Source organism: Nicotiana tomentosiformis, chromosome 5 (assembly GCF_000390325.3).
Source record: "Nicotiana tomentosiformis chromosome 5, ASM39032v3, whole genome shotgun sequence".
NCBI lineage: Eukaryota > Viridiplantae > Streptophyta > Magnoliopsida > Solanales > Solanaceae > Nicotiana > Nicotiana tomentosiformis.
In genome coordinates this window covers 56,640,371-56,712,459 of record NC_090816.1, presented here as the reverse complement: position 1 = coordinate 56,712,459, position 72,089 = coordinate 56,640,371, and positions in this window count along the sequence as shown.

The following is a 72,089-nucleotide window of genomic DNA, read 5'->3' as shown; positions in this document are numbered from 1 at the left end:
ACTGACTTAGCCTTGTTGATAAACTATCCAGATGGACCTTCATATGTCATCAACACCTCAATAATAAGCTGCAAGGATGTAGCATCAGATGATGAAAAAATGATTGTGTCATCCGCATATGCCAAGTGATTGATCTTTGGACTTCATTTAGGCAATCCAAATCCACAAAAATATAGGTTCCTGTGTAATGCATTAAGCCCTCTAGACAAAGTCTTAGCTGCTAAAATAAATAATGTAGGAGACAAAGGATCTTCCTACTTAACTCCTCTCGAAGATTTGAAGAAACCATAAGGTTTCCCATTCAATAACACATAATACCGATTGTTTGAAACAATGACATACATCATATCGATCAGCGTGCTGAAATGGAAAAAGAAGTAGATCCAAGGAAGATGAGTCATTGACTAAATAACTACGTGTCATGAGAAAACAAATAAAGAATCCACAAGTTGTTCGAGGGAGCGAGAGCTTACATTATGAGGCTTTGTGCATACATCAAGACGTCGATATGCCGGCAGGGTACAAACCCTCAAAATTTGATATCAATACTGTTGTGGCATGTAACCCGATCCCATATATATATATATATATATATATATATATATGAAATAATTAGACAACAACCAAGTGCGGAAAATTTACAACATAATACAAAGAAAACTAACACGCGGAATTCAACTACGAATACAAACTCAACAAAATAATATGAGCAACACAACACCCCAAAGCTAATCTCCCACATATAAATACATGGCTTCCACAAAGCATAAATACACAACCAATCTAAAAGTCATCCAATACGGCTAAGCAAAGAAGTGTAGTAAATAAAACGAGGAAGGATGTGCGTCAGGTAAAAATAGGTATCACGTAGAGGTGTGTAATAGGTGAAATCATGTGGCAAGTGGAGACATGAAATAAGTAAAGGCATATAGCAAGTGAATGCGGGTAGTAAGTGAAGGCGCACAATGGTACAAGACATCTAATAAGCAAATCACGTACAAATAGAGGCATGTAACACATATGGGATGAAAGGCATGATTCGAAGAGGACATGTAGTAGAAGTAAATCAAGTAAAAAAGTAAGAGTAATATGTTTACCCTCAAAAATAGATGACAATTAAATTTGTAAGTGGTTTTAAGTATACGTGGGTTAATTCAATACAAATGATAGATTGCGTTAGATTAAATAGATGAAGGACGTAATAAATTGTCAAACCAATCAAGAGGAGTGATCTCAGACTTAGTAACAGCTGAATGAAATGCCTTCCTTCTATCCTAGGCTCACGTTATTGATGAAATGATGAGCAAAAGTAAGAACTTTGAATAACAGAGAAAATAAGAATATATTGCCTTGATATACATGTTACAGTGTGCCTAATGAATTGTAACGACCCGACCGATCATTTTGAGCTCTAGCACATTGTTCGGCGGTTTGAGGCCTTGGTTAGCTTCACTTCAGGTGCTACAAATTGTACGTGTGTTCGAAATTGAATTTCGGGAAGTTCAGGGTTCATTTGGGAAGAAATTTCTAATGTCGGAAGCTTTAAGTTGGAAGAATTGACTAAGGTTTGACTTTTGAGTTAACGACTTTGGAATCAAAACTTGAAGGTTCCAACAGGTTCGTATGATGATTATGGTCTAAGGAGCATGTCCGAATGTTGATTTGGAGGTCTGTAGGTCATTTTGGCATCAATTGGCAAAAGTTGGAAATTGGATGATTTTGGGATGTTTGACCGGGGATGGACTTTTTGATATCAGGATCAAATTTCGGTTCTAGAAGTGGGAGTAGGTCAGTAATGTCAATTATGACTTGTGTGCAAAATTTGAGGTCAATCAGACTTGATTTGACAGGTTTCGGCATCGAATGTAGAAGTTTGAAGTTCTAAAGTTCATTAAGCTTGATATGGGGTGCGATTCGTGATTTTAGTGTTTTTTTATGTGATTTGAAGTCATGACTAAGTTTTTATTGTCTTTTGGAATATGTTGGTATATTTGGTTAAGGTCCCGAGGGCCTCGGATGAATTCTGGATGGTTAACAGATTTATTTTTGGACTTAAGAAATGCTGAAGCTGGGCAGCAGCAAGTGTGATCACTTGTGCGATGTCTTGGTAGCAGAAGTGAGGTTGAGCTCGCAGAAGCGAAATGATAAGGGAAAAGGTAGTGGTCACAGGTTCGGAGATATTCCCGCACCTGTGCAATCACAGAAGCGAGAATTGAAGACCCAGAAGTGGCTGGTCCGCAGATGCGCGATTGGCCATCGCAGAAGTGCCTGCGCAGAAACGAAAATGCCTCGGCAGATGCGAGGTCTCAGTTGGGCAGTGTACTCCATAGATGTGCATTTTGTCTCTCAAAAGTGATGCTGCAGATGCGCAAATATGTCCGCAGAAGCGGAGACTGCGCTAAACATAAGGGGATTGAACATGGTCATTTCGTCATTTTCATTTGGGATTTTTGGAGCTCGGTTCTTGGGCAATTTTGTCATGACCCAAAAATCCAACTAGTCGTGAAGGAACATAACCCAACCCGTTAGGTAAGCCAATTACCTACTATCCAATTCCATTGAAATTAATAAAAAGAAATATCTAAAACCAAAAAAAGTTTTCTTTTCATTCCCGTGCATTGTTCAACCCAAAATGTCCGAGCCGCAGCTCGCAAGCTCTCCGCGAAGAATTTCTATAATCCTCTACACGTAAGCCTAGTCCGGCACCATGAAATATTATTTTCTTTGAAAATTTTACCGGGCTTTACACTTAAGTACTTCAAAATTGTCCGTGGTGTTACAATAAATCTAAGGCTATGATGAAAAAGAGGCAGCTACAACAGGAACGCATGTACATCTTCAAATCCGGCAACCATCGAGCACAGCAACAACAATAACCAACATCTACACGTAATGTGCAGAAGTGTAGTATCAGTACAACCGACCCCATGTACTGAGTAAGTAACAAACCTAGCCTTAGGTTGAAAGAAGTGATGAGTGTCTACAAAAGTCGGGTCCAAAATCAATTGTTAAACCCCATGTTTTCGTACGTAAAAGCTTCGTCGTAAGTTAATTGATGTAGACTCGGGGATGAGATTATTTTTGAGGTTATAAGCATTTATGCTACTTATAACACGCGATAAGTAAAGTGCCATGAAGGTTAAAGGGTGAACGAATCAAATATAATGTGTTTCGTTAAAGATTGTCGATTTGGAAAAACAATATGGTCTGAGCTATAATACCCGGTATTTATGGATTAGTGCCATACAAGGTACTACATGACCATGATACTATGGTGTACAAAGGGTATTAAAAGTGAGTAGTATTTTAAGTAGTGGGAGATAATTCCTAGTTAAGTGAATTATTGGACAATGGGAGATTAATAATTAAGTAAAAGGATTAATGGTTAATTATTGGATAAGGATATCCTCCCAAAATGTGGCAGTGGCATAAGAGTCTTTAAGTGACTCTTAGATAACCTTGCTAGGTGTCACTTTGAAAGAAATTCTTGTCTAAGCCATAAAAAGTTATAAATTCACAAAGTATGTGAAAATGGTAACGTTCTTCAGTAAAAAGCCATAGAACATTTCTCCAATTCAATAAAGTCACAAATCCATTTCTATGTGCATTCAAAAACGTGAGTGTTTGTACGTTACAAACATTTGTCACAAACGTAAGTCTTATGCAAGACAGGATCTTCAAGCAATTCTTACAAGATTTCAACCAAACTTCTTGCAACCAAACAATTTTAACGAGAATTGTTATAACCGTAGCAACGTAAAATTTTTCGGTTCTAAAGGAGTACGGTACAACTTTTTCCAAGAATATCATACGGATTTTTCCCTACTCCAGGTATGTTAAGGCTATCCCTTCTTTTTTTTTGGCATGATCTATACGATACAAATGAAATGAGTAAACACACAATTTTCATAAATGACTCTATTCATAGAAGTATTAGGGTGCCTATGTTATTGATTCCCCATGTGAATTATTATTATATCTTCTGTTCATGGGTCTCAGAAAGATATGTATTTGATAAAGTTTATCCGAAAAGGTATATTGATTTTATGACAATCCAAGAAATCTTATGAACATAATTCTTATGCATTTCATGCATTTATACATGTACATTGACCCATGACGAGATGACGTTATATACTCATATATTATATGTATATGGATATGGGAAAAGGTTATGGCGTTATATACGCACCACCACCTGATCAGTTGGTATACGTTGATGATTTGCCCACAGTGGCTGAAATGATATGATGGGATGCCCTCAGAGTCTTGATGATGTTATGAACGTATATACCAATGCATGGTATGACATTTATATGCATATGCATGACATTATAAAAATGAAATGATTCACAAAGCTATGCAGACGTACATGTTGAGTCTTTTACTCCATGTTTCTCTCATGTCTATTATTTACTGATTTTTATTCCTTACATACTCGGTACATTATTTTTACTAACGTCCCTTTTTCCTGGGGACGCTGCGTTTCATGCCCGCAGGTTCCGATAGACAGGTCGAGAGTCCTCCAAGTAGGCCATCAGATCAATGGAAGATGTTGGTGCGCTCCATTTACTCCGGAGTTGCTTGTTTGGTCAGTATGATTTAGACGTGTATTGTTTGGTATGGCGGGGCCCTGCCCCGACCTTTGTGATAAGTATGTATTCTTAGAGGCTTGTAGACATATGTCATGTATACCAATGATTGTATGGCCTTGCCGGCCTATGTTTTGAGTTTACAAATGATCATGTTGGCCTTATAGGACCGTATATCACATGTATAAGTTTTTATATCAGGTTGGGGTCGTCCCATATTGAGTATTCCTCTATGTTTATTCTGGTTAGCCCATGACGGCCCTTTTGGCCCATTTGCCAACGAAAATACAATAAGAAAGATATGTTATGTTGGTACTCGGTTAAGTAAGGTACCGGGTGCTCGTTGCGGCCCATAGGTTTGGGTCGTGACATCAATAGTCCACAACAGTCCATAACAATGTAAAACAAATAATACCAGAAGTAACTCAGAGGTAAAATGCTCAGCTAAATCATGATTTCAAAAATCGTTTACCAAAATTTCCAAAAAAATATAAATAAGTTTGAAAGCAATAATTTTCCCAAAAATCCTTTCAATAATAAAAGAGATGTTTCATTTTCTTTCCAGATAACCCGTGTAAAAATAAATGCCTCACTATGCCCATCTGTCAAAAATGTGTGAAAAATCATGAATGATGTGATGTTGTACTGCATGAAGAAAATACATCTCTATGCCTGTATGTTATGTGTGCATGCCAATACGATGCAACTCAGTGATAAAATCATAAACAGCCCCTCGGGCAGACCTCACAATCACTAGTATACAGCCCCTCGGGCTTACCTCACAATCACTCGTAAACAGCACCTCGGGCTTACCTCATCATCTCTCATGCCTCACAGTCACTCAGCACTCGGCACTAGGCACTCACACTCAGTAGGTACCTACGCTCACTAGGGGTGTGTACAGACTCCGTAGGGGCTCCTACAGCCCAAGCGCTATATTGCTGGGGCGTGCAGCCCGACCCAACACTGTTGCGGCATTTAGCCTGATCCAAGTATTGCTACGGCGTAGAGCCCAATCCAATATCATGGCCCGAAGGCTTGTTGCGGCATGCTACCCGATCAAACATTTACTGTGGCGCGTAGCCCGATCCAACATATCTCGCACAATCAGGCCCTCGGCCTCACTCAGTCATATTTCTCTCCAGTCTCTCTCTCATGGCTCACAATGTCATGAAAATAGCCCAAAATGATGATATGATATATCAATAAAAAATAATAGAGACTAAGATATGATATGTAATGACATGAATATGAATGAGTATAAATTTTTAGTTTAAAACAAATAATTCACAGCAATATGACCTTTGTGGGTCCCAATAATACTGGCATATAGCCTCAATATGATTTTTAATATGCTTTTCAGCTCAATTTCTTTAAGACATAAAACAACATGAAAAATGCCAAGATTATTTAACTGCAAAATTCCACAGAAATAATTATGTCACAATTTCTATAGTACAAGCCCACACGCCCGTCACCTAGCATGTGTATCACCGCCCAACAATTCACATAATAAATATATTCAGGGTTCATACCCTCAGCCCTAAGATTAGAAAAGTTACTTACCTCGAACAAGCCAAATCCAATATCGAGCAAGCTAAACGATGCTCCAGAAATCCCATTATGCGCGTATCAACTTCCGAACGGCTCGAATCTAGTCACAATTAGTTTGATTCAGTCCACACAATTTATAGAAATTAATTCCATATCAAAATACTAATATTTTTCACAAAATCCAACCAAATATAACCATTTGAAACTTACCCGAGGCTCCCGGGACCTCAACCAAATATACCAATAAGTCCTATAACATAATACAGACCTACTCGAGGCCTCACATCACACTTAACAACATCGAAATGATGAATTACGCCTCAATTCAAAATCAACGAACTTTCAACTTTCAAATTCTACATCTTGTGCCGAAACACATCAAATCAATCCGGAATGACTTCAAATTTTGTACACAAGTCACATTTCACATTACGGACCTATTCCAATTTCCAGAATCGGATTCTAACCCCGATATCAAAAAGTCAACCCCCGGTCAAACTTTCAAAAATTAAACTTTCGGCATTTCAAGCCTAATTCTACTACAGAACTCCAAATAATTTTTTTGAATACGCTCCTAAGTCCACAATCACCATACGGAGCTGTAAGAATCATCAAAACTCCATTCCGAGATCGTTTACACATAAGTCGACATCCAATCACTATTTTAACTTAAGCTTTAAACCTTGGAAATAAGTATTCCAATTCATTCCAAAACCTCACCGGACCCAAACCATTTACCCCGGCAATTCACACAACAACTGTAAAGTACAATTTGAGCAGTAAATGGGGAAATATGGTTGTAATACTAAAAACGACCGACTGGGTCGTTACATTCTCCCCCACTTAAACATACGTTCGTCCTCGAACGTGCCAAGAGTTGTTTCCAAGCCATCAAATCACTGTTCCATCTTACCACACACGTACCCGGCGGTGAACCCCCGTCACCCTATTTCATATATCTTGACAACACCATACCACTAAAATCATTGATTTATCTTTAGCCCATAAACCTTGGAATTTAATTTCCTACCTTTGGAATCTCTTTCAAGACACAAATATTACATTTACACACTGTATGAGTTTGAACAAGCCGTATCAAGCCATAACCAGAACCATAACCACGGACATAATCACCTAACATATTACACAACTCGCATGCTCGTAGCACCATTCCTGATCACAGTGACTACTCCAAAACCAACCAAATACTAGTATTAAACCCATATCAAACCAAACCTCATCCAAAAACCTTCGTACACTGTTGATAATAAATGAAACACGTGACCACTTACCAGATCAACAAGTCACGGAGCTCTCTTGCCCCAACCAGAACCATAAATCGCTTTCTGAGGCGACTTTCAATATTATCCTTCCGAACATACCGAAATCAAACCTGATAGTACCCATTCTAGGTCCAATGACCTTATATTACTAAACACAACTATTTCCACAGACATGCCGCACCAATATAACTCAGAGCCACAACACGTGTCATCCGTACACCAATACGCAACAATTCATATGCATTAACTCATGGAAAATGACTCAAATGAGAGAACTTCCCCACCATATTAACAAGTACCGCCACAACGAAATGCTGAAAATTCATCATACACCGTAGAACCATCACTCGATCCTTACACAAGGTTCATACCTTAACATAACTCCGCTGCAATGCATGACCTCATCCAAACGATGGTCCATAATATATACCTCGAGCCTCCCCACTCAAAATCAATAACCACAGAGAGGCAAATGACAAAAAATTGCCACCCAAAACTTGGAAAAACATAACCATTATGCAATCGATCATGCAATACCCAAATACTCATCACGCTCAAATTCCGCTATAAAGCTCAAATAGAACCACACCATCCGTGCACATAACCAATGAATCACAACTCGTCGTAGCATAAAAGGGTAACTCACAGATCATTTCAGAACATGAATAAGTTTAACATCAACCGAATGGCACGTCCCTTAACAATAGCAGTATGGAGCCAACCATCCCGGCTTGGTGTAGAATACACATCTTAATTGGGCCTACCAATGGACCCCAAAATAAACTAGGGTCACCAACAAATAGACAAATAGCCCTCTGAAATTCCACAATAACTGAATCACAACACATACTATATTCTGACTAACCTTGGCTACGTTTTTACGGTCCACAACCACGAAACAATCTACTCGTGGGAATTCCCAGTCTCCAAATCCATAGAACACACGAATCACCATATTTTATCTCAACTCTACCGCCTGAATGTCTAACACTTCTCCAATAAACAATCATCCCACGAGGAACACTTCTATAATTCTTCTGTGCCACGAAGCAAAATTTGAACATCAGCAGTCGACCAACCAGGAAAAATGCCGCAATACCTATGAAATATCCATAATTCAAAACATAGTGCGCTTTCTGAAATGTACACTCTACTCACGCAATACCAAATAGTTATAGCATTAATCTAAACATTGAAAATTGTTCATGCCCTCTAAGAATTTATGACCTCCCTTTCAAAGTTAAATTGTGATCTTGCACACGCCAACCTTAATTCCACACAACACACCACATATATCATGCCATCATTTGGAAAATACAAGAACCTCATAATCATTCTGAGTCACAAGTAGAATACATATCTGATCAGCCAGAAGCCTTCCATTTGATCCCATCCAGTAGAAAATCACAATGCTCAACATGCTCCTCAGGTCGGTAGGAAAATACCCATCTCAAACCATGGTAGAAATCCTCGAGAATGCTTTGGAATCCATTTGCACATAATCAAGCCATCAGAGTTAATCTCTCTAGATCAACCAAGTCACGCAGGTCGACAAACCCAGGTGTATTGCCACAAAGCACCTGTAGAAAACCCCCCACATCATAAGCACCCAAAGAATCGATCCTACTATTACCATATTGGTCCAGTCTACTATCAAGTTGTCCTATTTTCTCCGAGTCCCTTCCGAATTTATCGTCAGATTGATACTTCTCCTATTTTCTCCGAGCCCTAACATAGAACCACAATGCCCTACGGCCCTTAAGCAATTGTATTATTCTTAAACACATCCATAAATACATCAACTATAACACTCACTTCTGAAAATAGCTTATGTGAATTTAAAATTGTTCTTCTTACCTTCCTTATACGAAAATGTAGAATCCATAGTCATACAGAACTTTAGTAAGTCCGGGCACCATCAAATTGAAACCTCAGGTTTTACCCATACACAAGCCCGGAGAAATTCTCAAATTCTATATGTAAACCTCGGACCTATTGGAACTTTCTCGAGAGTCTCCGCCTTTGATCAAATCCCCATTACACCACCCAAATGGGCCAAAGGACACGTGCCCCATTAGCACAGCATCACTCAAAGAAGTAGCTTTACTTTAACACTACCTATTAATTCATACTCCGTGCGCAATACATCATTCACCGATAACAACTCACTCATCCCACGAATTTCATATACTCATACATGCAATATAATCCTTAACCAGGAATTTCCTTATTCGATTCATCCTCAATCTCAACTTCTGCAAGTCATAACCAACCCACAAGTATGACTCAGAACGAAATTAAAATTTAGCACCTAACCATGAAATCAAATTGTCAATAGTAGACTCCCCCACTTGGCTCAAAGCCATAGATTAAAACACTCCATAATTCACAATACCCATACCCTATTACTGTCATAATACCATAGTCAGTGCCACAAAAATTCTTCTCAAGCTCATACAACACCAACCATAAACAAAATACCCCAAATCATCTGCAAAGCTCGCAATCATTCTCTTGACACTCAAGTCGACTTTCTCAGCCATATTCAAATTCAAATCTCCACACATACGCCCCACTAGCAGAAAAGAACCCTTCACTCACATTACAAGGAACACACCTACATAGATTACTCTCCAAGAGATAACCCACCTCCCTAGCCTCAAATTGGCATCTTGTTATATCTGTTTGCAGTCCCAATTACTATGCAATCACTTAGTCTATCTGAGTCCAAACTCATTAATCAGACATAAGAATTTAATTTGTCCCAAAATTTAATAATCGTGAAAGATCCTTCAAAACATTCACACTCGAGACTGTACGTCACATCAAAACAAAAATCAAGCACCCAATGGCCTTTCCTTTGCATTTCACAAAATTGCTTCTCGTCACATTCAAATCGTCTTAACACATCCTGCAGTTACATCGTACTCATAATAAGGCCATTCCACCGCTAATCGAGCCACAAATTTCACTCGTAGGGACATTACCGGACATACGAGTCCAAATGTAAAAGTTATAACTGAAGCTACCGAGCTTAAGCTGCAGTCTAACCATGGCCTCAAGTCCTCCAGACTGGCCCATCACCAAAAGATATAATACACATCTCGAACCTCATTCATAGAATCACAAGTCGGCGATGCACAACTGATACCGAGCGCTTATGTGTGCATACGAATACGTGGAAGGAATTCAAAGAGTTATGTTTCAAGCTGAATCAATTTCGCATGATAAGGAAAGAAAGATGGAAAATTACCCTAAATGCCCTGTAGCCTCTCGAAGATAAGTATGGACGTCATCATACCGATCCGCAAGACTGTACTAGACACTTGCTCATGACTTGTAGAACCTATGAACCTAGGGCTCTGATACCATATTGTCACGACCCAAAAATCCAACTAGTCATGATGGCACCTAACCCAACCCGTTAGGTAAGCCAATTACCAACTATCCAATTCCAATGAAATTAATTAAAAGAAATATATAAAACCAATATATTTTCCCAAGAACTGGTAGTACAAATCATGAGCTTCTAAGAATAGAGTTTACAAAGCGGAAATGAAATCAATACATAGTCTATTTGAATAGTACATAAACAGAGATTTTATAAATCTAAGGCTACCATGAACAAGAGGCAGCTACAACAGGAACGCCGGTACATCTTCAAATACAGCAACCGACCCTATGTACTAAGTAAGTAACAAACCTAGCCTTAGGTTGAAAGTAGTGATGAGCTTCTACCAAAGTCGGGTCCAAAATCAATAGTCCACAACAGTCCATAACAACGTAAAACAAATAATACCAGAAGTAACTCAGAGTAAAATGCTCAGCTAAATCATGATTTCAAAAATAGTTCTTCCTTTCAAGTACATCAGTGAAAAACCCAAATCATTTACCAAATTTTCCAAAAAAAATATGAATAAGTTTGAAAGCAATAATTTTCCCAAAAATCCTTTCCAGATAACTCGTGTAAAAAGAAATGCATCACTATGCCCATCTGTCAAGAATGTGTGAAACATCACGAATGATGTGATGTTGTACAGCATGAGGAAAATACATCTCTACGCATGTATGTCATGTGTGCATGCCAATGCGATGCAACTCAGTGATAAAATCATAAACAGCCCCTCGGGCAGACCTCACAATCACTCGTGTACAGCCCCTCGGGCTTACCTCACAATCACTCATAAATAGCCCCTCGGGCTTACCGCACCAACTCGCATGCCTCCCAGTCACTCAGCCCTTGGCACACGGCACTCGTACTCAGTAGGTATCTGCGCTCACTGGGGTGTGTACAGACTCCGGAGTGGCTCCAACAGCCCAAGCGATATATTGCTGCGGCGTGCAGCCGACCCAACACTGCTGCGGCTTGCAGCCCGATACAATTATTGCTGCGACGTACAGCCCGATCAAATATCATGGCCCGAAGGCTTGTTGCGGGGTGCAACCCGATCCAACATTTACTGTAGCGCATAGCCCGATCCAACATATCTCGCACAATCAGGCCCTCGACCTCACTCAGTCATCAATCTCTCTAGTCTATCTCTCATGGCTCATAATGTCATGAAAATAGCCCAAAATGATGGTATGATGTATCAATAAATAATAACAGAGACTGGGTTATGAAATGTAATGACATAAATATGACTGAGTATAAATTTTTAGTTTAAAATAAATAATTCACAGCAATATGACCTTTGTGGGTCCCAATAATACTGGCACATAGCCTCAACATGATTTTTAATATGCTTTTCACCTCAATTTCTTTAACACATAAAACATCATAGAAAATGCCAAGATTATTTAACTATAAAATTCCACATAAACAATTATGTCACAATTTCTATAGTGCACGCACACACGCCCGTCACCTAGCATGTGTGTCACGCCCGTCACCTAGCATGTGTGTCATGCCCGTCACCTAGCATGTGTGTCACGCCCGTCACCTAGAATGTGTGTCACCTCGCAACAATTCACAAAATACATATATTCAGGGTTCATACCTTCAGCTCCAAGATTAGAAGAGTTACTCACCTCCATAAATCCCATTATGCGCGTATCAAATTCCGAATGGCTCAAATCTAGTCACAATTAGTTTTATTCAGTCCACAAAATTTATAGGAATTAATTCCTTATCAAAATACTAATATTTTCCACAAAATACGAAATTACGCCCCAAAAATACACGTAGGGCCCATGTCTCTAAATCCAATGAACCATACAAAATACGATAATCCATCCAATTACAAGTTCAACCATACTAATTTCACTCAAATCCGACTCCAAATCAGTATTCAAACTCGAAAAATTTGTTTTGTGACATTATAAAAATTTTCTTCTATTTCTCTTGAAGATTCGATAATCTTACGCCAAAAATAAAGATTAATTCATGAAATATAATCACAAGGGAGTTAAGAACACTTACTCCAAGTTGTGTGGAAAAATTCCTCTCTAAAATCGCCCAAACCGAGCTCTAAAATGTCCAAAATGAGAAACAAATCTCGGAACCCACGTTTTAACACTGCCCAGGCATTTTCGCACCTGCGGTGCTTGGGCACGCACGTGCGCATCCGCTTTTGCGAAACAATTTGCTCGCCTGCGGACAAAGATAACCTTCCAAAACCTTGCATCTGCGGGCTTGCAGATGCGCATTACCCTTCGCACGTGCGGCCTCACAGATGCGGGCAAATTTCACGCACCTGCGAGCACTGCCCTGTCCACTCTTGGCCGATTCTATGACTGTTTTCGCGCACATGCGGCTTCTCACCTGCGATCAAAAGCTTTTCTTGTGCGATCACACCAGCAGGCAGTAGTTCCAGCATTTCTTTAAGTCAAAATTTGATACGTTAACCATCCAAAACTCACCTGAGGCCCCCGGGACCTCAACCAAATATACCAACAAGTCCCATAACATAATACGGACCTACTCGAGTCCTCACTTCACACCTAACAACATTGAAACGACGAATTACACCTCAATTCAAAATCAACGAACTTTCAAATTTCAAATTCTACATCTTGTGCCGAAATACATCAAATTAGTCCGGAATGACTTCAAATTTTGAACACAAGTCACATTTCACATTATGGGCCTATTCCAATTTCCAGAATCGGATTCCGACCCCGATATCAAAAAGACAACTCCCCGGTCAAACTTTCTAAAATTCAACTTTCGGCATTTCAAGCCTAATTCCACTACAGAACTCCAAATAATTTTCAAAACACGCTCCAAAATCACCATACGGAGCTATTGGAATCATCAAACTCCATTCCGGGGTTGTTTACACATAAGTTGATATCCGGTCACTATTTTAACTTAAGATTTGAACCTTGAAACTAAGTGTTTCAATTCATTCCAAAACCTCACCGGACCCACACCATTTACCCCGGCAATTCACACAACAACTGTAAAGTACAACTTGAGCTGTAAATGGGGAAACAGGTTGTAATACTCAAAACGACCGGCTGGGTTGTTACAGATTTTTAGGAGTTTTCATCATGTAACACAAGGTAAGTAATTTCCCACTTGTTGTGAGCTTAATGTAAGGTTTATATGTGGATTTAAGACCTAGAATTTTTAATTTTGGATTTTGACCACGATTTTGGAAATGGAATTAAGAATAAATTACATATTTGAGTTAGTAATGTTATGGGTATGGTTTATCTTCAAAAAATTTCGGAATCCGGGCACGTGGGCCCGAGGGTTGACTTTATCGACTTTTCGAGTGGAGTTGGAAATTGTTCAAATTAATTAATTATGGGTATTAGAGTATATTTTGATTGGTTTTCACCTTGTATGACTAGCTTTGGATCGACGGACATCAGTTTGAGATGTTAGAGAGGCTTTGGAGCCGGTTATGGAACTTTGGAGCAACGTAAGTCTCCTGTCTAACTCTGTTATGGGGAAACTACTGCCAGTGGCTATATTAGATCGACAAGTCCGCAAGCTGAGAACAAAGGATGTAGCTTCCGTGAAAGTATTATGGAGGAACAAGAATATAGAAGAAATGACATGGGAAGCAGAAGAGGAGATGAAGTCTAAATACCCTTACCTATTCCAGAGTGAAGATAACGAGGATGCCGGGGGAAAGAAGGACGCATTATAAGGTGAAACGGCTCTATGAGATAAGCAATAGCTTGTGAATACTCTTTTTTTTAATACAAAATGGTGATATGCAGATAATGTACATATCCATAATGCTTTGTATAGTCTTGTATGGCCATAGGTTGGGTTTAACTGCTTGCAAGTTTGGCTAGTGTCCATTTTATAAGGGAAACTCAGCCGGAAATCTCCGTCGGAATCCACGATGAGTTAGACACCCCATAAACCCTTACATTCGAGGACGAATGTTCCTAAGGGGGAGAGGATGTTACAACCCAAATTCGCATATCATAGATCACGCCGTAAGGTAGTCGACGTAAATCCAAGAAGAGATTATCTTTGAGATGATAATAAGTTAATCCTATTGGTCTTAAACGATACAAGGGTGTATAAGAGTGGTTAACAAGTATTTGAAGTTAAGCTAATCAAGGATGTTGTAACCCGTATTTTCGGATAACACTAGAGGTGATTAACTGTCCCAAGAGGTCTTGTTTTAATGTATTTGAATCATATAATATCCGCATCATAAGTCTTGAAGTCAAGCGAGTTATGAAATAAAAGTCGATAAAAGTTGTCGCAACTTAGGTTTATAATTTTACTTAAACTTTAGGTCAAATGTTACTGCATTTTACTCCCAATGTGCTTGGAATTATGGGGTGATCTACCTATCAAATTGAATATCTATGAGTCTAGTTTCCAATGCATTAAACCGTTCGTCGATACAATCTCGGAATAGAGAGATATTCGCGTTTTCGCGAGAGTGCGCCAAGCTGCTCTCTATGGGGCCCACAAAGGCGGTTTAAGACATTTGGACATATATAAGATAACTCAACCCCGTTTTAAGTCATTATTTTTCAGTATATTCAGACCTTATAACCCTAAAAACATTCTCTCAAGGTTCTCTCATGATCCAAGACCCAAACAAAGGGCAAACAACACAAATCAAATGTCGGGAATCCCGTGGTGCTAGTAAGTTTCTTGTTTTTCTTGTTGTTGCTGATTTTTGTGTTGTTCCAGCTCGTGTGGGAGGTTGTTTTAAGTGCTTTATGTTCTGTAAATACACCTTCAAGTTTTTAATATCAACCCTAGGTGATTTCAAGTCTTCTAAAGTAATTCTAGTGCCGAAAAACCCGAATTAATTGCTAGTTTCGCTTCCTTGTTCTTGTGGCAGAATTGAAGGGATATTTCGTAGAAAATTAAGGTCAAATTGGAGTTGTTCTTTCTGTTTAAAGGTAAGTAACCTCTTACTCTATATATATTTAAGATTATCCAAGTTGCAGCTAAGTCGTTGAAGCTAGAACTTGTGAAATATATATCGAAAAGCTTGGTAGTAATGTTGTTGGTTGGTGGACTGTTTTGGAGGCTCAATATGATTATTAATGATGTTTTTTGGGCTGTTTGGTGATTGTATTGACTTGTGGGAAGTCATATAAATAGGGGAGGTGCTGTCCGTTTCATCGTAAAATAGGTTGTGGTCGATACATAATAGTTACGACGCTTAAACGATAATGATAGTGTCATTTATCTTATTGTAGACTAAGGAGTCGTGATATTTGCATAGCTTGAGGTTGGGCAGTATATACAAGGTATGTGAGTCTATCCCCTTCATTCTTTTGCACGACTCCGATTGTACATAATGTAATGAACGAGCTCCCAAAGATACTCTACTCTTAGAAGCTAGCAGTACTTACATTGCTGCCCTTCTTATGAAACGATTGGTATTGATGTTACTTCTCTTATTCTTATATTATCAATGTTGTTGGTAGTTCCTGATTCTTATAAGTTTCTTGATGAAGAGTTAATCCTAATAACGTGTACGAAGGATACCGACCTTACGTCACTCCGAAAGGTTCAAAATGTGATTCCAATGAGTCCAGCATGCATCATATATATGTATCTATTTTACTCTACTGAGCCACGCTATAGTTGGCCGTGTATGGCACCTATTGTGCAACCACTGACCAGTTGGGTTTTACCGAGCTCCACGTGGCCGGGTGCGATTCTACCGAGCCCTATGATGGCCGGGTACGTTTTACCGAGCCTATTATGGCCGGGTACGATATGATGATGATGATGCCCACAAAGGCATATGTTTTAAACGTTTATGTATATATATATGTATGTATCATGTATTTCATGTTGTAGCCCTCAGAGGTACCCAGATGTCACAGGTTGTATATTCCCTATCACTGTTTACATTATTGTTCTTACTTATGCTATTCTGCCTTACATACTCAGTACTTTATTCGTACTGACGTCCTTTTTATTTGTGGACGCTGCATGTCGTGCTGCAGGTCCTGATAGACGGGTAGACGCAGCTCCCCCATCACAGTAGGCTATCCGGTTCAGCGTTATTGGCAAGATCCTTTCTCCGGACTTGCCGTGGTCTTGGTATGCATTTTTGTTATAGACCTTATGGGTATGTCGGGGCCCTGTTCCGGCAATGTTGTAGCACTTATGTTCTTTTAGAGGCTCATAGACAGGTGTCGACTCATGGTAGCTCGTACCTTATATATAGTTTCTTGACAGTCTTGTCGTCCCATGTTATGTATGTTCATGACATTATCTTTCATTGTTGGATGTTCATGATCCATGTCTACCATTTATATTGATCTTGTCGGCCCTTAAAGATAATAAGGAAGGTTAGATAAAATGTACGTTGGTGCTCGGCAAGTATGGCCCGGGTGCTAGTCATGACCCTCCAGTTGGGTCGTGACAAACTTGGTATCAGAGCAAGTCTGTCCTAGGGGTTGTCTATGAGCCGTGTCTAGTAGAGTTTTGATTATGGATGTGTAGCGCGCCACATTTATAATCAGGAGGCTACGTGACATCTAGGGTTGTTACCTTCTTCCTGAATCTAGATCGTGCGTAGAGTTGAGTCGTAAGTGTTCATATCTAATATTCACCTTGTTTTCTTTTAGCGATGCCTTCGACTAGGAAGCAAGCGATTAGTAAACGGCTTGATACAGCTGTAGGAGAGGGTAACATTCAGGTGCCTCCAGCCATAGCAGGCCAAAGTGAGCCTCAGAGTGAGATGCCGTCTCATACCTCTCTGTCTCCTCCAGAGGATATTAGGAGGCACCCAGTACATCCAGTTCCTCCGTCTGGCACTACAGACCACGATATGCGCAGTGCAGTGCAGTTGTTGAGTAGCTTAGTAGCTGCTCAGGCTCAGAGGCAGAATACCGGTGCTGCTGATAAACCGGTTAGTGCAGGAGTTCGTGATTTTATTAATCTAGACCCTCCAGTGTTTACCGGATCAAGCCCCAAGGAGGACCCGCAAACATTTATTGATCAGGTTCATTGTACATTGCGTGTTATGCATGCTAGTGATACAGAGGCAGTAGAGTTGGCTTCTTATCGGTTATGGGATTTAGCGATTTTATGGTATGATAGTTGGGAGAGATCTAGGGGTCCGAACGCTCCTCCAGCCGTGTGGAAGGAATTTTCTGAGGCCTTTCTTCATCACTACTTACCAGCTGAGATACGATGAGCTAGAGCTGATAAGTTCTTGAACCTTCGACAGGGTAATATGAGTGCATGAGAGTATAGTATATAGTTTGATTCTTTATCAAGGTATACTCCCCATATGGTGGCCGAGATGAGTGATAGGGTGACCACATCTGATAAATGAGTGCACAACAGCCTCCTTGGTAGAGGGCATGGATATTTCCCGTATTCAGGCTTATGCCCAGACCCTTCAGGATCATAAGTTATATGCTAAGCTCTCTAAATGTGAATTCTTGCTGAACTCAGTAGCATTCCTTGGCCATGTGATATCTGATGCGGGTATTAGTGTCGACACTCAGAAGATCGATGCAGTGAAGAATTGGCCGAGACCTACAACACCGTCAGAAGTCCGCAGCTTCCTGGGGCTAGCAGGATATTATAGGCGGTTTGTAGAAGGGTTTTCCTCTATATCAGCACCATTGACTAAGTTAACACAGAAAACTAAGTTCCAGTGGTCTGATGCTTGTGAACATAGTTTTCAGGAGCTAAAGAATCGATTGACATCCGCGCCAGTGCTCACTCTCCCAGAAGGAACAGAAGGTTATGTGGTATATTGTGATGCCTCAGGTATAGGTTTGGGGTGCGTATTGATGCAACGTGGGAAGGTGATTGCTTATGCATCAAGACAATTGAAGAAGCATGAAAAGAATTACCCGACTCATGATTTGGAATTGGCTGCAGTAATATATGCTTTGAAGATATGGCAGCACTACTTATACGGCGTCCATGTTGACATCTACACAGATCACAAGAGTTTACAATACATCTTCAAGCAGAAGGAGTTGAATTTGAGGCAGCGTAGGTGTCTTGAATTACTGAAAGACTACGACATCGAGATATTGCACCATCCTGGTAAAGCCAATGTTGTGGCAGACGCTCTCAGCCGTAAGTGAATGGGAAGCTTAATACATATTGAGGCAGGTAGACAAGGGTTGACCAAAGAGCTTCACCTGCTGGCCAATATGAGAATCAGATTGTTGGACTCTGATGACGGAGGTGTTACTGTACAGAATACAGCAGAATCATCTTTGGTAGCCGAGGTAAAAGCACGGCAATATGAAGATCCTACCTTAGTAAGATTGAGAGAGGGAATTCAGCAGTGTAAGATTACAGCTTTCAAGATCGGAGGAGATGGGACACTAAGATACCAGGGCCGATTATGTGTACCTAGTGTGGCAGGGTTGCGAGAGAAGATTATGATTGAGATTCACCAGTCCCGATATTCTATCCATCCTGGCTCGACAAAGATGTATCATGACGTTAAGGAGCAGTATTGGTGGGATAACATGAAGAAGTCTATTGCAGAATTTGTAGCCCAGTGTCCTAATTATCAACAAGTAAAGATCGAGCATCAGAAACCCAGTGGATTGATTCAGAATATAGAGATTCCGACCTACAAATGGGAGGTGATTAATATGGACTTCATTATTGGATTACCTCGCTCTTATCATAAGTTTGACTCCATCTGGGTGATAGTTGATCGACTTACAAAATCTGCCCATTTTCTACCAGTTAAGACAACTTACACGGCTGAAGATTATGCGAAGTTGTATATCAAGGAGATTGTTAGGCTTCATGGTGTGCCGGTATCTATTATATCAGACCGAGGAGCTCAATTTACGGCTAACTTTTGGAGGTCTTTTCAGAAGGGTTTAGGCACACAAGTAAATCTCAGCACTGCATTCCATCCGCAGACTGACGGACAGGCTGAACGTACCATCCAGATGCTTGAAGATATGCTACGAGCATGTGTTCTAGATTTCAAGGGGAATTGGGATGACCATCTGGCACTTATAGAATTTGCCTACAATAATAGCTATCATTCCAGTATTAAAATGGCCCCGTATGAGGCACTGTACGGGAGGAGATGTAGATCACCAGTTGGATGGTTCGAAGTCGGTGAGACAGAATTATATGGGCCAGATTTGATTCACCAAGCCATTGAGAAGGTGAAAGTGATACAAGAGCGACTGAGGACGGCACAAAGCAGGCAAAAGTCTTATTCCGACGTCCGACGTCGTGATCTGGAATTTAAGGTTGGTGATTGGGTTTTCCTGAAGATCTCGCCGATGAAGGGTGTTATGCGTTTTGGGAAGAAGGGTAAGTTGAGTCCGCGGTATATTGGGCCGTACAAAATTCTTCGACGAATTGGACAGGTTGCTTACGAGTTAGAATTGCCATCTGAATTGGAATTTGTCCACCCGGTATTCCATGTATCTATGTTGAGGAAATGTATTGGAGACCCTTCTCGGGTCATCCCTATCAAAGATGTACAAGTTACAAAGGATCTATCATATGATGAAGTGCCAGTGGCTATATTAGATCGACAAGTCCGCAAGCTGAGAACAAAGGATGTAGCTTCCGTGAAAGTATTATGGAGGAACAAGAATATAGAAGAAATGACATGGGAAGCAGAAGAGGAGATGAAGTCTAAATACCCTTACCTATTCCAGAGTGAAGATAACGAGGATGCCGGGGGAAAGAAGGACGCATTATAAGGTGAAACGGCTCTATGAGGTAAGCAATAGCTTGTGAATACTCTTTTTTTAATACAAAATGGTGATATGCAGATAATGTACATATCCATAATGCTTTGTATAGTCTTGTATGGCCATAGGTTGGGTTTAACTGCTTGCAAGTTTGGCTAGTGTCCATTTTATAAGGGAAACTCAGCCGGAAATCTCCGTCGGAATCCACGATGAGTTAGACACCCCATAAACCCTTACATTCGAGGACGAATGTTCCTAAGGGGGAGAGGATGTTACAACCCAAATTCGCATATCATAGATCACGCCGTAAGGTAGTCGACGTAAATCCAAGAAGAGATTATCTTTGAGATGATAATAAGTTAATCCTATTGGTCTTAAACGATACAAGGGTGTATAAGAGTGGTTAACAAGTATTTGAAGTTAAGCTAATCAAGGATGTTGTAACCCATATTTTCGGATAACACTAGAGGTGATTAACTGTCCCAAGAGGTCTTGTTTTAATGTATTTGAATCATATAATATCCGCATCATAAGTCTTGAAGTCAAGCGAGTTATGAAATAAAAGTCGATAAAAGTTGTCGCAACTTAGGTTTATAATTTTACTTAAACTTTAGGTCAAATGTTACTGCATTTTACTCCCAATGTACTTGGAATTATGGGGTGATCTACCTATCAAATTGAAGATCTATGAGTCTAGTTTCCAACGCATTAAACCGTTCATCGATACGATCTCGGAATAGAGAGATATTCGCGTTTTCGCGAGAGTGCGCCAAGCTGCTCTCTATGGGGCCCACAAAGGCGGTTTAAGACATTTGGACATATATAAGATAACTCAACCCCGTTTTAAGTCATTATTTTTCAGTATATTCAGACCTTATAACCCTAAAAACATTCTCTCAAGGTTCTCTCATGATCCAAGACCCAAACAAAGGGCAAACAACACAAATCAAATATCGGGAATCCCGTGGTGCTAGTAAGTTTCTTGTTTTTCTTGTTGTTGCTGATTTTTGTGTTGTTCCAGCTCGTGTGGGAGGTTGTTTTAAGTGCTTTATGTTCTGTAAATACACCTTCAAGTTTTTAATATCAACCCTAGGTGATTTCAAGTCTTCTAAAGTAATTCTAGTGCCGAAAAACCCGAATTAATTGCTAGTTTCGCTTCCTTGTTCTTGTGGCAGAATTGAAGGGATATTTCGTAGAAAATTAAGGTCAAATTGGAGTTGTTCTTTCTGTTTAAAGGTAAGTAACCTCTTACTCTATATATATTTAAGATTATCCAAGTTGCAGCTAAGTCGTTGAAGCTAGAACTTGTGAAATATATATCGAAAAGCTTGGTAGTAATGTTGTTGGTTGGTGGACTGTTTTGGAGGCTCAATATGATTATTAATGATGTTGTTTGGGCTGTTTGGTGATTGTATTGACTTGTGGGAAGTCATATAAATAGGGGAGGTGCTGTCCGTTTCATCGTAAAATAGGTTGTGGTCGATACATAATAGTTACGACGCTTAAACGATAATGATAGTGTCATTTATCTTATTGTAGACTAAGGAGTCATGATATTTGCATAGCTTGAGGTTGGGCAGTATATACAAGGTATGTGAGTCTATCCCCTTCATTCTTTTGCACGACTCCGATTGTACATAATGTAATGAACGAGCTCCCAAAGATACTCTACTCTTAGAAGCTAGCAGTACTTACATTGCTGCCCTTCTTATGAAATGATTGGTATTGATGTTACTTCTCTTATTCTTATATTATCAATGTTGTTGGTAGTTCCTGATTCTTATAAGTTTCTTGATGAAGAGTTAATCCGAATAACGTGTACGAAGGATACCGACCTTACGTCACTCCGAAAGGTTACGTCACTCCGAAAGGTTCAAAATGTGATTCCAATGAGTCCAGCATGCATCATATATATGTATCTATTTTACTCTACCGAGCCGCGCTATAGTTGGCCGGGTATGGCACCTATTGTGCAACCACTGATCAGTTGGGTTTTACCGAGCTCCACGTGGCCGGGTACGATTCTACCGAGCCCTATGATGGCCGGGTACGTTTTACCGAGCCTATTATGGCCGGGTACGATATGATGATGATGATGCCCACAAAGGCATATGTTTTAAACGTTTATGTATATATATATATGTATGTATCATGTATTTCATGTCAGTAGCCCTCAGAGGTACCCAGATGTCACAGGTTGTATATTCCCTATCACTGTTTACATTATTGTTCTTACTTATGCTATTCTGCCTTACATACTCAGTACTTTATTCGTACTGACGTCCTTTTTATTTGTGGACGCTGCATGTCGTGCTGCAGGTCCTGATAGACGGGTAGACGTAGCTCCCCCATCACAGTAGGCTATCCGGTTCAGCGTTATTGGCAAGATCCTTTCTCCGGACTTGCCGTAGTCTTGGTATGCATTTTTGTTATAGACCTTATGGGTATGTCGGGGCCCTGTTCCGGCAATGTTGTAGCACTTATGTTCTTTTAGAGGCTCATAGACAGGTGTCGACTCATGGTAGCTCGTACCTTATATATAGTTTCTTGACAGTCTTGTCGTCCCATGTTATGTATGTTCATGACATTATCTTTCATTGTTGGATGTTCATGATCCATGTCTACCATTTATATTGATCTTGTCGGCCCTTAAAGATAATAAGGAAGGTTAGATAAAATGTACGTTGGTGCTCGGCAAGTATGGCCCGGGTGCTAGTCATGACCCTCCAGTTGGGTCGTGACAATAGATGTATCTAAGGTTCAGCAATATTATGATGAATCGGGTCGTACGCCTTGGCATTTCTATAAAATACTCTTATGAAATCGTGCGTAATAATTAGCAAGAAGCCAGCATATCTGTGAGTTTGTTTTTTCCTGAATTGAACTGTGACGACCTATCTGGTGAGGTCCATTATATATATACTCTGAATGAGGAGGTAACTATTAGCTGAGAGCTTGAGTTATTTATGAGAGGAGACTGTACCACGTATTTATACTTGTTATTTTATTTATTTACTCGGACTCACACCTGTTTACTTCTACTGTATTAGTCTTATTGGACAACTAGTACGTGTCGATGTCGACCCCTCGTCACTACTTCTCTAGGGTTAGGATGAATACTTATTGGGTATGCATTGATTTATGTACTCATGCTACACTTGCTGTACTTTTTGTGTAGGTACATATATGTCTGGTGGTCTTTTGTGCGTAAAGGCGCGACTATTGCAGTGACTTTACCGTGAGCAGAATTTCATGTTATGATCCGTAGCCTGCAGAGTCTCCATCAGAGTTATTTATATTTCTCATGTCTAATTTGTATTCCGGACAGATGTTGTATTTTTTTACATTTCCTAGTTGATGCTCATGCACTTGTGACACCGGGTTTTTGGGATTCCTACGGTTTGTTCATTAATGTAGCTCGTGTGAATATTATCATTCACCCTATATATTCTATTTCATGCTATTTAATTAATGAAAAATTATGATTTCAAATTATAAAAAAGAGTAAGTATGATGATAGTTATTGTTTGCTTACCTGACGGCGGTATTAGGCACTATCGCGACCTTTAGCGGATTTTGGATCGCTTAGGTCTCATGAGTCATGAGCAAGTCTAGTAGAGTCTTGCGGATCAGTACGGAGACGTCTGTACTTATATTCGAGAGGCTACAGGACTGTTAGGAGCACAGATAGTCCCCTCGTTCTTTGGAGTGTAATGAGAAGAAATGAATTCGAGACTTCGATTTAATACCTCGATCAATTATGACGTCAACATCATGATGTAAGCAACATAAGCAATTGAAGTGTCACATCTGCACAGTTCCCAAGGTCATTAATTAACGCCAGTTGATGGTCGGCCACCAGTTCTTTCAAACCATCAAAGTGGATATCATAAATAGACCACCTTCATAATCTTCTCAAACTTTAATTTCAAACTTCTTCTAATCTTCAAAAACTCTTCTATTCTCTTCAAGGTCATCAACTTTGCCCATTTCCGTTTTCCAATCTCTTATTAAAATATAAATTCCGCCTTCTTCTTCCTTAAACCTCATATAGCAATGGAAAAAACATCAAAGACCGTTCCTCAAGAAGAAAAGGCATCCTCATTATGGCCGGCCGGTGACAAAACACCGGTAGAGCCACATATCGAAAAGTGCATCCCCGAGCCATATGAACTTACTTCCGACTTTAAAGTCGAAAAACCCTCTTTGGTTCTTGGCCGATGCGAGCCCATATCTAGATATATTTGTTTGATATCCGAAGGCGATCTCGATCAGGTGAAAAAAGACTACCACTGGGAGAATAAAGAGGTGGTGATTCCTACCCCCGAGGAGGACATCACCACTCATGGGAAAGGATTCTCAAGTGTGTATACTTATCCTTTCACACTAGGTTCCATCGATCCTGTCATAATCGACTTATGCCGCCAATATCGGATAACCCTAGGCCATATCTACTACTCTTTTGGAGCATTGTTATTTTACTCAGATTCTTCTCGAGCAAGGTCGAAGGGATGTGTTTCACCCTCGATCATCTCATTAGGCTATACAGCCCCCATCTTTATCGGGGTAGACTGATAAGGCTTTAGTGCCGGGCCACGAAGGGGCTGTTCTCGAGCATAGCCAAGGACAAGGACCGAGGATGGATGGGCTAGTTTGTCCGAGTCAGGATGTAACACCCCGAAAAATTTCAAAGTACTTAAGTGTAAGGCCTGGTAAATTTTGCAAAGAAAATAATGTTTCATGGTGCCGGACTAGACTTTTTGGATTGAACAATGCACGGGAATGATAATGAAATTTTTTGGTGGAAAAGTTCATTTCTACAGTCCATTATGCGACCGCAGAACCACTCTGTGGACCGCATAATGGCCGCAGAATGAGGCAGTTAATTAGGTCAGCTGGAAGCAACTATACGGTCGACTATGCGACCGCATAACTTTTATGCGGTGCATTATGCGACCGCATAACAGTTATGCGGACCGCATAGTGACTGCATACACAATCATTTCTTTTGGCTATTTTGTAACCAATTATGCGACCGATATGCGGTACGCATAACCATTATGCGGTCGCATATGCGCCCGCAGAACCTGTTCCGGAGCTTCATTTTTGGGTTTTTAAAAACCGACCGTATTTCGTTAAATACACTCTTTGGGTCATTTTTGAGCTATTATCTGACATTTTAGAGTGAGAGAGGGTGCCCTAGAGTGAGAAGGTGTTCTTCAATTCTTGCCCAAGTTTTGGAAGATTGAGAAGGGAAACTCCCTAGGTCTTCATCCTAGAGGTAAGATTCTACACCCTAACCCTAAATTTCGAATTTTGTGAAGAAATGGATAATAAGCAAGATAATTTCTAGGCAAGAGGGTTGGTTATTTTACACGCATGTGTTATCATGGGGTGTAGAAAGATTGTTGAGCTAAAAATGGTAAAGGTTGGGTTGTGGGATGATGGAATCCTCCATAAAAGGATCTTGAAACCTTAATGCACATCTAGTATTTGATAAAATGCTCAAATGAGCTAGAACCATGATCATCTACCTAATTTTGGTTTAATTTGTTATATTTCTAAAATAGATTGAAGTTGCTAAGAATTTTGGAACATTTAGAGTGTAAGGAAGCTCAAGTGAGGTATGTTGGCTAAACTCTTCTTTTAGAGTTGGATTTCTCATTATTCTTGTGAGTTCCGAGATGTTGATTATAAATCGAGTATTCTGATAACTTTATTGATGAAGATATATGTTCAATTTGAATTTCAAATGCTCTTATCATAATGCATTATAAATTGAGTATGTGTCTCAAACTATGGATTACGTATCCACATGTTATAATTTCTAGTCGTGATTTATGTGAAAGGTATTATGCCAAGTTGTGTAGAGATTGTGATTGTCACACACCTCCACACGCATACATTGGGGTGAGGCAGCATGACCGCTTTGTGTGGGGATTATGGTATAGAGATTGTGATTGTCATACACCTCCACCCGCATATATATTGGGGTAAGGCAGCATGACCGCGTTGTATAGGGATTATGATATTGTGGGACTGCACCTCCACCCGCTTATATTGGGTTGAGGCGGTACGACTGGTTTGTGTATAGTTTTGGTATTGTTGTGGTACCACCACCCGCATACGTTGGGGTGACGCGGCATAGCCGCTTTGTGTAAGTTCTTAGTACTGTGGATATATATCCACCCGCATACATTGGGGTCACGCGGTAGGGCTGCTTGATTAGAGTTGTGGTATTGTACGTACACCTCCACCTGCGTACATCGGGTGAGGCAACGGGGCCGCTTTGCATGAAGATGGTTACATAGGATCTCATCTTAAATCCTATAAATGTTGTTGATAGCTTTTAATAAGCTTGCGCTGGTTGTGACAGTTATTTGTATTATTCTATTGCCGCACTGGTTCATCATAATTATCTTGTATTTCTAAATTCTTAAATTGGTGTTTAGTTTTCATACTAGTACTATTCGACGGTACTAATGTCCCTTTTGTCGGGGGCGCTGCATCTTTAAATGGATGCAGGTGGTTCCACAGCAGGAGACATTGATCAGTGATAGCAGTACACCTTCTTCCTAGCTGACTTGGTGATCCCCACTTTATCCCGGGGTCATGTATCTATTGATCTTTATGTATTATGGTTGAGGTATAGCCGGGGCCTTGTTACCGGTATTATCATTGTACTCTTCTTTATCTATAGAGGCTCCGTAGACATAGTGTGGGTTGTGTATTGGTGCTAGGGAAAGACAAACTATGTTATGTTGTGGATGTATTACTTGTCCATTGAGACTTTAAAAATGATAAAACAATTGGAAATTAATTTGTAATTGCCTACGTGACCACTTTATTGTTTAATTAAGGAAAACATATATTCTCTTTATTCATGAATGAGTTTGGGTAGAAGGAATCTAACAGGCTTGCTTGGTCAGGTTCACTCGGTTGAGCGCCGGTCGTGCTCCTAGGTTGTGGGGCGTGACAAACTTGGTATCAGAGCCTAAGGTTTTAAAGTGTCCTAGGATCTCTCGGAGTCATGTCTAGTAGAGTCCTTATTATCGGTGTGTTGTCGACCACATCTATAATTAGGATGCTACATGAGAATTTAGGAATAATACCCTTCTTTCAGGTTCTTGATCGTGCGAGAAAGATTTTTGTAAGATTGTTCCTCCTTTAACTCCTGAGTTGCTCTAATTTTCAGTACATGGCACCTAAGAAGAAGGCAAGAACTGGCCAAAGAGCCAATGTCACCCCAGGAGTGACAGTTGACCCTATAATTGATGATGCGGGTGAGCACCCGAGGAGTGAGAATATTCCTCCAGTTACTACACTGCCTGACTCTACTACAACTGATCTGACCGCACCTGTCCCTATACCTATTAAAGGTGCAACAATCCCTCCAACTGATATTCGAGTTCCACCTCCAGCTCCAGCCTCCCCTCGGGGAAGAGGAGGTCCCGAAGCCGATCAAAGACAAGAAAAGGAGAAGGTCCTCGACTCCAGATACCCCAAAGCCCAAGAAAAGCAGGGCTCGAAAGTCAAAGACTGATCCCTCTGTTCTGTCTGCCGATGTAGTCCAAACGCTACAAGATGATGATGAGGAGGGAGAAGATGCCGACTGCCTGCTGGTGGCTCGAAAGAGGGAAGGCATCAAAGTTTCCAGAACTGCTGAGCCGGTGACGGTCGAGGAGGTTCAGTTGCAGATCGAGGTGATCTCGGGGGAAGTTCCGAGCAGAGTCCCCGAGTCATCGGGTTTTGATAATGCCTCCGGCCATGATGAACAACTGGCGGGTGTGCCCGAAGGGTCTAGTTCTGAGGCCGTTCAAAGAAAAGAGAATGCCCCAAGTGACTCGCTCGGGGTAATTAACAATAATGATTCAATGTCGGCTCCCACATTCACTGAGGGGCAGTTTCGAGATGCCCGGTCCATGGGGACCCCCGATGTGGGGACGGCCCCCGAAGGGGATGATATATTTTTCTGCTGCATCGCGGGGGTCGATGATGTTCCCGATCTGGACGCATCACTCATTTTTTATGAGGCTCAGCGGCTTCTGAACCAAGTGAGTTTTAGCCCATGTTACCATGCTTGCGTTTGTTCTTATTTCTCTAAGTCTGATTTTCTTCCTTTCTGTACAGGCTACAACGCTCCATCGAGAAGCGTCCTCCAAATACCGAGCTAAGCTGGCCCGTTGTGAGGCCGATCTTAGAAAGATTACAGAGGAGAGACAGTGTTACACCCTATATTTTTGTACGTAAAAATGCATCGTAAGCAAACTAATGTAGGACCAAAAATGAGATAACATTTAAAAGTATATAAAGTAAGTTAATCATGTTACCTATGAGGTTACAAATATTGAAGATCATGAACAACAAGTACAAAGAGGGTTGGACAGTTCAGAAGCTAAAGCAATTGTATAAAACAATGTTTCGTCGAAAGTCGACAAGTTGGGAATGTTATAACATGTACCTTTGGGGTGAGACTAGGGTGATTAACATGATAAGGAGATTATGTTATGATTTATATTAGTCGTATGACATCCGTGTGTTATGTTTTAATGTCAAGCGAGTTGTGGAACAAAAGTCGATGAAAGTCATCACAAGTTACACTCATAAGTTTTACTGAAACTTTGGGTCAAATGTAACTGCAGTTTTCTCCCAATATAATTAGAGTTATGGGGTGTTCTACCCATCAAATTAAAGATGTATGAGTCTATTTTTCGATGCATTAAACCGTTTGTCAATATGACATCGGAGAAATGAGATATGGGCATTTTTGCGATACTGCGCAAGCTGCTAGGTGACAAGTAGGTGTGTCACCTACTTGCTTAAATGAAAGCCCAAAAATGGGCCATTTCGGGTCATCCAAAGAGGCCTTTTAAAGGCCTATTTTCTTCATATATTAGACTTAAAATAGAGCATAATCACCAGACATAAGCTCTGCAAAGAATCCTCCCAAAAATTTCCCACAAACCCTAATTGATTTTCTCTCCCTTTCAAGTTCTAATTGGAGGTAAAACCTAGAGTTTGAAGAACCAAGATAGGAGCTGAGTTATCCAACAAATAAGGTGAGTTTACTGCTCTCTTTCATCCAGTTTTTCTTCTATAAATTCATGGTAAGTCGTTCTATACTTGTGAGAACTCACGGGACGGTGATCGGAAGCCGTGAGTTCGAGTTATTCACTTGTAGCGGACTGTTTTGTGGACTGTTTTGTGTTGCTGTTGGGCAGCGTGTTTTACTACTGTTTTGTGGATTTTTGTAGGAGGAAGTGGGTGTAGAAACACCATATAAATGTAGGGTGGTTGGCTGGTCTTTCGTCATAACATTTTTGTGTCGTTTGACACTACTACGGTGGTCGTTTTGTGTATGAAGATATTGGGGTGTGTTGGGCTGTTTTGTAGTATTTGATGGTGTATATAGGGCTGGAAAATGATGTATATATGTTGTCATTGTTCTGTTCTTGTATTGTTGGTGTTATCTTGAATTTGGAGGAAGTAAGGATTATAGGGGAGATGCTGCCCGTTTTAATACAAAATAAGTTTGTCGTTCGTTGTGCGATAGTTGTACCTTTCGTAACTTAACGATAGTATTATTATCATTCTTGTAGATTAAGGTGCGAAGAGGTGAGTTCAACTTGGTGATTGGAAAGATTGTGATAAGGTATGTTAAGGCTAAGCCCTTCCTTCATTTTGGCATGATCTCGTAGCTACATGTGTTAATAATGAGACATAAAGAGAAGTTCGTATTCATGAATTTATTCACATTATTCTAGTCTCATAAGTTACAATATTATTCCTTATCGAGACTTCATATTCAGTTTAGTTTTGTCTTTATTCAGTCAAGAGAGCAGAGGGTCTATATATATATACAGTATTACACTATTTTCACCACCATCGAGCTATAATCGGTGGGCAGGCCCCTATTGGGCAACCTCTGATCAGATGGTAAGTTATATATATACCGAGCCTACTGTGGCCGAGCGCCTATGAGCGAGCCTAGGATGGCCGAGATACAGAGCCCAGTATGGCCGAGCACCTATGAGCGAGCCTACTACGGCCGAGCATTTACACGTACCGAGCCTTATAAGGCCGTACAATTATTTTACTTACTATATTGAAGGAGTTGAGTCAGTATCAGCAGGTAAGTATATCTCCAGATCATCTTTGACTCCCAGTTACTTCTAGTTATTATATTATCAGTTCAGTTTCGATTTTCAGTTATGTTATTGCCTTACATACTCGGTACATTATTTCGTACTGACGTCCCTTTTCCGGGGACGCTGCATTTCATGCATGCAGGTTCAGATAGACAGACGAGTAGACCTCCTCAGTAGGTGTTTCCAGAGTTTAGCCTGATTGGTAAGCTCCACATCCTTCTGAGTTATCGGGTCTAGGTTTTTGTGTGCATCTTATGTATGTATTTATATATATATAATATGGGTAGGTCGGGGCCCTGTTCCGATCACAATATATCTATCAGTAGAGGCTTGTAGACATATCCTGTTGGTTAGTGCAGTATGTTGGGTTTGTAGGCCTGGTATGTATATTTGATGGTTTGTCAGCTGTAGTAGCTATGACGGCCTTGTCGGCCTAGCTTTATATTGATGTTTAGTTAGCGCTAGTTTCCATTCAGTTTTATATTTTGCTTCACAAATTGTCTTGCAAGGTGGCCCCATGGCCAAAGTATGACATTATATGTTCAGAGTCCCTTAGTCGCAATTTGGTACGCCAGGTTAGGTGAGGCACCGGGTGCTTGTCTCGCTCCTAGGTTAGGGGCGTGACAAACAGGCCCTCAAACTCCTCTACGTGCAAAAAAGAAGAGGAGATCATGAGTATTCGAGCCGAGCTGACAAGAGCTCATCAAGATCAGATCGAGCTCATTGAATGGGTAATGTAAATTTTTGGGAGCTTGTTATGTATTAACTTGATATTGGCGACTAACACTTTGATCCTGTAGGTTCAGTAGAAGGTCGAATTGGCTGAGCAGCTTCGTGAGGAGGCCAAGATAAAAGAGGCAGAGACTTTGGGGTGGAAGGATAACATGGACTGTCTCGCCTCAGAAAAAGAAGCCCTTCGGGCCCAACTATCTTCGGTTGAGCGTCAACTCAAAATTGTGAAGGAGGAGAACTTGGACCGAGCCCAGAAGGTTAAAGAACTCGAGACTCGGTTGGCTGCTGAGCTTGCAAGGGCCACATCCGAGGCAGAGGGGCTCATGGCCTCCTACCGAGCCGACACCAAAGCCACTAACACTCGGGCAAAGGAACATTCTGACGTTGTTAAGGTTAGATTGTCTTGTGTTGACGAGCATGCTAAGTGCTAGTCTTAAAGAGAGAATCTTGAGGAGGTACATACTCGTGGCTTCGACCTCACGGCTGATATCGAGAGTGCGAAGGTTTTGGAGGACGAGGCCGGAGCTTTGCTTTCTGATAAAGAAGACTCTGTGAGTGGATCCGAGAGCGGAGGAGATAAATATGAAGCTCCCGAAGATGCGGATCCCGAGGCAGACTAGGCACTTAGGATTTTTCTCCTTTTGTTTTTTGTGTAAGACCCTATGTGGTCTTTGTAAATACTTTGCATATATGAAAGATTCCATTTCTTTCTGTTTCGTCCCTGATTTCTGATTTATGAAAAATTTTGTTTTGCCTTTGCCTTGTGAAAACTTTGTTGCAATCGGGTTGTTGTAGCCTCTATAATCGAGTGAGCAATAGCTCAAACTCAGTGTAGAACAAACACTTAGGTTTTTTAGTTAAGCAAGGGTGAGTCCCCGAGCTCAACAATATGTTCGGGATTTTGATTTCGGATGGCTTGATCGAAGCCATAATTGTACTATTTTTATAGCCAAGTTCGAGTAAGTTTCGAACTCATAGTAACAGACCCCTTAAGGTTTTATATCAAATAATGATGAATCCTCGAGCTATATTCAAGTCAGCTTTATTTGAGCTCGGAATAGTGGAACCCTTAGGTGAGAATTGAATGAAAAAAAAATCTCGAACTCTAAGTGTATTGGCCCTTAGGCTCTTTAGATTGGGCCAATATGGCCTCTAAAAGATGGCTATTTTTTCCCTTTTCGGCTTAGAAGACTTAGTAAAAAATTTCTCTATGCCTTAGCACGTATTCTTTACCCATTGGGTTTTTTGAGGGTTCGATATCGATTGAAACCCCTTTGCTTTTTGTGCCTTACCACATTTGTGTTAAGATAATTTGTGTCACGACCCAACTGGAGGGTCATGACTAGCACTCGGGCCATACTTGCCGAGTACCAACGTACATTTTATCTAACCTTCCTTATTATCTTTAAGGGCCGACAAGATCAATATAAATAGTAGACATGGATCATGAACATCCAACAATGAAAGATAATGTCATGAACATACATAACATGGGACGACAAGACTGTCAAGAACTATATATAAGGTACGAGCTAACATGATGCCATGAAAGACTATACAACAAGTCTATCAGGACCTGCAGCACGACATGCAGCGTCCACAAATAAAAAGGACGTCAGTACGAATAAAGTACTGAGTATGTGAGGCAAGAAAGCATAAGTAAGAACAGTAATGTAAACAGGGATAGAGAATATACAACCTGTGACATCTGGGTACCTCTGAGGGCTACTGACATGAAATACATGATACATACATATATATACATAAACTTTTAAAACATACGCCTTTGTGGGCATCACCATCATCATATCGTACCCGGCCATAATAGGCTCGGTAAAACGTACCCGGCCATCATAGGGCTCGGTAGAATCGTACCCGGCCACGTGGAGCTCGGTAAAACCCAACTGATCAGTGGTTGCACAATAGGTGCCATACCCGGCCGACTATAGCGCGGCTCGGTAGAGTAAAATAGATACATATATATGATGCATGCTGGACTCATTGGAATCACATTTTGAACCTTTCGGAGTGACGTAAGGTCGGTATCCTTCATACACGTTATTAGGATTAACTCTTCATCAAGAATCTTATAAGAATCAGGAACTACCAACAACATTGATAATATAAGAATAAGAGAAGTAACATCAATATCAATCGTTTCATAAGAAGGGCAGCAATGTAAGTACTGCTAGCTTCTAAGAGTAGAGTATCTTTGGGAGCTCGTTCATTACATTATGTACAATTGGAGTCGTGCAAAAGAATGAAGGGGATAGCCTCACATACCTTGTATATACTTCCCAACCTCAAGCTATGCAAATGTCACGACTCCTTAGTCTACAATAAGACAAATGACACTATCATTATCGTTTAAGCGTCGTAACTATTATGTATCGACCGCAACCTATTTTACGATGAAACGGACAGCACCTCCCCTATTTATATGACTTCCCACAAGTCAATACAATCACCAAACAGCCCAAACAACATCATTAATAATCATATTGAGCCTCCAAAACAGTCCACCAACCAACAACATTACTACCAAGCCTTTCGATATATATTTCACAAGTTCTAGCTTCAACGACTTAGCTGCAACTTGGATAATCTTAAATATATATAGAGTAAGAGGTTCCTTACCTTTAAACAGAAAGAACAACTCCAATTTGACCTTAATTTTCCACGAAATATCCCTTCAATTCTGCCACAAGAACAAGGAAGCGAAACTAGCAATTAATTCGGGTTTTTCGGCACTAGAATTACTTTAGAAGACTTGAAATCACCTAGGGTTGATATTAAAAACTTGAAGGTGTATTTACAGGACATAAAACACTTAAAACAACCTCCCACACGAGCTGGAACAACACAAAAATCAGCAACAACAAGAAGAACAAGAAACTTACTAGCGCCACGGGATTCCCGACATTTGATTTGTGTTGTTTGCCCTTTGTTTGGGTCTTGGATCATGAGAGAACCTTGAGAGACTGTTTTTAGGGTTATAAGGTCTGAATATACTGAAAAATAATGACTTAAAACGGGGTTGAGGTATCTTATATATGTCCATATGTCTTAAACCGCCTTTGTGGGCCCCATACAGAGCAGCTTGGCGCACTCTCGCAAAAACGCGAATATCTCTCTATTCCGAGATTGTATCAACGAACGGTTTAATGAGTTAAAAAATAGACTCATAGATCTTCAATTTAATTGGTAGATCACCCCATAATTCCAAGCACATTGGGAGAAAAATGCAGTAACATTTGACCTAAAGTTTAAGTAAAATTATAAACCTAAGTTGCGACAACCTTTATCGACTTTTGTTTCATAACTCGCTTGACTTCAAGACTTATGATGAGGATATTATATGATTCAAATACATTAAAACAAGACCTCTTGGGACAATTAATCACCTCTAGTGTTACCCGAAAATACGGGTTACAACATCCTTGATTCGTTTAACTTCAAATACTTGTTAACCACTCTTATACACCCTTGTATCGTTTAAGACCAATAGGATTAACTTCTTATCATCTCAAAGATAATCTCTTCTTGGATTTATGTCGACTAACTTACGGCGTGATCTATGGTATGCGAATTTGGGTTGTAACACCCTCTCCCCCTTAGGAACATTCGTCCTCGAATGTAAGGGTTTATGGGGTGTCTAACTCATTGTGGATTCCGACGGAGATTTCCGGCTGAGTTTCCCCTATAAAATGGACACTAGCCAAACTTGCAAGCAGTTAAACCTAACCTATGGCCTTACAAGACTATACAAAGCATTATGGATATGTACATTATCTGCATATTACCATTTTGTATTAAAAAAAAGAGTATTCACAAGCTATTGCTTACCTCATAGAGCCGTTTCACCTTATAATGCGTCCTTCTTTCCCCCGGCATCCTCGTTATCTTCACTCTGGAATAGGTAAGGGTATTTAGACTTCATCTCCTCTTCTGCTTCCCATGTCATTTCTTCTATATTCTTGTTCCTCCATAATACTTTCACGGAAGCTACATCCTTTGTTCTCAGCTTGCGGACTTGTCGATCTAATATAGCCACTGGCACTTCATCATATGATAGATCCTTTGTAACTTGTACATCTTTGATAGGGACGACCCGAGAAGGGTCTCCAATACATTTCCTCAACATAGATACATGGAATACCGGGTGGACAAATTCCAATTCAGATGGCAATTCTAACTCGTAAGCAACCTGTCCAATTCGTCGAAGAATTTTGTACGGCCCAATATACCGCGGACTCAACTTACCCTTCTTCCCAAAACGCATAACACCCTTCATCGGCGAGATCTTCAGGAAAACCCAATCACCAACCTCAAATTCCAGATCACGACGTCGGAATAAGACTTTTGCCTGCTTTGTGCCGTCCTTAGTCGCTCTTGTATCACTTTCACCTTCTCAACGGCTTGGTGAATCAAATCTGGCCCATATAATTCTGTCTCACCGACTTCGAACCATCCAACTGGTGATCTACATCTCCTCCCATACAGTGCCTCATACGGGGCCATTTTAATACTGGAATGGTAGCAATTATTGTAGGCAAATTCTATAAGTGCCAGATGGTCATCCCAATTCCCTTGAAATCTAGAACACATGCTCGTAGCATATCTTCAAGCGTCAGGATGGTACGTTCAGCCTGTCCGTCAGTCTGCAGATGGAATGCAGTGCTGAGATTTACTTGTGTGCCTAAACCCTTCTGAAAAGACCTCCAAAAGTTAGCTGTAAATTGAGCTCCTCGATCTGATATAATAGATACCGGCACACTATGAAGCCTAACAATCTCCTTGATATACAACTTCGCATAATCTTCAGCCGTGTAAGTTGTCTTAACTGGCAAAAAATGGGCAGATTTTGTAACTCGATCAACTATCACCCAGATGGAGTCAAACTTATGATAAGAGCGAGGTAATCCAATAATGAAGTCCATATTAATCACCTCCCATTTCCAGGTCGGAATCTCTATATTCTAAATCAATCCACTAGGTTTCTGATGCTCGATCTTTACTTGTTGACAATTAGGACCCTGGGCTACAAATTCTGCAATAGACTTCTTCATGTTATCCCACCAATACCGCTCCTTAACGTCATGATACATCTTTGTCGAGCCAGGATGGATAGAATATCGGGACTGATGAATCTCAATCATCATCTTCTCTCGCAACCCTGCCACACTAGGTACGCATAATCGGCCCTGGTATCTCAGTGTCCCATCTCCTCTGATCTTGAAAGCTGTAATCTTACACTGCTGAATTCCCTCTCTCAATCTTACTAAGGTAGGATCTTCATATTGCCGTGCTTTTACCTCAGCTACCAAAGATGATTCTGCTGTATTCTGTACAGTAACACCTCCGTAATCAGAGTCCAACAATCTGATTCTTATATTGGCCAGCTGGTGAAGCTCTTTGGTCAACCCTTGTCTACCTGCCTCAATATGTATTAAGCTTCCCATTGACTTACGGCTGAGAGCGTCTGCCATAACATTAGCTTTACCGGGATGGTACAATATCTTGACATCATAGTCTTTCAGTAATTCAAGCCACCTACGCTGCCTCAAATTCAACTCCTTCTGCTTGAAGATGTATTGTAAACTCTTGTGATCTGTGTAGATGTCAACATGGACGCCGTATAAGTAGTGCCGCCATATCTTCAAAGCATATATTACTGCAGCCAATTCCAAATCATGAGTCGGGTAATTCTTTTCATGCTTCTTCAATTGTCTTGATGCATAAGCAATCACCTTCCCACGTTGCATCAATACGCACCCCAAACCTATACCTGAGGCATCACAATATACCACATAACCTTCTGTTCCTTCTGGGAGAGTGAGCACTGGCGCGGATGTCAATCGATTCTTTAGCTCCTGAAAACTATGTTCACAAGCATCAGACCACTGGAACTTGGTAGCTTTCTGTGTTAACTTAGTCAATGGTGCTGATATAGAGGAAAACCCTTCTACAAACCGCCTATAATATCCTGCTAGCCCCAGGAAGCTGCGGACTTCTGACGGTGTTGTAGGTCTCGGCCAATTCTTCACTGCATCGATCTTCTGAGTGTCGACACTAATACCCTCATCAGATATCACATGGCCAAGGAATGCTACTGAGTTCAGCCAGAATTCACATTTAGAGAGCTTAGCATATAACTTATGATCCTGAAGGGTCTGTAATACTATCCGCAAGTGGCCCGCATGTTCCGCCTCCGAACGAGAATACACCAGAATGTCATCAATGAATACGATCACGAACACATCAAGATAGGGCCTGAATACACTATTCATGAGATCCATAAAAGCTGCTGGGGCATTTGTTAGCCCGAACGACATCACCAAGAACTCAAAATGCCCATATCTTGTCCGGAAGGCCGTCTTTGGAATATCCTTCTCCTTAACCCTCACCTGATGATACCCTGAACGCAAGTCAATCTTGGAGAAATACTTGGCACCCTGGAGTTGGTCAAACAGGTCATCAATTCTTGGAAGTGGATACTTGTTCTTTATTGTAAACTTATTCAACTGTCGATAATCGATACACATCCTTAACGACCCATCTTTCTTCCGCACGAACAAGACTGGCGCACCCCAAGGTGAAGTGCTAGGCCTAATGAAACCCTTATCCAGCAAGTCCTTCAACTGTGCCTTCAACTCTCGCAACTCTGCCGGGGCCATCCTGTATGGAGGGATAGAGATCGGTTGAGTGTCAGGCAATGCATCAATGCTAAACTCAATCTCCCTTTCAGGAGGAAGGCCTGGGAGTTCATCTGGGAAAACATCTGGAAATTCATTGACCACGGGGATTAATTGTAGAGTAGGCGGCTTCGCCTCCGCATCCCTAACGCGAACAAGATGATAAATGTAACCTTTTGAGATCATCTTCCTTGCCTTAAGATAGGAAATAAACCTACCTTTCGGCGTAGCAATGTTCCCCTTCCATTCAATGGCGGGTTCACAAGGAAACTGAAACCTAACCATCTTCGTACGACAGTCAACATTTGCATAGCATGAGGCCAACCAGTCCATTCCCATTATCACATCGAAATCAACCATTTCTAACTCAAATAAATTTGCCGAGGTTTGACGACTACAAATCATCACAGTGCAACCTTTATATACCCTTCTAGCAATCACAGAATCTCCTATCAGAGTGGATACCGCAAGTGGTTTACTTATCAATTCAGGTTCAATGCCAAACTTATTAGCCACAAAGGGTGTAACATATGATAAGGTAGATCCTGGATCAATTAGCGCATATACATCATAAGAAAACACAGACAATATACCTGTAACAACATCCGGAGATGACTCGAGATCTTGTCGACCTATTAGAGCATAGGTTCGATTTTGAGCACCACTCGAACTCGGCACTGAACCTCTACCTCTACCACGACCTGTCGACTATTGAAAACCTTGTGCTGGAGGTCGAACTGATGAGGAAGAACCAGACACAGATCCAGTCGGTTGAGCCATACCACCACCTCCTCTGTTAGGACAATCCCGCATCATATGGCCACGTTGTCCGCAAGAATAGCACGCATCGGAACCTCGACGGCATAGTCCAAAGTGGGCCTTGCCGCACTGATCACAACGAGGTGTTGGGGGTCTCGTCTGACTAGTATCTCTATGAAATTATGAGCCTGATGCCCTCAAACTCTGACCTGAACCAGAATAGGTAAATCGATCATACCGAGGCCTCTAAAACTTTGTAGGAGCACTAGCTACAGGTGGCGCCGAACTCCTCAAAGATTGGGGCCTGATACTGCCTCTGAACTCATCAGAATACCCTGCAAATCTCGTCCTCTTATGCTGGCCCCTATCCTGCTCCCTATCTGCCCTTTGCTGGCGCTTACGATCCTCTAGGGTCTGGGCATAAGCCTGAATACGGGAAATATCCATGCCCTCTACTAAGGAGGCTGTTGTGAACTCATTTATCAGATGTGGTCCCAACCCGTTCACAAACAGATGCACCCTATTACTCATCTCGGCCACCATATGGGGAGCATACCTTGCTAAAGAATCAAACTGTATACTATACTCTCGTACACTCATATTACCCTGTCGAATGTTCAAGAACTTATCAGCTCTAGCTCGTCGTATCTCAACTGGCAAGTAGTAACAAAGAAAGGCCTCAGAAAATTCCTTCCACATGGCTGGAGGAGTGTTCGGACCCATAGATCTCTCCCAACTATCATACCAGAAAACCGCTAAATCCTGTAACCGATAAGAAGCCAACTCTACTGCCTTCGTATCACTAGCATGCATAACCCGCAATGTACGATGAATCTGATCAATAAATGTTTGTGGGTCCTCCTTGGGGTCTGATCCGGTAAACAATGGATGGTCTAGATTAATAAAATCACGAACTCTCGCACTAACCGGTTTATCAGCAGCACCAGTATTCTGCCTCTGAGCCTGAGCAGCTACCAAGCTAGTCAACAATTGCACCGCACTGCGCATATCGTGGTCTGTAGTGCTAGACGGAGGAACTGGATGTACTGGGTGCCTCCTAATATCCTCTGGAGGAGACGGAGAGGTATGAGATGGCATCTCACTCTGAGCCTCACTTTGGCCTGCTCTGGCTGGAGGCACCTGAATGTTACCCTCTCCCACAGCTGTATCAAGCCGTTTACTAATTGCTTGCTTCCTAGTCGAAGGCATCGCTGAAAGAAAACAAGGTAAATATTTGATATGAACACTTACTACTCAACTCTACGCACGATCTAGATTCAGGAAGAAGGTAACAACCCTAGATGTCACGTAGCCTCCTGATTATAAATGTGGCGCGCTACACATCCATAATCAAAACTCTACTAGACACGGCTCATAGACATCCCCTAGGACAGACTTGCTCTGATACCAAGTTTGTCACGACCCAACTGGAGGGTCATGACTAGCACCCGGGCCATACTTGCCGAGCACCAACGTACATTTTATCTAACCTTCCTTATTATCTTTAAGGGCCGACAAGATCAATATAAATAGTAGACATGGATCATGAACATCCAACAATGAAAGATAATGTCATGAACATACATAACATGAGACGACAAGACTGTCAAGAAACTATATATAAGGTACGAGCTACCATGATGCCATGAAAGACTATACAACAAAAATCAGCCCACAAGGCATTCTAAACCATACATAAGTCGACACCTGTCTATGAGCCTCTAAAGGAACATAAGTGCTACAACATTGCCGGAACAGGGCCCCGACATACCCATAATGTCTATAACAAAAATGCATACCAAGACCACGGCAAGTCCGGAGAAGGGATCTCGCCAATAACCGCTGAACTGGACAGCCTACTGTGGTGGGGGAGCTACGTCTACCTGTCTATCAGGACCTGCAGCACGACATGCAGCGTCCACAAATAAAAAGGACGTCAGTACGAATAAAGTACTGAGTATGTGAGGCAAGAAAGCATAAGTAAGAACAGTAATGTAAACAGGGATAGAGAATATACAACCTGTGACATCTGGGTACCTCTGAGGGCTACTGACATGAAATACATGATACATACATATATATACATAAACTTTTAAAACATACGCCTTTGTGGGCATCACCATCATCATATCGTACCCGGCCATAATAGGCTCGGTAAAACGTACCCGGCCATCATAGGGCTCGGTAGAATCGTACCCGGCCACCTGGAGCTCGGTAAAACCCAACTGATCAGTGGTTGCACAATAGGTGCCATACCCGGCCGACTATAGCGTGGCTCGGTAGAGTAAAATAGATACATATATATGATGCATGTTGGACTCATTGGAATTACATTTTGAACCTTTCGGAGTGACGTAAAGTCGGTATCCTTCATACACGTTATTAGGATTAACTCTTCATCAAGAATCTTATAAGAATCAGGAACTACCAACAACATTGATAATATAAGAATAAGAGAAGTAACATCAATATCAATCGTTTCATAAGAAGGGCAGCAATGTAAGTACTGCTAGCTTCTAAGAGTAGAGTATCTTTGGGAGCTCGTTCATTACATTATGTACAATCGGAGTCGTGCAAAAGAATGAAGGGGATAGCCTCACATACCTTGTATATACTGCCCAACCTCAAGCTATGCAAATGTCACGACTCCTTAGTCTACAATAAGACAAATGACACTATCATTATCGTTTAAGCGTCGTAACTATTATGTATCGACCGCAACCTATTTTACGATGAAACGGACAGCACCTCCCCTATTTATATGACTTCCCACAAGTCAATACAATCACCAAACATCCCAAACAACATCATTAATAATCATATTGAGCCTCCAAAATAGTCCACCAACCAACAACATTACTACCAAGCCTTTCGATATATATTTCACAAGTTCTAGCTTCAACGACTTAACTGCAACTTGGATAATCTTAAATATATATAGAGTAAGAGGTTCCTTACCTTTAAACAGAAAGAAAAACTCCAATTTGACCTTAATTTTCCACGAAATATCACTTCAATTCTGCCACAAGAACAAGGAAGCGAAACTAGCAATTAATTCGGGTTTTTCGGCACTAGAATTACTTTAGAAGACTTGAAATCACCTAGGGTTGATATTAAAAACTTGAAGGTGTATTTACAGGACATAAAACACTTAAAACAACCTCCCACACGAGCTGGAACAACACAAAAATCAGCAACAACAAGAAGAACAAGAAACTTACTAGCGCCACGGGATTCCCGACATTTGATTTGTGTTGTTTGCCCTTTGTTTGGGTCTTGGATCATGAGAGAACCTTGAGAGACTGTTTTTAGGGTTATAAGGTCTGAATATACTGAAAAATAATGACTTAAAACGGGGTTGAGGTATCTTATATATGTCCATATGTCTTAAACCGCCTTTGTGGGCCCCATAGAGAGCAGCTTGGCGCACTCTCGCAAAAACGCGAATATCTCTCTATTCCAAGATCATATCAACGAACGGTTTAATGCATTGGAAACTAGACTCATAGATCTTCAATTTTGATAGGTAGATCACCCCATAATTCCAAGCACATTGGGAGAAAAATGCAGTAACATTTGACCTAAAGTTTAAGTAAAATTATAAACCTAAGTTGCGACAACTTTTATCGACTTTTGCTTCATAACTCGCTTGACTTCAAGACTTATGATGCGGATATTATATGATTCAAATACATTAAAACAAGACCTCTTGGGACAATTAATCACCTCTTGTGTTACCCAAAAATACGGGTTACAACATCCTTGATTCTTTTAACTTCAAATACTTGTTAACCACTCTTATACACCCTTGTATCATTTAAGACCAATAGGATTAACTTCTTATCATCTCAAAGATAATCTCTTCTTGGATTTACGTCGACTAACTTACGGCGTGATCTATGGTATGCGAATTTGGGTTGTAACAATTTGATACCTCTTAAGGTTTTTCGAGGGCTAATTTTATCGAAGCCTTTTTGATTACTTGCCGAGGGTAGCCTTTTTAAACCGGTTATTCAAAGAATTTGAAGGCCTATTTTTATTGCGGGATTCGAACGTCTCCGAGCCACCTTAATTTGGCAGTTGCCTTTGGGTATGCCTCTTGGGCTTATTTACCAATAACACTTCAAACTTGTTCAAAGTGTTAGTCCCCCCAAAATGATGGCCTTGGCCTATAGATCGAGGGGTGCCTCTTTGAGGTCTTATGAATTTGAGCTTAGATTACTCAAATATGTCGATCGTCGATGGCAGTCCCCGAGTGCACGAGGTATATTTGCACTTGGCCCTTGAGCCATTTCTTACAAAATCATAAGTATGGAGCTTGTATATTAGAAAGTTTTCTTTGAGACACAAGATGTTTGATATAGAAAGAATGCTTCTTTGAATAATTTATACATGCGTACATGTTTTGCCATCGGGGCTCGACTAATATATATGGACACGGTTTATTCGACCGTTTGGCCCATTACAAAGTTTCCCTATCGAGACCCTTTGACACGAAGTATTTTCCTCGAAAGTGTAACATCTAAGGATGATACCCGCCATTATTCGAGGTTGATTGTAAAGATGCCTTAGATATTTTTGAATTGTCCTCAGGTAGCACATAATTGTTGCCTCGTTAAAAACCTCACCGGAATAAACCCACTTGGGACAAAAACCAATCTAAGGGAAAAAGAGTGCAACGCGTGCTTTTAATCCTGATGTCTTGATGTCTTAGCAATAATACCATTTGAGAAGTGATATGTTCCAATTATTTGGCAGTTGTTCGCCGTCCATCGTGCCGAGCTTATGAAATCCCTTTTTGACGATGTCGAGGACTTGGTAGGGTCCCTCCCAATTTGGGTCGAGCTTCCCTTCATTATGATCTCGAGTGTTGATGGTGACATTCCTCAATACTAAGTCCCCGACTCTGATGTGGCAATGGTTGGTTGTCCTATTGTAGTATCTTTCGATTCGTTGCTTTTGTACAGCCATTCGAATGAGTGCGGCTTTGTCACGCCCCAAACCTAGGAGCGATACAAGCACCTGGTGCCTCACCTAACCTGGCGTACCAAATTGCGACTAAGGGACTCTGAACACATAATGTCATACTTTGCCCATGGGGCCACCTTGCAAGACAATTTGCGAAGCAAAATATAAAACTGAATAGAAACTAGCGCTAACTAAACATCAATATAAAGCTAGGCCGAAAAGGCCGTCATAGCTACTACAGCTGACAAACCACCAAATTATACATACCAGGCCTACAAACCCAACATATTGTGCTAACCAAAAGGATATGTCTACAAGCCTCTACTGATAGATATATTGTGATCGGAATAGGGCCCCGACCTACCCATAACATATATACAGATATACATAAGATGTACACAAAACTCTAGACCTGGCAACTCCGAAAGACGTGGAGCTTACCGATCAGGCTGAATTCGGGAAACACCTACTGAGGAGCTCTACTCGTCTGTCTGTCTGAACCTGCACGCATGAAATGCAGCGCCCCCAGAAAAGGGACCTCCAAAAATGTGCTGTAAACTGAGCCCCACGGTCAGATATAATAGAAACCGGTACTCCGTGTAGCCGCACTATCTCCTTAATATATAACTTTGCATAATCTTCTGTTGTATATGTAGATCTGACCGGTAGGAAGTGAGCTGATTTCGTGAGCCTATCGACTATCACACATATGGAATCGAACTTACGATTAGAATGAGGTAAACCCATGATAAAGTCCATGTTTATCGCCTCCCATTTCCATGTCGGGATCTCTATAGTCTACATTAGCCCTCCGGCTTCTGGTGCTCTATCTTCACTTGCTGGCAACTAGTACATTGGGCGACAAACTCAGCAATGTTCTTCTTCATATCATTCCACCAGTACACATCCTTAATGTCATGATACATCTTCGTCGATCCAGGATGGATGGAATACCATGAATAATGTGCCTCTGACATAATCCTGTCTCGTAGCCCTGCTACATCTGGAACACACAAACGACCCCTGTATCTGAGAACCCCATCTCCCTTGAGCTCTAACAATGGCTTCTTCTGCTGCGGAACTCGCTCTCTCAACTCGACCAACTCTGGGTCCTCGTACTGCCTTTCCTTGACTTCAGCTATGAGGGATGATTTTGCAGTGTTTTGGAGTACAACTCCACCATCCTCAGAATCTACTAACCGAACCCCCAACGAAGCCAATTGATGAATCTCTCTAGCTAATTGTCTTTTCTCGGGCTCTACATGTGCTAAGCTACCCATAGATCGGCGACTTAAGGCATCTGCTACAATATTAGCTTTCCCTGGATGGTAGAGAATGTTAACATCGTAATCTTTCAATAACTCAAGCCATCGCCTCTGTCGTAAATTCAACTCTTTCTGCTTGAAGATATATTGTAGGCTTTTATGATCAGTAACTACATCAACATGAACACCATATAAATAATGCCGCCATATCTTAAGTGCATGGACAACCGCAGCTAACTCGAGGTCGTGGGTCGGATAATTCCTCTCGTGCTTCCTCAACTGCCTTGAAGCATACGCAATTACCTTTCCATGTTGCATTAGGACACATCCTAACCCGACACCTGATGCATCACAATACACGGCATAACCTTCTAGACCCTCTGGAAGTGTTAGAACTGGAGCAAAGGTCAACCTGTTCTTAAGCTCTTCGAAACTCCGCTCGCAAGCCTCTGTCCATTGAAACTTAGTTTCTTTCTATGTAAACTTCGTCAATGGTGCCGAAAGGGAAGAAAAACCCTCTACGAACCTCCGATAGTATCCTGCTAAGCCTAGAAAGCTACGAACCTCTGTCGGAGTGGTTGGTCTAGGCCAAGATTTCACGGCCTCAATCTTCTGAGTGTCCACCTTTATCCCTTCATCTGATACAATATGCCCCAAGAATGCTACAGACTTCAACCAGAACTCACATTTAGAAAACTTAGCATACAACTTACGATCACGGAGGGTTTGGAGTACCGCTCGTAGGTGGTCCGCATGCTCATCCTCTGAACGGGAATAAACCAGAATATCATCAATAAATACTATCACGAACAGATCTAAAAATGGCTGGAATAGGCTATTCATCAAGTCCATAAATACAGCGGGTGCATTAGTCAACCCGAAGGACATGACAAGGAACTCGAAGTGGCCATATCGGGTCCTGAAGGCTGTCTTCGGAATATCTTTTTCCCGAACTCTGACCTGGTGGTACCCCGACCTCAAATCTATCTTTGAAAAGCATCTAGCCCCCTGCAACTGATCAAACAAGTCATCGATCCTTGGAAGTGGATACTTATTCTTAATAGTTACCTTGTTCAGCTGCCTATAATCGATACACATCCTCAGCGAGCCGTCTTTCTTCCGCACAAATAGTACTGGTGCACCCCAAGGTGAGGTACTGGGCCTGATGTAACCTTTCTCCAGCAAATCTTTTAACTGCTCCTTCAACTCCTTCAATTCGCCAGGTGCCATTCTATACGGAGGGACGGATATTGGTTGAGTTCCTGGAAGCAAATCGATGCTAAAATCAATCTCTCGCTCTGGAGGAATACCTGGAAGCTCATCTGGAAACACATATGCATACTCTTTGACTACGGGAATAGACTGAAGTGTAGGTATCTCAGCATCTGCATCTCTAACTCGCACAATATGATAAATGCACCCTTTTGCGATCATTTTCATCGCCTTCAGATAGGAAATAAACCTACCTCTGGGTGTTGGTGTATTGCCTACCCATTCAAGGACTGGCTCACCCGGAAAATGAAATCTGGCTGCCTTTGCTCGGCAATCAACTGTGGCATAGCAAGCTGCCAACCAGTCCATGCCCATGATAGCATCAAAATCCATCATCTCTAGCTCAACTAGGTCAGCTGAGGTCTGACGACTACAAATTGTCACCGTACAACCTCGGTAAACCCGTCTAGCAATAATCGATTCTTCGACCGGTGTAGATACCGCAAAAGGATCACTTAGTATTTCAGGCACTATACCAAACTTCCTCGCGACAAATGGGGTAATATACGATAAAGTAGACCCTGGGTCTATCAAAGCATAAGCATCGTGAGAGCAAATGGTTAATATACCTGTCACAACGTCTGGTGAAGACTCCTGGTCCTGTCGACCCGCTAAAGCATAGATACGGTTCTGATTACCACTTGAACTGGAACCTCTACCTCTGCCCCGACCTCTACCAGCCGAAGACTGAGACTCGCGCCCTGAAGGATGCACGGACATAGATGATCCTGTTGCTGAACTCGCTGGTTGTGCCATTCCCCCCGAATCTCTATTTGGGCAATCTCGCATCATATGCCCTGGACGCCCACATGTATAACAAGCATCAGAACCTGCTCGGCATTGGCCCAAGTGTCCTCTACCACAGATGTCACACCGTGGAGGAAATGACCATGTCTGCGCAGATCCTCGCTGTCGCTGCAAACCCGACGCCCGTGAGCTCTCACCTGGTCCTGACTGATTATAGCGGTCATACCTGTAACCCTGTAACTGAGGTGGCGGAGGCCTAGGTGGCCGTCCGAAGTACTGGGTCCTATAACTACCCTGATATTGCTCCTGAGACCTGGGAAATCTCATCCTCTTACGTTGCCCTTGCTCAGCCCTTTCTGTACCCTGCTGCCGACGCCTACCCCTTTCTATATTCTGGGCGAATGCCTGAATCCGAGAGATATCCATACTATCCTGCAATGCAGCGGTGGCACATGCCTCGGTTAACTCTGGGGCTAACCCTGCTATAAACCTGTGAATCCTGTCCCGCATAGTAGCAACTATGGATGGTGCATATCTGGCCAATGAGTCAAAACGGAGACTATACTCTCGAACACTCATATTACCCTGCTTGAGGGCTAGAAACTGATCGACTCGAGCCTGTCGGATCTCCCGTGGTAAGTACTGGTCAAGGAAGGCATCTGAAAAATTCTCCCAAATAGCTGGAGGTGCATCACGTCCCCTGAACCTCTCCCATCCCTCATACCAAAGGATGGCTATATCTCGGAGTCGAAAAGCTGCTAGCTCAACTGCCTCTTTCTCCGTGGCATGCATAACACGAAAGATCCTGTGAAGCTGATCTATGAAATCCTGCGGGTCCTCCCTCTGATCTGTCCCTGTGAACTCTGGGGGACTCAAAGCAATAAACTCTCGGACCCTTGAACTCCCAGACCCCTCAGAAGTTCCTGCACTAGCTGATGCCCTAGCCTGTTGCTGGGTAGCTACCAACTGTGTCAACAAATGCACCGCACTCCTTAAGTCCTGATCTGATGGAAGTGGAGGGGGAACTGGATGTGCGGTTTCCCTAGGAATCTCCGTAGTTGGTGGAGGAGCCGGTAATGGCTGAGTAGGGGTCTCACCTTGAGCCTCAGACTGGGCCCCATCTACTGGGGGTACCCTGCTGGTCCCCTCACCTACTGCTGTATCTCTCCTCTGGCTAGCCGTAGTCTTCCTAGTCACCGTCATCTGTGCATGCAAACACCAACACATAAGTTTAATTCAAATTTCCTATAACTCAGTTCTGTAGCACGATTTAGATTTCAAAGAAGGGTAACCAACTCCTAAATGCCCTGTAGTGCCCTGCTTATATAATGTGGTGCACAACACATCTATAAACAAGACCCTACTAGACACGGCTTGTAGACTCCCTAGGACAGAACTGCTCTGATACCAAGTTTGTCACGCCCCGAACCTAGGAGCGATACAAGCACCTGGTGCCTCACCTAACCTGGCGTACCAAATTGCGACTAAGGGACTCTGAACACATAATGTCATACTTTGGCCATGGGGCCACCTTGCAAGACAATTTGCGAAGCAAAATATAAAACTGAATGGAAACTAGCGCTAACTAAACATCAATATAAAGCTAGGCCGAAAAGGCCGTCATAGCTACTACAGCTGACAAACCACCAAATTATACATACCAGGCCTACAAACCCAACATACTGTACTAACCAACAGGATATGTCTACAAGCCTCTACTGATAGATATATTGTGATCGGAACAGGGCCCCGACCTACCCATAACATATATACAGATATACATAAGATGTACACAAAACTCTAGACCTGGCAACTCCGAAAGACGTGGAGCTTACCGATCAGGCTGAACTCGGGAAACACCTACTGAGGAGGTCTACCCGTCTGTCTGTCTGAACCTGCACGCATGAAATGCAGCGCCCCCAGAAAAGGGACATCAGTACGAAATAATGTACCGAGTATGTAAGGCAATAAAATAACTGAAATCTAAAACTGAACTGATAATATGATAACTGAAATTAACTGGGAGTCAAAGATGGTCTGGAGATATACTTACCTGCTGATAGTGACTAAACTCCTTCAATATAGTAAGTAAAATAAATGTCCGGCCCTATAAGGCTCGGTACGTGTAACTGCTCGGCCGTAGTAGGCTCGCTCATAGGCGCTCGGCCATACTGGGCTCTGTACCTCGGCCATCCTGGGCTCGCTCATAGGCGCTCGGCCACAGTAGGCTCGGTATATATAACTTACCATCTGATCAGAGGTTGCCCAATAGGGGCCTGCCCACCGATTATAGCTCGATGGTGGTGAAAATAGTGTAATACTGCATATATATATAGACCCTCTGCTCTCTTGACTGAATAAAGACAAAACTAAACTGAATATGAAGTCCCGATAAGGAATAATATTGTAACTTATGAGACTAGAATAATGTGAATAAATTCATGAATACGAACTTCTCTTTATGTCTCATTATTAACACATGTAGCTACGAGATCATGCCAAAATGAAGGAAGGGCTTAGCCTTAACATACCTTATCACAATCTTTCCAATCACCAAGTTGAACTCACCTCTTTGCACCTTAATCTACAAGAACGATAATAATACTATCGTTAAGTTACGAAAGGTACAACTATCGCACAACGAACGACAAACTTATTTTGTATTAAAACGGGCAGCATCTCCCCTATAATCCTTACTTCCTCCAAATTCAAGATAACACCAACAATACAAGAACAGAACAATAACAACATATATACATCATTTTCCAGCCCTATATACACCATCAAATACTACAAAACAGCCCAACACACCCCAATCTCTTCGTACACAAAACGACCACCGTAGTAGTGTCAAACGACCCGAAAATGTTATGACGAACGACCAGACAACCACCCTACATTTATATGGTGTTTATAAACCCCCTTCCTCCTCCAAAACTCCACAAAATAGTAGTAAAACACGCAGCCCAACAGCAACACAAAACAGTCCACAAAACAGTCCGCTACAAGTGAATAACTCGAACTCACGGCTTCCGATCACCGTCCCGTGAGTTCTTACAAGTATAGAACGACTTACCATGAATTTACAGAATAAAAATTGGATGAAAGAGAGCAGTAAACTCACCTTATTTGTTGGATAACTCAGCTCATATCTTGGTTCTTCAAACTCTAGGTTTTACCTCCAATTAGAACTTGAAAGGGAGAGAAAATCAATTAGGGTTTGTGGGAAATTTTTGGGAGGATTCTTTGCAGAGCTTATGTTTGGTTATTATGCTCTATTTTAAGTCTAATATATGAAGAAAATAGGCCCTTAAAAGGCCTCTTTGGACGACCCGAAATGGCCCATTTTTGGGCTTTCATTTAAGCAAGTAGGTGACACACCTACTTGTCACCTAGCAGCTTGCGCAGTATCGCACAAATGCCCATATCTTTCTACTCCAATGTCGTATTGACAAACGGTTTAATGAGTTAGAAAATAGACTCATAGATCTTTAATTTGATGGGTGGAACACCCCATAACTCTAAGTATATTGGGAGAAAATCGCAGTTACATTTGACCCAAAGTTTCAGTAAAACTTATGAATGTAACTTGTGATGACTTTCATCGACTTTTGTTCCACAACTCTCTTGACTTCAAAACATAACACACGGATGTCATACGACTAATATAAATCATAACATAATCTCCTTATCATGTTAATCACCCTAGTCTCACCCCAAAGGTACATGTTATAACATTTCCAACTTGTCGACTTTCGACGAAACATTATTTTATTTAATTGCTTTAGCTTCTGAACTGTCCAACCCTCTTTGTACTTGTTGTTCATGATCTTCAATATTTGTAACCTCAGAGGTAACATGATTAACTTACTTTATATACTTTTAAATATTATCTCATTTTTGGTCCTACATTAGTTTGCTTACGACGCATTTTTACGTACGAAAATATAGGGTGTAACAGGCTTCTCATTTTTCATCCAATAATTCGAGGCTAGTATTCATAGCCTTGTGATTTGACTCTTCTGTTGTATGTCGAAACCTATCACTGGGTTCCCCTACTTCGACTAGAATCAAGGCTTCGGATGGCTTCGGAGCCATATACTAAGGGGAACGGGGTTGCCCTGGTACTGGACTTTGATGTTGTTCGATATGCCTAAAGGACTTCGGGTATAATTTCTCTCCATTTCCCCTTACCGTCATTCAACATTTTCTTTAGGTTTTGAATGATAGTCTTGTTCGTTGATTCGGCCTGTCCATTCCCACTAGGGTGATACGGCGTTGATAATATCCTTTTTATTTTGTGGTCTTCGAGGAATTTCGTCACTTTGCTGCAGATAAATTGTTTTCCATTGTCACACACTATTTCGGCGGGTATCCCAAATCGACATACGATGTTATCCCAGATGAAGTCTATAACCTTTTTCTCTCTCACTTTCTCGAAGGTCTGTTCTTCAACCCATTTAGAGAAATAGTCAGTCATAAATAAAATGAACTTAGCTTTACCTAGGGCCGATGGCATAGGGCCGACGATATCCATTCCCCATTTCATGAATGGCCATAGGGATAGGACTAAATTAAGTTGTTCTCTAGGCTGATGGATCATTGGTGCAAACCTTTGACATTTATCACATTTTTGAACAACCTCCTTAGCGTCTTTTTCCATGCTATCCCAGTAGTATCCTGCTCTAATGATTTTGTGAATCAGTGATGTGGCACCGGAGTGGTTCCCACAAGTGCCTTCATGGACCTCTCGTAGAACATAATCGGTGTCTCCTGGTCCTAAGCATACTTCCAATGGTCCATCGAATGTCCTTCTGTATAATGTTCCATCTTCAGCCAATGTGAATCGAGCAACTTTGGTTTGTAGGGCCCTCGACTCTTTAGGGTCCGATGGGAGCTTTTCGTTTTTCAAGTACTCAATATATTTATTCCTCCAATACCAAGTTAAGCTTGTAGAGTTTATCTCGGCATGACCTTCCTCGATCACGGATCTCGAGAGTTAGACGACAGTCCCAGATCTGATTTCATCTTCCTCGATCGATGATCCCAAATTTGCAAGTGCATCGGTGTCACGCCCCAAAATCGAGGAGCGCGACCGGCGCTCAACCGAGTGAACCCGACCGAGCAAGCATGTTAGATTTCATTCTACCCAAATTAACTTGTGAATAAATAGGAGATGTACTCAATTAATCAAATACTGAAGAGATTTCATTAACCGCTTCCATTTCCTTCCCATTAACAGCATCATTCAATATTTCCAAAATAGTACGAGTTTATAGATTTAATGGAAAACATGTTGCCAAATACCAATAGTTCTAATTTAATTCGAAACATCAAATACTACCCATAACCTGTCTACGGAGCCTCTAAGTATAACTGAAGAGTAATATGGTAATGCCGGCAACAAGGCCCCGGCTATACCTTAACCATAATACATAAAGAACAAAAGATACATGACCCTGGGATGAAGTGGGGCTCACCAAGTCAGCAAGGAAGAAGGTGTACTACTATCACTGATCAATATCTCCTATTGTGGAACCACCTACATCAATTTAAAGATGCAGCGCCCCTTGCAAAAGGGACGTTAGTACCGTCGAATAGTACTAGTATGAAAACTAAACACCAATTTAAGAATTTAGAAATACAAGATAATTATGATGAACCAGTGCAGCAATAGAATAATATAGATAACCGTCTCAACCATAGAAAGCTTATTAAAAGCTATCAACAACATTTATAGGATTTAAGATGAGATCCTTTATAACCATCTTCACACAAAATGTCCTCGCCGCCTCACCCGATGTATGCAGGTAGAGGTGTACGCACAATACCACAACTCAAATCAAGTGGCCCTACCGCCTCACTTCAATGTATGTGGGTAGATATATAACCATAGTACCAAGAACCTACACAAAGAGGCTATGCCGCCTCACCCCAATGTATGCGGGTGGTGGTGCCACAACAGTACCAAAACCATACACAAAGTGGTCGTACCGCCTCACCCCAATGTAAGCGGGTGGAGGTGCAGTCCCACAATATCATAATCCCTACACAAAGCGGTCATGCCGCCTCACCCCAATATATATATATGCGGGTGGAGGTGTATCACAATCATAATCTATATATATATATATATATATATATATATATATATATACATATGTGGGTGGAGTTGTATCACCATCACAATCTCTATACCATAATCCCTACACAAAGCGGTCATGCTGCCTCACCCCAATGTATGCGGGTGTACATGTATCACAATCACAATCTCTATACAACTAGGCATAATAACTTTCACATAAATCACGACTAAAAATTATAACATGTGGATACGTAATCCATAGTTTGGGACACATCCTCAATTTATAATGCAATATGATAAGAGCATTTGAAATATGAATTGAACATATATCTTCATCACAAAACTTATCGCAATACTCGATTTATAATCAACATCTTGGAACTTACAAGGATAATGAGAATTCCAATTCTTAAATAAGAGTTTAGCCAACATACCTCAATTGAGCTTTCTTAAACTCTAAAACGTTCCGGAATTCTTAGCAACTTCAATCTATTTTAGAAATATAACAAATTGAACCACAATTAGGAAGATGATTATGGTTCTAGCTCATTTGAGCATTTTATCAAACACTAGGTGTGCATTAAGGTTCAAGGTCCATTTATGGAGGATTCCATCATCCCACAACTCAACCTTTACCATTTTTAGCTCAACAATCTTTTTACACCCTTCGATAACACATGCATGTAAAATAACCAACCCTCTTGCCCAGAAATTATCTTGCTTATTATCCATTTCTACACAAAATTTGAAATTGGGAGTTAGGGTGTAGAATCTTACCTCTAGGATGAAGACCTAGTGAGTTTCCCTTCTTAATCTTTCAAATCATGAGCAAGAATTGAAGAACAATTATTGAAGAATCACCTTCTCACTCTAGGGCACCCTCTCTCACTCTAAAATGTCAGATAATAGCTCAAATATGACTTAAATAGTGTAGTTAATGAAATAAGGTCGGGTTTTAAAAACCCAAAAATGGAGCTCTGGAACAAGGTATGCGATCGCATAACCGATTTGCGGATCGCATATCGGTCACATAGTTGGTTACAAAATAGCCAAAAGAACTGCTTGTGTATGCGGTCCACATAACCGTTATGCGGTCGCATAATGCACCGCATAATGGTTAAGTAGTCGCATAGTCAACTGCATAATTACTTCCAATTTGTCCAATTAACTGCCTCAATCTGAGGCCATTATGCGGTCCGCAGAGTGATTCTGCAGTCGCATAATGGACCCCAGAAATGCAATTTTTTGCCAAATATTTTTCTTTACTTTCCGGTGTATTGTTCAACCCAAAAAGTCCGAGCCGCTGCGAGCTTGTGAGCCACGAAGAATTTCTACAATTCTCAAAATGTAAGCCTATTCCGACAACATGAAACATTATTTTCTTTGCAAAATTTACCGGGCTTACCACTTAAGTACTTCGAAATTTTTCGGGGTGTTACATTCTCCCCCGCTTAGGATCATTCGTCCTCGAATGATGGTAAAAATCCGTCATTAGTATCTTATGCAACTTAGTTTGTTTTATACCATAAACTAGCAGCCCCAAATTTGACTAACTCCCTAAATTTCCAAATATTTCGCCAGAGTGTCCCTTGTAATTAGGCCTATCCACCTGTCAGAGAGCCCCAGAAACATATCCCGACAGCATATACATAATCCAACAATGTAACATAATACAAAACAACACCAATTGTGGCCTCACAAGCAATTATATTACCAGAACGGAACACCCTCCATACCAAATGTACAAGTCATACATATTTCATAGGAATATCCCTTAGCATTTTCATGAGGCACAACTCATAATTACATGGTTATTCAAATAAATAAGGATACTTTTTCTTCATATCTTCTTCGGTCTCCCAAGTAGCCACTTCAACATGTTGGTTTTGCCATAGCACTTTCACAGATGCAATTTCTTTATTTCTCAACTTTCGGACTTGCCGATCAATAATAGAAACTGAAGTCTCTTCATAAGTCAATTCTTCATTTACCTCAATAGTCTCAACTGGACACATGACACACCGGGTGTACTAATGACATCTCGGGTGATAGCTCAAGCTTGTATGCTACCTCACCGATCCTCTGAATGATTTTGTATGGTTCGACATACCTCGGACTCAATTTTCCTTTCTTACCAAATTGCATTACACCCTTCATGGGGGAAACTTTCAAGAATACCTAATCATCTTCTTTGAACTCCAAATCCCTACGACGAACATCAGAATAAGATTTCTGACGACTCTGAGCAGTCTTTAACCGCTCCTTAATGATTTTAACTTTTTCCATAGCCTGATGCACGAGGTCTGGCCCTATCAATTCTGCTTCCCCAATTTCGAACCACCCAATGGGAGATCTACATCTCCTACCATATAAAGCCTCGAATGGTGCCATATGAATGCTAGCATGATAGCTATTGTTATATGCAAATTCTATGAGTGGTAAATGATCATCCCAGCTACCTTTGAAGTCTAGAACACAAGCACGCAACATATCCTCAAACGTCTTAATAGTCCGCTCTGCCTGCCCGTCAGTCTGCAGGTGAAAGGCTGTAGTAAGATTTACCTGAGTACCCAAACCTTGCTAAAATTTCTTCAAATAATTAGCAGTGAATTGTGCCCCCTGATCAGAAATGATGGAAACTGGGGTTCCATGCAACCTGACTATTTCTTTGATATACAACTGAGCATACTGCTCCACTGTGTCGGTAGACTTAACTGGAAAAAGTGTGCTGATTTCATGAGTCGATCCACAATTGCCCAAATTCTGTCAAACTTGTGCGGAGTGCACGGTAATCCTACCACAAAGTCCATATTAATCATTTCCCGTTTCCATACTAGAATTTCTATGTTTTGTGCCAACCCACCGGGCCTTTGGTGTTCGGCCTTCACTTGCTGACAGTTCGGACATCTTGCTACAAAGTCCGCCACATTCCTCATCATATCATTCCACCAATAGACTTCCTTAAGATCATGATACATTTTTGTAGAACCTGGGTGCACAAAATACCTAGAAGTGTGAGCTTCAGTCAAAATTCTTTCACGGAGATCATCCACATTTGGAAGACAGAGTCGCCCTTGGTACCTTAGTGTACCATCATCCATGCCAAGATAAAAGGCCATGGTCTTATGTTTATGAATCCCCTCTTTCAACTGCACCAACAATGGATCGTTGTATTGCTTCTCTTTGACTTCCATAACAAGCGATGATTCAGCCCTATTTTGCACAATTATCCCTCCTTCACTAGAGTCCGCAAGACGAACTCCCAAACTAGCCAATCAGTGAACTTCCTTGGCTAATGGCCTCTGATATGCCTTCAAGTGAGCCAAACTACCCATAGATTTCCGGCTAAGAGCATCTGCCACAACATTAGCTTTCCCCGGATGGTATAAAATATCAATGTCATAATCCTTGAGTAATTCAAGCCATATTCTCTGCCTCAGATTCAATTCCTTCTGTTTGAAAATATATTGAAGGCTCTTATGGTCCGTGAATATATCCATATGGACCCCATATAAATAATGACGCCAAAGTTTCAATGCAAATACCACCGCCGCAAGTTCTAAATCATGTGTTGGATAGTTCTTTTCATGATTCTTTAGTTTCCTAGAAGCATAAGCTACCACCTTCCCATGTTGTATTAATACACATCCAAGCCCGATTCTTAAAGCATCACAATATACCACAAATCCATCTATACCCTCTGGTAGAGTCAACACCGGCGCCATAGTCAGTCTTGCTTTCAATTCCTGGAAACTCTTTTCACAAGCATCTGACCATTGGAACTTAATTGCCTTCTGCGTCAATTTAGTCAATGGAAAGGCAAGAGTAGAAAACCCCTCCACAAACTTTCTGTAATATCCAGCTAAGCCTAATAAACTGCGAATCGGTATTGGAGTTGTAGGCCTCGGCCAATTCTTCACAGCCGCAATTTTCTGAGGATCAACCTTAATCCCCTCACTAGAGACAACATGACCCAAGAATGTGATAAACTCGAGCCAAAATTCACATTTCAAAAATTTCGCATACAACTGGTGTTGATATAGAGTCTGTAACACTGCCCTGAGGTGACCGGCATAGTCTTCTCGATTTTGTGAATATACCAGAATATCGTCAATAAACACTATCACAAAAGAATCGAGGAATGGCTTGAAAACGCGATTCATAAGATCCATGAAGGCTGTATGGGCATTTGTTAGCGCAAAAGACATTACAGGAAATTCAAAATGCCCATACCGGGTTCTAAAAGCTGTTTTCGGAATATCCCGCTCCTGATCTTTAATTGGTGATACCCGGATCTTAAATCAATCTTGGAGAAGTACCTGGCACCTTGCAATTGATCAAACAAGTCATCTATCCTTGGCAGTGGGTACTTATTCTTGATTGTGACCTTATTAAGTTGCCGATAGTCAATACACATTCTCAGTGACCCATCTTTATTTCTTACAAAAAGGACCGGTGCGCCCCAAGGCGACACACTCGGCCGGATAAAATCATTTTCTAACAAATCTCTCAATTGTTCCTTTAGCTCCTTCAATTCTGTCGGTGTTATTCTGTAGGGTGGAATAGATATAGGATGTGTGTCTAGCATTACATCAATACCAAAATCAATCTCCCTGTCTGGCAGGATCCCAGGGAGTTCATCCCGAAAGACTCCTGGAAATTCATTCACAACAGGCACGGACTCAAGTGTAGGTGCCTTAGCATCGGTGTTCATAACCTGGACCAAATGGTAAATACATCCCTTGTTTATCATCTTTGTGGCCTTAAGGTAGGAAATAAACCTACCCTTTGGCACAACATCATCACCCTTCCACTCAATAACTGGCTCATTTGGAAATTCGAACCTAACAATCCTGGTTCGGCAAGCAATCTTGGCAAAACAAGAATAAAGCCCATCCATCCCCATTATCACGTCAAAATTGACCATTCTCAATTCAATAAGATCGACACGGTGTCTCGACCATGAAATATGACAACACAATCCCTATAAACCTGTGTGGCCAAAATCGACTCACCAACCGGAGTAGATACAGTGAACGGCTCATAAAGTTGTTCTAGTTTTATCCCAAATTCCATAGCAACATAAGGAGTGACATATCACAAAGTGGAACCGGGATTAATAAGAGCATATACATCATGATATTGGACAGTCAATATACCTGTGACAACATATGGAGAAGCCTCTGATTCCCGACGTCTCCGCATAGCATAAACTCTGCTGGATCCTCCCGAATTTTGTGCACCACCTCTAGCTGTACCACACCTGGCGGGTGCTGGGGTACCTCGAGCTGGAGGTGTTGTGGATGTAGTAGCTACAAAATTAGTTTGTTGTGCTGCCCCTCTGCCCATATTTAGGTGAGACAAGCGGCAATCTCTCTGAATGTGACCCCGCAAACCACACCTATAGCATACTGGTAAGTCCATGAAATAGGACCCAAAGTGCATCCTCCCACACTTAGGGCATGGAAGCCTCCGCTGCTGAAACCTTCTATCGGGCCAACCCTACTGGTGGGGTCCCCTGTTGCCCTGACTGGGTCCAGATAATTGTGCACCCATCGAAGACTGGGCGAATGATTGGGCTGTTCCTAATGACGCTCCCCTGAATACCGACCTACCACCACCACCACCGAAAGAACCACCAAAGTTGCCCGCGGACCGGGCCTTGCTGCTACTCTGACGCTCCATTTTGTTCTTCAATATATGGGTCTCTGTGGCATGAGCAAATGCCACCATCTTACTATAGTTCATATCGGAATTCAAGGTAGTTGTAGAGGCCTCATTTATAACCAAGGGTCTAAGGCCCTGTACAAACCGGCGCACTCTAGCTTCCATAGTGGGCAACATGTAAATAGCATACTTGGACAGGCGTGCAAACTCCATATGGTACTCCCACACATTCATACTACCCTGCTTCAGGCTTTCAAACTCAGCGGCACAAGCTGCCTTAGTTTCGGCAGGCAAGAAATGATCCATAAAGGCATTTGTGAACTCACCCCACCTTGCCGGAGGGCTTCCCTCTTCACGGGATTCCTCCCATAACTCAAACCAAGAATAGACCACCCCTTTCAGGCGGTAAGACGCCAACTCTACTCCCTCCGTATCTGTAGCATGCATAACCCAGGGAGTTTTGTGCATCTTATCAATAAAGTCATGGGGGTCCTCCTCGGGATCAGTACCCATAAACACTGGAGGATCTAATTGAAGAAACTTGTTCACCCTGGAACTAGAAGATTCTCTTGGATGACTGGAAGGAGTAGGCCCAACACTCGATCTTTGGGCCTGAGAAGCCACTATCTGTGTCAACATTTGTATGGCTCCCCTAATATCAATATCAGACACACCAGAATTGGAAGCTGGCGATGGAGGTGGAACTGGAATATCAGTTGGAGGAACTGTTGCACCTTCTGTAGGTGTAGGGACAGGTACAGTCTAATCAGTTGTAGTAGAGTCAGGCAGCGTAGTAAGTGGAGGAATATTCTCACTCCTCGGGTGATCACCCGCATCATCAATTATAAGGTCAACTGTCACTCATGGGGTGACATTGGCTCTTTGGCCAATTCTTGCCTTCTTCTTAGGTGCCATGTATTGAAAATTAGAGCAACGTAGGAGCTAAAGGAGGAACAATCTTACAACCAGCTTTATCGCACGATAAAGAATCATGAAAGAAGGGTATTATTCCTAAATGCCCATGTAGCATCCTAATTATAGATGTGGTCGACAACATACCGATAATAAGGACTCTACTAGACACGGCTCCGAGACATCCTAGGACACTTTAAAACTTTAGGCTCTGATACCAAGTTTGCCACGCCCCAAAATCGAGGAGCGCGACAGGCGCTCAACCGAGTGAACCCAACCAAGCAAGCCTGTTAGATTTCATTCTGCCCAAATTAACTCGTGAATATACAGGAGATGTACTCCGTTAATCAAATACTGAAGAGATTTCATTAACCGCTTCCATTTCCTTCCCTTTAACAACATCATTCAATATTTCCAAAATAGTACGAGTTTATAGATTTAATGAAAAATATGTTGCCAAATACCAACAGTTCTAATCCAAATCGCAACATCAAATACTATCCACAACATGTCTACGGAGCCTCTAAGTACAACTGAAGAGTGATATGGAAATGCTGGCAACAAGGCCCCGGCTATACCTCAACCATAATACATAAAGAACAAATGATACATGACACCGGGATGAAGTGGGGCTCACCAAGTCAGCTGGGAATAAGGTGTACTGCTATCACTGATCAATGTCTCCTGTTGTGGAACTACCTGCATCCATTTAAAGATGCAGCGCCCCGACAAAAGGGACGTTAGTACCATCGAATAGTACTAGTATGAAAACTAAACACCAATTTAAGAATTTAGAAATACAAAATAATTATGATGAACCAGTGCAATAATAGAATAATATAGATAACCGTCTCAACCATAGAAAGCTTATCAAAAGCTATCAACAACACTTATAGGATTTAAGATGAGATCCTTTATAACCATCTTCACACAAAGCGGCCCTGCCGCCTCACCCGATGTATGTAGGTGGAGGTGTACGTATAATACGACACCTCGAATCCAGCGGCCCTGCCGCCTCACCTCAATGTATGTGGGTGGATGTATAACCACAGTAACAAGAACCTACACAAAGCAGCTATGCCGCCTCACCCCAATGTATGCGGGTGGAAATGCATCAACGATACCAATACTAACACAAAGCGGTTATACCGCCTCACCCCAATGTATGCGGGTGGTGGTGCCACAACAATTCCAAAACCATACACAAAGCGGTCGTACCGCCTCACCCCAATGTAAGCGGGTGGAGGTGCAGTCCCACAATATCATAATCCCTACACAAAGCAGTCATGCCGCCTCACCCCAATATATATATGCGGGTGGAGGTGTATCACCATCACAATATCTATACCATAATCCCCACACAAAGCGGTCATGCTGCCTCACCCCCAATGTATGCGGGTAGAGGTGTATCACAATCATAATCTCTATACAATTGGGCATAATAACTTTCACATAAATCACGACTAGAAATTATAACATGTGGATACGTAATCCATAGTCTGGGACGCATCCTCAATTTATAATGCAATATGATAAGAGCATTTGAAATATGAATTGAACACATATCTTCATCACAAAACTTATCGGAATACTCGATTTATAATCAACATCTCGGAACTTACAAGGATAACGAGAATTCCAATTCTTAAAGAAGAGTTTAGCCAACATACCTCAATTGAGCTTCCTTAAACTCTAAAATGTTCCAGAATTCTTAGAAACTTCAATCTATTTTAGAAATATAACAAATTGAACCACAATTAGGAAGATGATTACGGTTCTAGCTCATTTGAGTATTTTATCAAACACTAGGTGTGTATTAAGGTTCAAGGTCCTTTTATGGAGGATTCCATCATCCCACAACCCAACCTTTACCATTTTTAGCTTAACAATCTTTCTACACCCTTTGATAACACATGCATGCAAAATAACCAACCCTCTTACCCAGAAATTATCTTTCTTATTATCCATTTCTACACAAAATTTGAAATTGGTAGTTAGGGTGTAGAATCTTACCTCTAGGATGAAGACCTAGTGAGTTTCCCTTATTAATCTTCCAAATCTTGAGCAAGAATTGAAGAACAATTATTGAAGAATCACCTTCTCACTCTAGGGCACCCTCTCTCACTCTAAAATGTTAGATAATAGCTCAAAAATGACCCAAAGAGTGTATTTAACGAAATAGGGTCGGGTTTTAAAAACCCAAAAAATGGAGCTTAGTCCTCTTCACAGAAGAATTTCTACAATCCTCTTCACAGGAGAATTTCTACAATCCTCAAACACGTAAGCCTAGTCCGACACCATGAAATATTATTTTCTTTGCAAAATTTACCGGACTTACCACTTAAGTACTTCGAAATTTTTCGGGGTGTTACAATCGGCCTCACTGTTTTATTCTCGAGGTACATGCTGTAAAGTCCATTCCTTGAAATGGTGCAAAGTTACCTGCAGATTGTCCAAATACCTTTGCATTCTATCCTGTCGAACTTCGAAGGTTTTGTTTACTTGGTTCACCACCAGTAAAGAGTCACACTTGGCTTCAATGACTTCTGCTCCCAAGCTTTTAGCTAGCTCGAGACCTGAAATCATGGCCTCGTACACGGCCTCATTATTAGTCAACCTAGAAGTTTTGATAGATTGCCTAATAGTGCTACCCATGGGCGGCTTCAAAATGATGCCTAGCCCGGAACCCTTCGCATTCGAAGAACCATCTGTGAAGAGGGTCCATACCCCCGATGATGTACCCGATTTTACAAGAGTTCCCTTTCAACTTTGGGTACGAGGGTTGGCGTGAAATTGGCCACGAAGTCCGCTAAAATTTGAGACTTGATGGCCGTCCGGGGTTGATATTCGATATCGTACCCACTGAGTTCAACGGCCCATTTGGCCAATCGGCCCGATAGTTCGGGTTTGCGCAAAATATTATTAAGTGGGTAAGTGGTTAATACGCATATGGGATGACATTGAAAGTATGGTCTTAACTTTAAAGAGACGCTTAGCAGTGCAAGTGCCAATTTCTCCAAGTGTGTATATCTAGTTTCTACTTCTCCTAAGGTTCGACTTACATAATAAATGGGAAATTGCGTACCTTGCTCTTCTAGAACTAGGACACCACTTACCGCTATTTCCGATACTGCCAAGTACAAGTAATGTTTCTCATTTGCCTTTGGAGTGTGAAGCAGTGGTGGGCTTGATAGGTATCGCTTCAATTCCTCTAATGCCTGTTGGCATTCCGGGGTCCAGGCAAAATCGTTCTTATTTTTGAGTAGAGAGAAAAATCTATGGCTTCGATCCGACAACCTCCAAATGAATTGGCCTAAGGTAGCTATCCATCCAGTTAGCCTCTGCATGGCTTTTACGCTGTCCACGACGGTGATGTCTTCGATAGCCTTGATTTTATCGGGGTTGATCTTGATCCACCGATTCGATACCATCAAGCAAAGGAACTTGCCCGAACCGACCCCGAAAGCACATTTCTCGGGGTTGAGCTTCATGTTGTATTTCCTTAAAATCTTGAACGTTTCCTGCAAAGGATCCAAATGGTCCTCTGCGCGCAGGGGCTTAACTAGCATGTCATCAATATAAACTTCCATTGATTTACCTATTTGTTCTTCGAACATTTTATTTACTAGGCGTTGGTAAGTAGCTCCTGCATATTTTAGCCTGAAGTGCATTACATTATAACAATATGTTCCATACTTGGTGATAAACAAAGTCATTTCTTGGTCTTCCGGGTTCATTTGGATTTGATTGTACCCGGAATAGGCATCGAAAAAAGTAAGGATCTCGTGGACGGCTCTGGCATCGATCATGCGATCAATGTTAGGCAGTGGAAAATAATCTTTGGGGCACGCCTTGTTTAAATCCTTATAATCAACACACATTCTAAGTTTGTTCACTTTTTTAGGGACTACAACTATATTGGCTAACCATTCGGGATATTTCACCTCTCGAATAGACCCTGTTTTGAGAAGTTTAGTTACCTCGTCCTTTATGAATGCGTGCTTTACCTCGATCTGGGGTCTTCTCTTTTGCTTCACCGATTTGAACCTGGGGTACAGGCTTAGCCGATGCGTCGTTATCTCTGGTGGGATCCCTATCATGTCTAAATGGAACCAAGTAAAACAATCTATGTTATCAATGAGAAATTGAATAAGCTTTTTCCTGAGTTTGGGGGTTAATCCCGTTCCCAGGTATACCTTTCGTTCGGGCAGGTACTAAATCAATATAACATGTTCTAGCTCTTCGACCGTTGATTTGGTGGCGTTAGAATCTTTGTGAACAATAAAAGTTCGAGGGGTCAGAAAATCCTCCTTTTCTTCTTCTATTTCTTACTTCCCCGATTCGGTCGAGGTTGGTGGCTGTGATTGCTATTTAACTTCCTGTTTACCTTTGATGCTCGACCTTTCCGAGGTTGATAGTATCAATATCGATGTTACCTCATCGACCGCAAATATTTCCTTTGCAGCATGCTGCTCCATGTATACTATTTTTACACCGTCCGACGTCAAGAATTCCATCATTTGGTGGAGAGTCGAAGGGACTGCCCTCATATTGTGGATCCAAGGCCTTCCGAGTAGGGCATTGTACCTCATGTCGCCCTCGATTACGTGAAACTTGGTATCTTGAATGGTTCCATCCACGTTCACCAGTAGAATAATCTCCCCTTTAGTTGTTTCACTACCTATATTGAAGCCGTTAAAGACTGGAGCTACGGGCATGATTTGATTTTGTAGGCCGAGCTGCTCCACGACCCTCGATCGGATGATATTCGCCGAGCTACCTAGATCCACTAAAGCACGCTTAACTTGAACTTTATTTAATAAGATAGAGATTATCAGAGCGTCGTTATGGGGTTGAGAAATGCCTTCTGCTTCTTCGTCGTTGAATGATAAAGTGCCTTCGGGCACAAAATCTTGGGTTCGTTTTCCCTAGTGATTGATACCTTAGTATGTTTGAATATGGGTCCCTGCGGAATGTCGACCCCATCGGCGATCATATGAATGACATGTTGGGGTTCCTCCTGTTCATTTTTCCTGTTGGAGTCCCTTTATCTGAAATGATTCTTGTCTCTATCGCTGAGGAACTCTCGAAGGTGGCCCTTATTGAATAGACGGGCTACCTCCTCCCTTTATTGCCTGCAATCCTCAGTCTTGTGACCATGCATGCCATGATACTTGCACATTAAATTTGGGTTTCTTTGGGAAGGATCAGTTTGTATGGGTCTTGGCCACCTAGTATCTTTGATCCTTCCAATTGCCGATACAATGCATGATGCATCGATGCTAAAGTTATATTCCGATAACCAAGGTGCCTCTGTGGGATCGACATACTTTTCATAATAACTTTTGCTCATATGTCCCCAAGAATTCTATCCTCGATCACTTCTTCGATTGTTCCGGGCAAAATTGCATCCTGAACCATTGTTCCTTCGATCTACGGTATATGGTTAATATCGGTCTCTATCAACGTCCCTCTGGTTTTTAACTGCCGACCTGTTTGGATGTACTGAAGGGGCTCCTAATTGGTCGTCCTTGACCCTTATCTTCGATTGATATCGATTGTGCACATCTGCCCAAGTTATAGCTGGATACTCGATCAAATTTTGTTTCAACTGAATGTGATGCTATCGAGCTCCGCTCGTTCAACCCTTGGGTGAAAGCTTGAACGGCCCAATCATATGTGACCGGTGGCAACTCCATGCGTTCCATGTGAAATCGTGACACAAACTCCCTCAGTATTTCATTATCCCTTTGTCTTACCTTGAAAAGGTTCGATTTCCTCGTTTCGACCTTTATGGCTGCGGCGTGTGCCTTTACGAAAGAATCTGCTAACATGGCAAATGAGTTGATGGAATTTGGTGGCAGGTTGTGATACCAAATCATTGCTCCCTTTGAAAGGGTCTCTCCGAATTTTTTCAACAGCACAGATTCGATTTCATCATCTTCTAAATCATTACCCTTGATGGCGCATGTATATGAAGTAACATGCTCGTTGGGATCGGTGATCCCATTATATTTGGGTATGTCTGGCATACGAAACTTCTTTGGAATAGTCTTCGGAGCCGCACTTCGAGGAGACTTCTTTGGAACAGGCTTCCGAGCCACACTTGGAGGAAGCTTTTGTACAAACTTCTTTGAATCCATCCCATTCAAGATTGGCGGTGCCCCCGGTATCTGATCAACTCGAGAGTTGCATGTCTCCACTTTTTTATCGTTGGCTTCGATTCTCTTCTCCCCTGATTCAATTCTTTTGGTGAGCTCCTCGAGCATTTTGCATTACCACAGGATCAGTGCCCGATTCGTTACCATTTGCCCTTTCTGGTACTGGCTCGGTATGGAGAGTAATTTCCGGCTCGACCCTATTCGGAGCTCTATGTTGATTTTGTAACTGAGCAATAGCGGCTTGCTGAGCCTGAAGCATCTCAGATATCACTTGGAGACTGAATCATTCGTCTCCTCTGTCCCGTGTTCCTTGCTCACTAGATTGGCCTTCTCTGCGTACACTCCTATCGAGATCTATGCCTAGGTCTGCATTTAGAGAAACGTGCAAACTGACATCGACTGGATTGGCAACCGGTGCTCCCTCGAGATTAGCCTGTGGCACCTCGACTCCTGGAGAAATCACATTTTTATTTTCACCATGGAATCCGAGGCCATTGTCACTGTGTGTGGATGTGTTTTGTGAGTTTGACATGTTTTAACCTGAAAGCAATGATACTTGACAATAATAAGCGTAAAATAGTGTATTTTACCAGAATCAGCACTAAATAATCACTATTATCCTTAGCCCCACTATGGGTTCCAAATGGTTTACCCTAAAAATTGAGTAACAATTAAATTTATATTGTGGTTTTAAGGATATATGATTTAACCCAGTACCCATTGATAAACAACGAATTAAATAGATAAATTGGACAATAAAATAAATCAAATCGGTATGCAAACAATGCCTCGACCTCGATTCGAGATAGTCTCGAGGTTAGTTAATAAGAACAACAGATGATGGAACCAACAGTGATGAACAGTTAGTAAAACAAAGAAAAAAACGTATATGCATATTCTTGTCAGTGAATAATGATTGTTCTCCCTACAAGTGAATGGGATCCCTCTTTATATAATAGAGGAATCCTAAATAAAGTACAACTCTCATAACGGAAGTATATCGCATGATTGGGACTAATAGCCGCTTTGATTTTATCTGTTCCGGGATTTCTGCTGTGATCTTCGACCGAATACCGATATCTCGCCATTCCATTATTACACCTTACTCAAAGTCAGTCATGCTTGATCTCGATTGTTGTTGGCCTCGATCTCAATGAACACTTCGATCTCCAGGCTTGACATTCTATCTTCGAGCTCGAGCTCGATCTATTATGAGGTTACCCTCAAGGCAACTCCCCTGCCAACAAAATCGAGTATGCCCGATTTCGACCGTATACAATTTCCAAATAGATCGAAGAAGCTAAGAATTACAGAACATTGTTGTAATTTAAAAAGACTCGAGGTTAGGTATGTTGGCTAAACTCCTCTTTTAGAATTGAACCCCGCAATTGCCTTGTAAGTCATGCGTTGCTCATTATAAATTGATTATTCCGAACATGCCTCGTGCCAAAATATATATGCGTTCAAATTGTATTCCAAACGTTCTTCTTTGTTGAGTTACTATTTGAGATGGTGATTAAACATGGGTTGTGTGTTAATATGTCATGATTTGAAGTGTGATTTTAATGAAAACTAGCTTGTCGAATTGTGTAAGAAATCATATGTGTCTAAGACCCTTAATTTGGTTAGTTGCTCAAATGTGTATCTAAAGTCTTGAATTAAAATTCCTTGTTGTTGATAATCAATAAGGATGTTTGAAAGTTAAATAAGGGGGTTGGATAAGGAAAGTGTGGCCACCGTGCCAATAATAAGAGTTATACGTGTGCCCAGACGTGGCTGTTTTAACTAATGTTATGCTTTGTAAGTGTTTCCAATGTGTCTTTGGCTCTTATATATATTCATGAGTTTAAATTGTGTATTGCCCTTTTTGGGAAAGTTAATTCAAGATTAAATGATGTGTTACTCGTTTATGCATCTAACTTGTGCTTTGATTGCCAACCATTTTACTCTATTTCTTGGAAAGGAATTCATTGTGTTTAAATTCTACATTGGTAATAAACTTAATGTTGTGATTTCCATAATATTCTGTATGTTGATGATTGATGGTGATCCTTGAAATTAAAGAAAAGAAAGTGTGGAATATGAAATACGATCATCGTAACATGAATAAAGAATCTTGTGAATGGCCAAAAGAGCCCATGAAATTTTCTGGTTGTGAGTGGTTGAAACTACTAATGAAGATTTATACAATGTGAGAGACGATGAGGTGAATACATTTGTAATTAGGTTACCTTTGTGTGCAAAAATAAAAATATTTTTGTGAGTATCATTAGTAAACCGAGGAAGGGTGGGTCATAAGGCCCACACTCGAAACTACACGTGCCGGTGTAAGGGTAGATAGTGATGGATTGTGATTATTCCCCTTATTTGGAATGAGATTGATATTAGCTGGAATTGGAAAGTCAACCCACACGGCATATGTGGGAAGGCGGCCTAGCCGATCGGGTGGAGATCGGACACCATGTTGCGCATACGGTGGTACTACTCTTGGTAACACCCTTTTTTCGCATCATATGTCAAACCACATTGTCCGTGGGGAGATGGCCTAGCCGTTCGGGCATGATCGGACTTTGTGCTAAAACTATTGTGGTATATCGGTGCTAATGATCTCCCAAACAAAAATATATATTATGTTTCGTATTTTGAAAATTGGTATGTGTTAATTGGGCATTTGGATATTGTTGATTGTGACTTGCTATTTCAATGGTTTTCCCTTTCTTATAATGGTATACTATTTTGAAAGTGGACATTTATCATTACATACTAGTACTATTCCATATGTACTAATGTCCCTTTTGTCGGGGGCGCTACATCTTCAATGGATGCAGGTGATTCGTCAGTAGGTGGTTTTGACCTTCGTTAGCAGTTACTCTCTATTCAGCAGATTTTGGTGAAGCCTACTCTGTTCTGGGCTTCATGTCATTTGACGTTGTTCGTTACATTTTGAGGTATAGGCGGGGCCTTGCTGCCGGCACATCCATACTACTCTTCTGTTGTATTTAGAGGCTCCGTAGACAGGTTGTGGGTGGTATATGATGGTTGGAATTAAACTAGTAAGTGTTGGTATTTGGGAAGACATGTTTTTATCATATTAGTAAACTTGTTTTATTTTTGAAATCATAAATGAATATCCTTTAGTAGTGGAAAATATTGTGGAACACTTGACTCTTCTCATGTCTCTCACCTATACTGGTTCTTATATTGTTAATGGGAAAGGTTAGGTAGAAGGCATCTAACAGGCATGCTTAACCGGGGTATCTCGGTTGAGCGCCGGTCATGCTTCCCGAGGTCGGGGTGTGACAATGATCTTCTAGGAGGTTTAGAGTTGGTAGCAATTCATTAGATCCGGTGCTACAGGTATGGATTTGATTTGAGGCAACATTTGGGAAGAAAAGTACGAGGAAGGACATGGCGGGAGGTGTCTAGCAGCTGATGATTTACTACCAAGTCAAGTATGAGAAGCGGAGGTCGAGAAATTGCTTAAAGGAGATGATTTGACCGAAATGGTAGTGGCAGAGTAGTATATGAATTCTGTGGTTAGATAGCCACATACCTTGAGGAAGATTTGAGCGATTTGGAAGGCATGGTGGGAGTGACTAGGTCCACGGATTATAATTGGAATGGTAGTTGCTGTACGGATTGAATATGGCGGAGAGGAGCTTGCTTGAAATAAAGAGGGGTGTGAAGATTTGATTATCGTTACGGATGAAACATAGCTTTGAGTTTGGATGGTATTGTTGAAATTTCAGTTGATGTCAGCGTGGAAAGAACCGGCTTGAACAGCTGGTGGACTAGCATGGGCTCAGAAGAATTCATTGATTACATAGTAGTTGTAACCAGTCCAGCACCCTTGGAAGATGTCGGCATGGAATTCCACAGGTGGGTTATCTACTGTGGGCATGTTAGCAGTTGTGTGATATTGATGAAGCTTCTGCGAAGAATACTACTTTCTACCCAGTAAGAGATTGAATATTTGATTGTGACTGATAATTCAGAATGTTTCATGAAAAGTTTAACAAAGGATTTTGAGAAATTTTGTGGATTAGAAGGGCGAGCCCCACCATTTACGATTGGATCGCGTGGTTGTCTGCTTATGCGGTTTCCGGTTATCGATGCGTTAAAGATTTACTACCAAGTCAAGTCTTTAGGTACACATATGGGCAATTACGAGTCTTAGGCATATCGAGTTTTTCTCACCCAATTGGTATACTAGTTCTCATTTAAAACATGACTCAAAGCCACAACATTTTAATACGCAAACCATACTTTGAACATCTATATTTTGACATTAGGCTCATTCGGAATAAACAAGTTTATAGGGAATAACCCGGAATGTAGAAGTTAGGAATCTTGAGCCAATCATACTTGATCTTATAGAAACATTATGGAATTCAATTCTAAGAGAGAAAGTTTAGCCAACATACCTTGCTTTGAGCTTTCTTTAAATTACTACAACGTTCCGAAAATTCTAGCAATCCCAATCTATTTGAGACATAACAAAATTGAACACAAATTAGGAAGATATTCATGGTTTCAGCTCATTTGAACATTTTATCAAACACCAGGTGTGCAAATTTGGCTACAAGGTTCTTCTACAAGATTTCCTTTATTCCACAACCCAATATTTACTTATTTTAGCTCAACAATCTTCCCACAAACCTTATTGGTACAAGCATGTATAATTAACACTCTTACACCGAAAAATCATACTCTAAATCACCCATCTTTTACCCCAAACTCGAAATTGAAGACTAGGGGTTTGAATCTTACCTCTTGAGTGAAGATCTTGTGAGATTTTCTTGTCGGATTTCAAGGCTTGAACAAGATCTTGATGAACAAAACACTCCATCTACTTCCTCTCTCTAGAACACTCTCACTTCTCTCTAAAATATCAGTTTTTAGGTCAAAAATGACTTAACCCCTATCTCTACCCGGCCTTGGGGGTATTAAATGAGCTCCTACATGCGCGGCCGCGCATCTGGCCGCGCACCTGAGGCAGAAACTCTCAAATATGCGCGGCCACGCATCTGGGCGCGCATATGACACAGGTCCAATAAAATGGCCATAACTTTCTGTAGAAATATCCAAATGAAGAACGGTTTGATGCGTTGGAAACTAGACTCAAAGAGATTTAATTAGATAGGTAGATCACCACTAAGTCACTATATTGAGGGAGTTATATTCATTTGAATCCGAGTCTTGTGCCAATTGAAACATCACTTCCACTTAACGTGTCCAACTTGTTCCACACAAGTTCTTGCCATTCCCAAAACTCCTTAGTATGTTCCAATACATCTTAAACATACATTATCAATTCATCATGATGTGGCTCTATCCCATAGGTCTTCTTTAATGCTCAAATATGTTATTCTCAAATACCGTTGGTGCACTTTAAAATCTTAAATCATTAGAAAAATTTTACGGGGCCTTACAAGTAGTTTCAAAATTTGGCTAACTCCCTAAATTTCCAAACATTTCGCCAGTCTCCCTGGTAACTGGAGCTATCCACCTATTAGAAAATCCTTGAAACACATCTTAACAACATATACATAATCCAACGACGTAACATAACACAAAACAACACCAACTCTGGCATCACAAGATATATATATTACCAGAAAAGGAACACCCTTAACATCAATTGTAAAAATGATGTATAATTTATAGCAGGTAACCCTTAGAATTTTCATAGAACACAACTTTATAAGTACATGGATATTCAAACAAATAAGGATACTTTTTCTTCATTTCTTCCTCGGCCTCCCAAGTAGCCTCTTCAACATGTTGATTTCCCCATAACACTTTCACGGAGGCAATCTCTTTATTTCTCAACTTCCGGACTTGTCGATCGATAATAGAAACTGGAATCTCTTCATAAGTCAATTTCTCATTAACCTCAATAGTCTCAACCGAAACAATGAGTGCCGGGTCGTTAACTACTTTCTTCAACATAATGACATCTCCGGTGGTAGCTCAAGCTTGTACGCCATCTCACCGATCCTCTGAATGATTCTGTATGGTCCGACATACCTCGGACTCAATTTCCATTTCTTACCAAATCTCATTACACCTTTCATGGGGGAAACCTTCAAGAATACCCAATCATCTTCTTTGAACTCCAAATCCTTATGACGAACATCTGAATAGGACT